This window comes from Hypanus sabinus, chromosome 11, assembly GCF_030144855.1.
Source record: "Hypanus sabinus isolate sHypSab1 chromosome 11, sHypSab1.hap1, whole genome shotgun sequence".
NCBI classification, from domain to species: domain Eukaryota; kingdom Metazoa; phylum Chordata; class Chondrichthyes; order Myliobatiformes; family Dasyatidae; genus Hypanus; species Hypanus sabinus.
Window position 1 is genome coordinate 12148055 of NC_082716.1, and position 72089 is coordinate 12220143.

Consider the following 72089-nt stretch of genomic DNA (forward strand, 5'->3'; position numbering starts at 1 on the left):
TCCAGCTGATTCACGTAATCTTCTTCCTCAGATTTATTATAAAGAATTAATCAGCATTTTTATGTGTTGCAAAACCAAAGTAAGACTATCTTATTGCAGTCATGGTCGGGATCGTCTCTGTATACTGGGACATCTGCTCTACCTGGGTTGGCTGCTGTACAGTTAGGACCACTCCTGGTTTGGCCATCTCTACACCCAATGTAGATTGGAGGACTGCTTCATCAATCACCTTCACTCTGTCTGATACAAAAGATGGGTTTTCCCAGTGGCCACCCATTTTAATTCCACACCCCATTCCATTCTGACATGTCAGCCCATGGCCTGTTCTACCACCATGATAAAGCCACTCTCAGGTTGGAGGATCAACACCTCATATTCCGTCTGGGTAGTCTCCAGCCTGCTGGCATCATGAACATTGATTTGTCTAGCTGCCAGTAATTTCTCCTCCTCCCTCACTCTTTTTTCCATTCATCATTTTGGCTCACCTTTTACCACTACTTGTCCTCACCTGCCCGTCACCTCCCTCTGCTGCCCCTCTTCCTCCCCTTTCTCCCACAGTCCACTCTTCTCTTCTATCAGATACTTTCTTCTTCATCTCTTCCATCTTTTCCCTTTACCTCTTCCATCTATCACCTCCCAGATTCTCACTTCATCCCTCCTCCTCCACCCACCTACTTTCCCCCCTCACCTGGACTCACCAATCACCTGCCAGCTTGTATTCCTTCCCCTCTCCCCATCTTCTTATTCTGGCTTCTTCCCCCTTCCTTTCCAGTCCGGATGAAGGGTTTTGGCCCAAATCATCTCCATAGATGCTGCCTAACCTGCTGAGCTCTCCAAATTTTTGTGTTTGAGGTCTGGATTTCCACAGCTGCCAAATTTCTTGTGTTTAAGATTACCTGACATTTCTGGAATATTTAGGAATACTGCTCAGTGGTCACTTCATCAGGTACAGGACAGGAACCCAGGGTGATCTTCTGCTGCCGCGTTCCATCAGGTACAGGACAGGAACCCAGGGTGGTCTTCTGCTGCCGCGTTCCATCAGGTACAGGACAGGAACCCAGGGTGGTCTTCTGCTGCCGCGTTCCATCAGGTACAGGACAGGAACCCAGGGTGGTCTTCTGCTGCCGCGTTCCATCAGGTACAGGACAGGAACCCAGGGTGGTCTTCTGCTGCCGCGTTCCATCAGGTACAGGACAGGAACCCAGGGTGGTCTTCTGCTGCTGCGTTCCATCAGTTTCAAGTTTCAACATGTTGTGTGTCCATAGAAGATCTTCTGCACGCCACAGTTGTAACGTGAGGCTGCTTGAGCTACTTCCAGCTTGAACCAGTCTGGCCATAATCTCTCAATATAAAGTATTTTCTCCCACAGAGAAGCCGCTCACTGAACGCTTTTTGGTTTTTTTTTTGTAAACTTGAGAGACTTGTGTGTAAAAATCCCAGGAGATCAGTTTCTGAGATAGTCAACCCAACCCTTCCGACACAAACAATCGCTGAGTAGTCAAAGCCACTGAAATCACATTTCTTCCCCATTTTGAAGTTTAATCTGAACAACTGAACCTCTTGACCATGTCTGCATGCTTTTATGCATTGAGTCACTGCCAGATGATTGGCTGATTAGATATTTGTATTAACATACAGGTGTACCTAATAAAGAGGCCACGAAGAGGCCACACCTTATTCCTGTAATAAGATGTGTGATTACAACTAACCTTGGCTGGGTGTAAAATCCTCCATAGTTTCTTTGAAGAGAAACTGGGGGGATGGGGGGTAGTCCCTCCGATAGCCATACAGGCCACTGCTCAGGAGCGTAGCAGTGAGCATAATGGAATAGGTTAGGTCGGTGGACTAACTGAGATAGCTCCTCATTTTATAGCTACAGAAAAATAAATATACAAAACAACAATAAAAAAGAATTGAGTGTGCTGTCAGAATTTACTGTGAGGAGACTGTTGCATCCTGAGCCAGAATGTAATGTGATCAATTTTACAAAACTGTGTCAGCAGAAGAGTATCACCCACTACTGGAATGTCATATGTAAACTGCGGTTACCCTGGGCTTCGGCCCACAACTCTTCGGAAAATTGACTCTCAGCTTCCTCACCTTTAGAATTTATTGCTTCACCTCCCTCATCTTCGACATTTCCAGAAATCTCAGGCATGAGGATAAGATAAGGGAGAAGATGGTTGGTTCTCCTTAAGAGTAAAGAGGGGTAAGAAGAGGCATTCTGGAGATCGGCCCTTCCAGAAGGTCCGGGGTTCCGGAGTTCAGGGTTCAATTCCACACTGTTCTGAAGGGAGTCTGTATTGTGGAGTGCAAGGGTTTTCCCTGGTCGCTCAGGTCTCTTTCCACAGTCCAAAGATGTACCAGGTAGCTTAATTGTAAATTGTCCTGTGATTAGGCTACATTTGATCAGGGTTGTGGGGTAGGTGGGGCGGTGGGGCTCGAAGGGCCGGAAGGCAGCGCTCTGTGCTGTATCGCTAAAATAAATAAAAATAAATATACCTTTGGCATTAGGATAAGTTTTTGGAGAAGATGGGTTGATTCTCCTTAGACTGAAGAAAGCTGGAAGGAGACTTTCTAGACCATTTGGCCTATTAACTCTGCTCTGTCGTGCCACTCAACCCCATTATTCATTTCAACCTCATTCTATCAATCTCCACTTTAAATATACCCAATGACTTGACCTCTACAGCCGTTCATGTCAATGAATTCCACATGTTCACCACCCTCTGGCTAATGATATTCCTCCTCATCTCTACTCCAAAGGGACAACCTTGTACTCTTGAAGCTGTGTCCTCTGGCCCGTGACGCTCTCATTACTGGAAACATCTCCACATCCATTTTCATGCAGGCAATTCAGGAAAGTAAAGAATTTACAAAAACAAACCACACATAAACAAGGTCTGGCAAACAAGCAATGGGCAAAGAAAGATAAATTGTGGAAATAAAATAAGTAATACTGTGAGCATAAGTTGTAGAGTCTTTGAAAGTGAGCCTGTGGGATGTCGATTCAGTTCAGGGTTGAGGTGAGTGAACTTATCCCCACTGGTTCAGGAGCCTGATGGTTGTAGGGTAATAACTGCTCCTGAACCTGGTGGTGTGGGACCTGAGGCTCCTGTACTTCCTCCCTGATGGCAGAAGCAAGATAAGCATGACCTGGATGGTGGGAGTCCATGATGATGGAAGCTGCTTTCTTATGATGGAAGCTATTTCCGTGGAAATCAGCTCAATGGTTGGGAAGTAGAAGAGTGATATAAGGGAAACTTTTTTTTTAAAAAATGAGGGACTTATTATAATCTACACTCTATTCGAACATTATTAGGTATGCCTGAGCACTTGCTCATTAATGCAAATATCTAATCAGCCAATCATGTTGCAGCATAAAAGCATGCAGACATGGTCAAGACATTCGGTCGTTGTTCAGGCCAAACATCAGAATGGGGAAGAAATGTGATCTAAGTGACTTTAACTGTGGAATGATTGTTGATGCCAGCTGGGGAGGTTTTGCGTATCTCAGAAACTGCTGCTCTCCTGCAATTTTCATGCACAACGGTCTCCAGAGTTTACAGAAAATAGTGTGAGAAACAAAAAGCATCCGGTGAGCAGTAGTTCTGGAGGCCAAAATGCCTTGATAATATGCGAGGTCAGAGGAGAATGGCTAGAATGGTTCAAGCTGCCATGAAGGTGACAGTAACACAGATAACCATTTGTAACAACTGTGATGAGAAGTAGAGCATTTCTGAATGCACAACATGTCAAACCTTGAAGTGGATGGGCTACAACATACCGGACTCCATTCCTGTTCCTAATAAAGATGCCATTGAATGTATTTAACTAATCGGTAATCGTTTCCTTTTGTGTAATATGTATGAGGTGTCTAGGGAGGTGAAGGGGCTTCCCATGTCCATTCTTTGGCACCAATCGAACACTCAGCTCTCATCTGTGGCTTCAAATAACTTTTCACATGTATCAGCAGCCGCACCCCCAGTACACTGCTTCGATAGGTGGGCTAAGCAATACTAGCCAGCAAGTCTCGTATGCCAATGGGGTGGTGAAATGCCTGTCCTAGCATGCGAAGGCAGCTCCAGACGGACTGGGTGAATGATAACAACAGTGAGATCCAACAGCCAGAAAGGCAGCTCTGTAACAGATCATGGACAGCAAAGGGCATGACAAGGCACAGAAGATGTCATCATTATCCGCTTCAATCAAGGAGAACCCAGCTGTGACGACTACTCATTCCACTGGGCCCAGACATCCGAAGTCGAGAGAGTGGAAATTCCCCATTACTACGGCTTTTCCAATTTAAAAACTCTCCCAGGCAGGTTTCACTGTCATCATCGGACACAATAGACAACCAATCAATCAATCAATAAATCGGTTTATTATTGTCACATGTAGCACAGAGCAGTGAAAAAATTGTTTTGCATGCCTTCCAGACAGATCGTTCCAAATATAAGTACATGGAGGTAGTACAAAGTGGAAAAGCATGAACAGAATGCAGAATGTAGTCGTGCAGCTGTGAGGTCTGGACCGCGGTCTGGAATGGAGGGGAGGGGCCACTGCACAGGATCAGAAAAAGCTGCAGAAAGTTAAAACTCAACCAGCTCCATCAGGGGCACCAGCCTCCCCAGCATCACGGACAACTCCGTTGCTCAGGACATGCCCTCTTCTCATTGCTGCAATCAAGGAGGAGGTGCAGGAGCCTAAAGACTCACACTCAATGTTTTAGGAACAGCTTCCTCGCCACCACCATCAGATTTATGAATGGATAATGAACCCATGCACACTACCTCAGTACTTTGTCTCCTTTTTTTTTGCTGTTTTGCTCTACTTATTTAATTTTTAAAAATTATATCTGTTTCATATTGTAATTTATTTTTATTATTATGTATTTCACTGTACTGCTTCTACAAAAACAACAAATTTCAAAACACATATCCATGAAATCAAATCTGATTCTAAGAAAGTGCAATGATGATCACAAATGGATATTAAGGGCTATGTCAAGGTAGGCTGAGCTATCAGGAGTTCATCTGCATTATACAAGTTGTCAATTTAAGAGTCTAAGGTGGAGAATGATAAATAGTTAAAAGAATGAATATTTGAAAGTTAAGGGGAACTGGCAAGGAATAGGAATCAGAGATGGGTTGCATGGAGATATTGGGCTGTCTCTATGCCTCCATAACATCTTATCTAATCAGTGAAAGCAAATGGAAGAGATCGCCATTTGAAGAAGAGGAGGTTGTTCTCTTGGTTTCTTGGCCAATGTTCCTCCTCAAACCAGCACCATTAAGGCAGACCGGTCCACTGGTCAGTCACATTTGTGATCGCTCTCCAGGAGTCCTGAGTTCATCCAAGGAGCAGAGCCTTACATCAGGAGGTTTCTACTGGACGAGGAAAGGGTCTCGTTGCCTGAGAAGCTTTTCTGCATGTGCAATTATTTTTCTTCCCTCAGGAATCAACAATGATACCTCAAGGCTTCTACAGTTCTGCCACCAGGTCAAACGTGCTTAAGTGTTAATACAAAACATAACCAAAGAAAGCCCTTATGTGTGTCAATATACAATATGTAGTTCTTAATCATGCTCCTTCATTACCAAATAATAAATGGGTGTGTCCAGGCATATAACCTTCATAGATTCCATCTTGGCACATGTCCCATACATGATGTGGGCCACTTAGAAGATATGAATCATCATTCGTTGCTAATGGCTGATAACACTCTGGTTTCAGATTCCTCCATCCAATTCAAACCATGACCAAAGCTGGAGATCCATGGACAAAACCCTTCAAAGGGATTTTAGTGTAAAGCAGGGTTTTGAGAGTTGCATTGGACTATTCCACATGTCCCATAGGCCTACTAGCTAAGGCTTACAAAGTCTTGATATAAGTCATGCATAAGTCAGTCAGCATCATTGCTTTGCTTGGTTTACTCGTGACTGTCTTCTCAGTGACATGTCCATTGTGGCTATCTTGATGGAGCTCTCGAAGGTGCTGCAGCGCCACCTGTTCAGCTGGGGGACGGCTTTCTTTCCCAAGCACAGCTGAATCACCTTGCAAACCCTCCTCAGCACCGCTCTCCGGAGCAGGATGTACACCCAGGGATCCAGGATCTGATTCCAAGCAGCCATCCGGACACCCATCAGAAGTGACGTTTTGGACTTGGGGCCCGCGTATAAGCTTCCTATCATCGCCATGGTTACCTGAGTGATAAAGATAAAAGAGAAAGAAAAAGCTTAGCTTCATAGTCACATGTGCACCGAAACTTCGAAACATACAAAAAAAGTATGTCGTTTGCATCAATGACAAGCACAGTCTGAGACCGTGCTGAGGGCAGCCTGCAAGCATCTCCATGTATCCAGTGCCAACATAACATGCCCATAGCGTATAAGCCCTAACCTGTATGTCCTTGACATTTATTTATTTAGAGATACACTGCAGAACTGGCACTCCCATCCCAATAAGCCGCACTAAACAGCAACCCACCTATTTAACCCTAGTCTAATCACAGGACGATTTACAATGACCAGTTCACTCACTAACCGTGACATCTTTGTACTGTGGGAGGAAACTGGAGAACTTGGAGGAAACCCACGCAATCATGGGGAGAATACACAAAACTCCTTACAGACAGCAGCGGGAACTTGACCTCATGCCGCTGGGGCTGTGAAGTGTCTCGCCAACTGCTATTCCACCAACGAAAAAGGAAAAGGAAGACATGGAAATAAAGCTATTTAACAGTATCAACAGCAAGTGAGCGACTTCAAGTTCCCGGCTGTCAGTATTTCCAAGGATGTATCCTGCACCCAACATACTGATGCAATTACAAAACCAGCAACATTAATTCATCAGGAGTTTGAGGAGATTCGGTATGTCATCAAAGACGCTCACAAATTTCTACAGATGTACCATGGAGAGCATTGTGTGGGTTACATCAACGTCTGGTATGGGGGGGGGGGGGGTGTGCTAGTGCGCTGGATCAAAGTAAGCTGCAGAGATTTGTAAACTCAGTCAGCTCCAACAAGGGCACTGGCATCCATAGTATCCAGGACAGCTTCAAGAAGCAACACCTCAAAATGGCAGAATCCATTATTAAGGGCTCCCATCAACCAGGTCATGCCTTGTTCTCATTGCTACCATCAGGAAAGAGGCACACACTCAATGATTCAGGAACAGCTTCTTCCCCTCCGCCATCAGATTTCTGAATGGACATTGAACCCATGTACATCACCTCAATACTTTGTAGTTCTATTCTTGCACTACATACTTATTTAACTCTTTAATATATATACACTTACTGAAATTCACAGTTTTTCTCTATTATTGTGTATTGCATTGTACTGCTGCTGCAAAGGCAACAAATTTCATGCCATATGCCAGTGATATTAAATCTTATTCTGATAATCAATTTTCTGCTGAGTATTCAAAATGAAGAGCTCAGTACAGGGGAGGAGCAAGGAATTGATTGTCCTCCATCTAAGGTTCATTCTTAAGTGCTGGTGGACGATGTTTAAAATTGACTTTTTTTGTCATTTATGCTTGCTTATACACCCAGTGGCCAATTTTAGGTTACAGGAATCTACCTAATAAGGTGACCACCGGGGTGGAGACCAGTGCGGTCTTCTGCTGCTGTAGCCCATCCACTTCAACACTCGATGTGTGGTGTATTCAGAGATGCTCTTCTGTTGTAACACATGGTTATTTGCGTTAGTGTCACGTTCTATCAGTTTGAAACAGTCTGACCACTCGCCCCTGTCCCTCTCATTAACAAGGCATTAATGGATACTTTTTTTTTGTCTTTTGCACCATTTTCCATAAACTCTAGTGACTACTGTGCATGAATATCCCAGGAGATCAGCAGTTTCTGAGATACTCAGACCACCCCGTCTGGCACCAGCAATCATTCCAAATTAATTTAGATCACTTTCCACTCCCCATTCTGATGTTTGGTCTGAACAACAACTGAACTTCTTGACCATGTCTGCATTGCTGCCACTTGATTGGCTGATTAGATATTTGCATTAATGAGTGAGAAATATGCATTAACTGAATGCACAATTACATGATTTAGGAATTGTTGCTGTGTGCCGGACAGGGCACAACATTCAACAAAGACAACAACTTCCAGCATTTATAAAGAATAAAGAATTATATAAAAATAAATTTAGAAGTTGAAGATGGAATAAAATGTATGTAAATACATAGATTCCAACAAGTAGTCACAATGTAAATTGCATTATAAAACATGGTTTAAAGTGCTTAAGATGCAGGGTGGTGACAGGGTAATAGCTAGAGTGGGCTGGGTGGCCTGACTATAACGGTTGATCAGATTCACTGCCCGGGAGAAGAAAAATTTAAGTAAAATCATGTGAAGTTTGTGTTTTAATACCCCTATAGTGCGATCCAGAAAGGAGGTTTTGGAAAAGCCAGCTTCCAAGGTGGGTAGCATCTGTCCTGCCCACCTCTTATACGTCCAGAATGTGTACAAGCCCCGTAGATTGCAGCCAATGACCTTTTCTGCTGGCCTGACAGGCCACTGTAGTTTCTGATATTGTGAGAGGACATTGCAACAAATCGGACAGTCATGGCTGATGTGAGGATGCTCTTACTATTGACATCACACCAGTATGTCTGGGGAAGACAGAATTTTAAACAACTGCTACAAGAAGTACATCCTTTGCTGAGGCTTTTGTTTAGTGAATGAGATACGGTTCTCCCATATGTGGTCCTGCAAAATAATGAATGACACACTGAGATGAGCAGGCAGTGTTGTTATCCAATCAGATGGCTCAGAACTCATCCAATTCATTCATGTGATTGGACTGTTCAGTAGAACCAATGCAGTATACTCACTCCAATATGAAAACAAATCTTTATTTTATTTTATTTAGAGGTACAGTATAGAATAGGCCCTTTACACCGCACCACACAGCAATCCACCAAATTAACCCTGGCCTATCACAGGACAATTTACAATGACCAATTAACCTACTAACCGGTATGTCTATGGACCTGGGAGAACATCTGAGCACCCTCACGCACACAGGAAGCAATGGACAAACTGGCTTACCCAGGACACCAGAATTCAACTCCGAACTCCGATATCTCTCTCCAGCTGTAATAACATCACGCTAACCACTAACGCTACCATGGGACCCAAATATGCCATCAGCTTTTGAGGCAACACAACAAAGCCTTAGATTCATAGGCCGCATTGGATTAAAAATGTAGAACATCAAATTTCATATTTCACTCTGAAATTAAATAAATAGTCTCATAGGTTGGAGAACAGGACTAACCTGCACTTAAAAATACACAAATAAGTATAAAGAAGGCGTTAGCAGTTTTTGTCACCCATTCCACACCCTATATCATGCCAAAAAGTACACATCTTGCAATTCAGGTTCTGTGTAAAGCCCAAAATTACTTTGGTCTATTAATGCCAATCAGACTTGGGTGGTGCCACTTTAAAAGGCTTGTTAGACCCTCCAGCCTTGGTCATACCACTGATAACCTCACCAAATACCTCCAAGCATGGCTCAATGGAAAACTATACTGCATGCATAAGAAGGTTTTACTCTGTCATAAAGTGTCATAGAGACATACAGAATAGAAATGTGCCATTCAGCTCAAAACATCCTTGCCCATTTTTGTCCAATCAATGCTAATCCCATTTGCCTGCACAAGGACAATCTCCTACACCTTACCAATGTAAAGAAATTCATAAAGCACAAAGACAAGCCCTTTGGCCAGACAGGTCTGTACCAACTAAGATACCCATCAAAGCAAGTCCTAGTTGTCCATAATTGGCCCATTTGTCTCCAGACCAGGGTTTCTCAGCTGGCATTCCATGGAACCTTAGGGTTTCGTGAGAGGTGACTAAGATCATGATTTTAAAAAATAAACATTGTTTTTTGAACTTCATGCAATGCACAATGTTAGCGCTCGCAGTGGTGGGCAGTGACTGATCAGCCCCATTAGCAATCTCATTAGAGGTCTTTCCGCCCAATACGACAGTGCACAGTTGGACTGTGTTTATTTAGTTGAGTCCATGAGGGGAGGCCGTTGATAATTGGTGAACGCTGCATTGCATGGAAGGGAGGACAGTCGGCTGATGAGCGTGAAGTGCATTTTCCGAGCATTGGATGGGCTCACCTAAATTGGGCTGTGTCTGCAGTCTCTCCCACCGAACCCCCTCCCCCCCCCCCCCCAAATTACCTCCCCTGCCTCCTCTTGCCATTGCTGACTGACTTATGGGAGCAAACAAACTCTGCTGGTGTGATAGAAAATTGGTGGGAATTTTCCTTCAAAAGGTGGTCCATTATGGCGATTTTTCAAGAACAGGTGTGAGATGGAAGAGGAGTCTAGGCCCAGGCCTACGGACAATTCTGATAAGATTAATGATGAAGAATTACAATCTTCTGAGTTATTTTACTGCACTAGTACAACAACAGACACAAAATAATTCCACCTTTACAATGAAAGCTGGTTATCCACAGGTTTTACGTGGACTAGTGATCCAAGTTAGCCTATTCCATTGTGTCTAGTCTGTGGAAAACTACAAGCACAGATTTCAGAAGCTAGGCCTATATTTGAGCCTGATCATGTTACTTAGTAAGAAAATGTTTTTTTCAAAGTCTTGTATAAAATTGTGCCTCATAAGTTATGAGAAAGATTAATTTCAAAAAAGGTAAGCTCAGCTTAACTACCTGTTTTCTTTCAAGAAAGGCTGGCTAAAAATTCATTCTCTACTCAAAAGAGCACTAACAATTATTTTTGGATTATTATATCTTCAACTTCCTGATCACGTACCGTGAGCTGTAGATATAACTTTTACACAGGGATCCCCAAGACCTGAAAAATATTTCACAGACTCCTCCAGGGCAAAAAGGTTGAGAAAGGCTGATCTGGACCCTTCCTATTCATGTACCTGTCCAATCACTTCCACCGGCAGCTCATTCCATGTACTGACCCCTACCTCCGGATGAAACAGTTGTCCCTTGGGTTCCTATTAAATCTCTCTCCCTCACTCTAAAGATATGTCATCTAGTTCTTGATTCCCCAGCCTTGGGAAAAAAAGACTGAGTGCATTTGCCTTGTCTATGGCCCTAATGATTTTATAGCCCTCCATAAGATCAATGGTTCCTTAAGGTTGTCATAGGCAGGGAGGAAGGGGGTAATGGGGATAAGCTCCCACTACCTATTAAATGCTCCCAATGGTGTGTGTCTCAAATAGCCTCTGACAACCAAATCCAGCCCCGGCCTTCACATGTGGGTTAATCACGACACCTGGCGGAACCGTTTCTACTGACAGGAGAAGGAGCAAGGGTGGATTACTGGTGCCTTACACCAGTCATTTCTGGCAGATGAGGCTCATCAGCTATGATTGGCAGCTCATCTAGGAGTAGAAAAACTCTGAACTCAAATCTCTGCTGCCATACAGCTATATCCACTCATGGGGAAGGTTTCTGGAGTAAATACTGAGGAAAAATCCAGAGCTGGAGTATCTAAGGGAGTCCAACATTGAGTTCAACATTGACTGGCAACTCCTGTGACGTCACTGGTGCCAAACTGTACCAGCCTCTGCCGTTCTTTTGGATTCATCAGCCGCACGGAGGCAGAGATCCTGCTTCATGGGCTCTCCATGTTGTGCTGCCCTGGCTTGTGTGTCACATAGATCTCTAGCACACAATATCCATGGTTAATTTTTTATATTTATTTCTTGACATACACCACAGCCAGCCCCTTTGAGCTGTGCCCGCCCATCAATGCCCCAAGTTAATCCTAGACTAATCACAATACAATTTACAATGACCAATTAACCTACCAATCTGTACATCCTTGAAATGAGGGAGGAAACTGACGTGGTCCCCAGGAGAACATACAGCCAGTGGCGGGAATTGAACGTGGGTCACTGGTACTGTAAAATGTTGTGCTGATCACTACACTACCATGCCACCACCACCCGCCCCCCCCCCCCCCATTTGTTGATAACACAGCAAGGAACAGGGCCCACTTATTAAGTTTCATTAAAAGTAAGTAAAATATGACACACGCCTATATACAATACAATCATCATGCACCAAAAGTCTTGTGTAAAATATCTCAAAAAACCCTCGAGGCAAAGTTCATGAAGACAAAAGAGGTATGATTCTAAACCACCAAAGACTGACAGATCATTAGTGAAGTGGTGGAGTACATCAATAATCAAGTCCTTTGACAATGAGTTTGTGCTTTAGTATTTAATTAGGGTTCCACCATAAACATTCAGCCAGTACTGAATAAAGAGTACACTACTACTGCCTCACAAATTAGAGGAACTCCACCTCATATTCTGCCTTTGAAGTCACCAATCTGAAGGCATGAACATTGATGTCTTTAACTTCCAGTAACCAATTTGCAGTCTGCTTTTCACTTATTCCACCGTTCCTCCCCTCAGTTCCTTCCTCACCACCATGCCCACTGTCCTTTCCTATCCGATCCCATCGTCTTCCGCCCTTTCTCGCTTCCAGCTATAATCTCTCCACTTCTTGCATCATTCCCACTCTTCCCACCCCTCACCTGCCGATCGACCCGCCCCTCCTGGATCCACCTATCCCATCCCAACCCTTGAACCCCCCCCCCCACCCCACGCCATTTTATACTGAAAAGGGGGCTACCTTTCCTCATTCTTTCCAGTCCAGATGAAAGAGCTCAACATGAAATGTTGTAGGACAAAGAAGAGTAGAACAAACTACAGGCCCCTTGACCCACAACGTTGTGTCGGCCTGTATAAATCTACTCAAAGATCAACCTAACCCTTCACTCCCACATAGACCTCTACCTTTAAATATTTAAAGATCCACTTTATCGGTCACGTGTACACTAAAACATACTGTGAAATGCGTACTTTGTGTCATCATTTGCAATGTTACCAGGAGCAGCCTGCAAGCGTCATGTTTCTAGCACCAGCATAGCATGCTGGCAACTTACTAACCCTAACCTGTATGCCTTTTTGTTTGGACTGTGAGAGGACAGCAGGGCATTCGGAATAAACTCACGTGTTTACGTGGAGAATGTACAAATTCCTTACAGACAGTGGCAGGAATTGAACCCCAATCTTCCAATTAGTGGTGCCGTAAAGTGTTAAGCTAACAGCTACGCTATCATGCTTTCTTAAGGTTGTTACAGCTGGTGGGGGTGGGGGGGTAATGGGGTAATGGGCTCCCACTACCTATTAAATGCTCCCAATGGCCAACACCTCAAATAGCCTCTGACAACCGAGTCCAGGCCTACACATGTGGCTTAGATACTAAGCCTAGTAGAACCGTTTCTACTGACAGGAGAAGGGGCAAAGGCAGGTTATTGGCAATTTAAAGCCAGTTACTTCGGGCAGATGGGGTTTCTCAGCCGTGGTTGGCAGATCATCTAGGAGAAGGAAAACTCTGATCTCAGACTCTGCTACCTTCACTCATGGGGAAGTCTTTGGGATAAACCCTGAGGAAAATCCGGAGCTACAGTCCCCAGGCAATCCAATGTTGAGTGGCAGCTCCTGCGATGCAGCTGATGCCAACTGTATCACTTTCTGCCGTTGCTCTCCATCTTGTACTGCCCTGGTCTGTATATCACGTAGACAGCTGGGACGCGATACCCATGGTCAAGCCCAACCAATGGAGGGCCTTACACTACCATGCCACCGATGTGCCTGTCTCTGAGCCTCATAAGGTGAGGTAAGGGCACAATGAAAAACTTGCTTGCAGCAGCATCAGAGGCTTAAAGGGTCAGACTTCCCCAGGATGGGGATTCTAAAACTGGACTGCAGGGGTTTAAGGAGAGAGGGGAAAGATTTAAAGGGGTCATGAAGGGCACATTGTCCTAACAGGAGATGTTGAGTATGTGGAATGAGCTACCAGAGGACGTAGTACAGGCGGGTACAGATAAGAACAGTTAAAAGGTACCTGGACAAATACATGAATAGGAAAGGCTTACAGCAGATAAAAAGGTTGGCACAACCTTGTGGGCCGAAAGACGTATACTAGAAACATAGAAAATAGGTGCAGGAGTAGGCCGTTCAGCCCTTCGAGCCTGCACCGCCTTTCAGTATGATCATGGCTGATCATCCAACTCAGAACCCTATACTTGCTTTCTCTCCATACCCCCTGATCCCTTTAGCCACAAGGGCCATATCTAACTTCCTCTTAAATATAGCCAATGAACCGGCCTCAACTTTTTCCTGTGGCAGAGAATTCCACAGATTCACCACTCTCTGTGTGAAGAAGTTTTTCCTCATCTTGGTCCTAAAAGGCTTCCCCTTTATCCTTAAACTGTGACCCCTCATTCTGGACTTCCTCAACATTGGAAACAATCTTCCTGCATCTAGCCTGTCCAATCCCTTTAGAATTTTATACGTTTCAATATGGTTCCCCCTCAATCTTCTAAATTCCAGTGAGTATAAGCCTAGTCAATCCAGTCTTTCTTCATATGAAAGTCCTGCCATCCCAGGAATCAATCTGGTGAACCTTCTCTGTACTCCCTCTATGGCAAGAATGTCTTTCCTCAGATTAGGGGACCAAAACTGCACACAATATTCTAGGTGCTGTCTCACCAAGGCCTTGTACAACTGCAGTAGAACCTCCCTGCTCCTGTACTCAAATCCTTTTTCTATGAATGCCAACATACCATTTGCCTTTTTCACCGCCTGCTGTATCTGCACGCCCACCTTCAATGACTGGTGTACAATGACACCCATCTCTCCTTTTCCTAATGGTCCACCATTCAGATAATAATCTGTTTTCCTGTTCTTGCAACCTCACATTTATCCACATTAAATTGCATCTGCCATGAATTTGCCCACTCACCTAACCTATCCAAGTCACCCTGCATCCTCGTAGCATCCTCCTGACAGCTAACACCGCCACCCAGCTTCGTGTCATCCGCAAACTTGGAGATGCTGCATTTAATTCCCTCGTCTAAATGATTAATATATATTGTAAACAACTGGGGTCCCAGCACTGAGCCTTGCGGTACCCCACTAGTCACTGCCTGCCATTCTGAAAAGGTCCCGTTTACTCCCACTCTTTGCTTCCTGTCTGCCAACCAATTCTCTATCCACGTCAATACCATACCCCCAATACCGTGTGCTTTAAGCTTGCACACCAATCTCCTGTGTGGGACCTTGTCAAAAGCCTTTTGAAAATCTAAATTTACCACATCCACTGGCTCTCCCCTATCCACTCTACTAGTTATATCTTCAAAAAATTCTATAAGATTCATCAGACATTAAATACTGTGTTGCAGTGTTCTATATAACAGTGGCCATCTACCTAACTAGTGTTCTGGTAATGTTGTTAGTTGTATCAAAAACTAATAAGCTGACAGTAAATGCTACTTGTTATCATAACCCTTTGCATTGTAATTTCCATATACTCTGCCAAGTGCAATGAGGAAATATTACTGGGACCAGGCCCATATCCTGAGTCATCTCCTCATCACTAATAAACAAATTTCAAAACATGGGCTTCCATTACTCCCTCTGCAACTGCATCCTTGCTTTCCTCATTGAAAGACCAGTCAGTACAGATTGGAAATAACATCTCCGTCCCGCTGATAATCAACACTGGCGCACTTCAAGAATGCATGCTTAGCCCGCTGCTCCATTCCATCTACACCCATGTCTGTGTGGCTGGTCCAGGACAGGGGTCTCTGGTGAGCTGTTGATGATGACCTATGCCACAGTAGGGGAGATGGGCTTAAAGAAAGTAAGAAAGAATCATCTAGAACATGTCTTCTTCTCATTTCAATCTTCGAAGATGAGGTTCAGGAGACTGAAGACACACATTCAATGTTTCAGGAAGAGCTTTCTCCCCTCTACCATCAGATTCCTAAACAATTCATGAACCCATGTATGCTGCCTCACATTTTGCTCTCTTTTCACACTACTTTGTTCTGTTTTTATAATTCTTATTGTAACTTACAACAATTTTTAATGCTTGTCACTATGCTGCTTCTGCAAAACAACAAATTTCACAACATATGTTCACAGTTAAAGTAAATTTATTATCAAAGCACATATACCACACACAACCTTTGGATTCATATTTTGCGGGCACCCACAGGAAAATAAAAAAATACAACAGATTCCATGAAAAACCCCACAAAATGGGTCTACAGGCTATGGCATTGGTTTAGCGCTGAGGTGAGTAAAGCCACCCATGCCAGTCTAGGAGCCCAATGGTTGTAGGGTAACAACTCTTCCTGAACCCAATGGTGTGGGATCTAATACTCCTGAACCTCTGACACGGTGGTAGTAGCAAGAGGAGAGCGAGACAGGTCATGCACAGGTAGATGGTAGGGGCTCAAGTGGGGAGCTCTAGGCTAGCACAGAGTACTGGGGCTGAACATTGGTTCATTTTCCACTCTCGGGCCTCGACACTTTAATCTGCTTGAAGTCCATCCCGGCACTCTCTCTTCCAGGGACGGCCTACACTTATCCGCTTCAAGGTGCAGTACCTGCATTCTTGAGAGCCAAGTTCAGCGAATCCTTCAGGAGATCGTAAAATCGCTAGTTCATTTAAACAGTTTAGAAGTTTATTTGTTAAAGGGTGCAGATTGCAGCGATCATAGTTCAGAAAAAGCATATCAAGTAGAATACCTAGTAGGTTAGTGAACTGCCACTAAAGTCACATTTATCATCAGGGCCATCTTGTCAATTCTGATTCTGTTTATTTCCCTATGCCCCTTGAGGCCATTATTTCTGTACCACCACAGATGTTTAGCCTTCTGCCCTCTCCCATCAGGCAGAGAATGCCAAAACCTAAAAACTTGCCCTACCAGGCTCAAGGACAGTCCTGCCATTATAAGATGATTGAGCAATAAACCTTGTACAATCTTGACCTCACAATCTACCTCGTCATGGCCTTGCACCTTATTGTCTGCCTGTACTGCTATTGTTTTCCCTTGTACTTCCTCAATGTTCTGATATGATAAGTATAGGATAAGTATGGATGGCATGCTAAACAGTACCTGGATACGTGACAATAACAAACCAATTCACCGATTTTTATTGAGTTCGGACCCACTAAATACATATGTATATATTTGATTTTCCTTTCTGGTCACATATGGACCACTGGCATTACTTTTCCTGCGGAAATGAAGACTGTTTACTTCTCAAGACACCACCTCTCCAACACTGAGGGCATTTTCATGAGGTGTTGCTTCAAGAAGGTGGCATCCATCACTAAGGACCCTCAACATCCAGGACGTGCCTTCTTCTCATAACTGCCATCTGAGAGGAGATACAGGAGACTGAAGACCCATACTCAACATTTTTAGAAGCAGCCTCTTCCCTCCATCATCAGATTTGTGGATGGTCCACGAATCATGAATACCACTTTGTTATTTTTTTTACACAACTTATTTATTTTGCAAGTCACTGCAATTTCATGTCTACACAAATTTCACATCATGTAAGACAGTGACAATAAACAGGATTCTGGTTCTTCGGATTCTCAGAGATGAAAAGCACAGAAGGCTCTTAGCTTCCATGTCTGTAATCTGCAGTCCAAAGGTCCCACTGAGAAAACCTCGGAGAAAGTGTGGGCCAAGATCAGGATTACAAGTGCATTTAAGGAAATGGGATTTTAAACTCCCTGTACCGACAACCTTGCTGGTGAACATGCAGCCTCTGGTGAAAATCTATGATCTCAGAGCCAGGGTGCTGAATCAGAGGATCAGTGAATTAGGACCACATGTATCCTTTGTTTCACGGAATCATGGTTAACCCTTTCCATACTGGATGCAGCAATTCAGATCGACGGTTTACCATACACCGTCAGGATAGATCTATAGAGTCTCTAAAAGCAGAGGTGGAGGAGTATGCCTCATGATCAACTCTTCTTGGTGCACGAATATATCAGTGCTGTCCCAATTCTGCTCACCAGACCTGGAATATCTAGCAGTAAAGTGTCATCCATTTTACTTACCACAGGAGTTCTCTGGGATCATTCTGGTTGCAGTTTACATTCCACCTCAGGCCAATGTCAAGCAGGCTTTAGATGGTCTGAGCAATGGGATCAACATGCATGAAACAGAGCACCCTAACACCTTCACCGTCATTTTGGGAGATTTTAACAAGGCCAGTCTGAAAAAGTCACTAAGCAATTATCAGCAACAGATCACTTGCAATACCAGAGGAAACAACACACTGGGCCGTTGTTACACCACCATCAAGAATGCCTACCGTGCTATTCCACACCCTCACTTCGGGAAGTCTGATCACCTGGCTGTACTTCTACTCCCTGAGTATAGGCAGAGACTGAAAACTGCAGCACCAGTGGTGAGAACCAAGAAGGTTTGGACAAGGGAAGCACAGGAGCGCCTACAGGACTGCTTTGAATCAATGGACTGGACTGCATTCAGGGGTTCATCTTCAAATTGGGATGAGTAAGCTGCAGCTGTTACCGACTTCATTAAAACCTGTGTGGATGAGTGTGTGCCTACAAAGACTTAGTGTACATTCCCAAACCAAAACACATGGATGAACCAGGAGGTACGTCGTCTGCTGAAGGCTAGATCTGTGGCATTCAAGTCTGGCAACCCAGGCCTGTATAAGAAAACCAGGTATGATTTGCAGAGGGTTATTTCAAGGGTGAAGGGACAATTTTAAATGAGGTTGGAGGTGATATCGGATGCACAGCAACTCTGGAAGAGACTGCAAGACATTACATCCTACAAAGCAAAACCCCATAGTATGAATGGCAGCGATGCTTCACAACCAGATGAACTCAACACCTTCTATGTACACTTTAACTACAGCTGTGAAGATCCCTGCTGCACCCAGTGACCCTGTGATCTGCATCTCAGAGGCCAATTAGACTATCTTTAAAGAGAGTGAACCCTCACAAGGTAGAAGGTCCCGATGGAGTACCTGGTAAGGCTCTGAAAACCCGTGCCAACCAAGTAACAGGAGTATTCAAGGACATTTTCAACCATTCACTGCTACAGGCAGAAGTTCTCACCTGCTTCAAAAAGGCCACAATTATACCAGTGCCTAAGAACAGTAACGTGGGCTGCCTTAACGACTATCACCCGGTAGCACTCACATCGACAGCGATGAAATGTTTTGAGAAGTTGGTTATGACTAGACTGAACTCCTGTCTTAGCAAGGACCTGGACCCATTGCAATTTGCCTATCGCCACAATAGGTCAACAGCAGATACAATCTCAATGGCTCTCCACACAGCTTTAGACCACCTTGACAACACAAACACCTTGGTCAAGATGCTGTTCATCGACTATAGCTCAGCATTTAATACCATCATTCCCACGATCCTGATTGAGAAGTTGCAGAACCTGGGCCTCTGTACATCCCTCTATAACTGGATCCTCGACTTCCAAATCTGAAGACCACAGTCTGTGCAGATTGGTGATAACATATCCTCTTCACTGAAGATCAACACTGGCACACCTCAGGTGTGGTGCTTACCCCACTGCTCTACTCTCTGTATACACGTGACTGTGTGGCTAGGCATAGCTCAAACACCATCTATAAATTTGCTGATGATACAACCAGTGTTGGTAGAATCTCAGGTGGTGACAAGAGGGCATACAGGAGTGAGATATGCCAACTAGTGGAGTGGTGTCACAGCAACAACCTGGCACTCAACGTCAGTAAGACAAAAGAGCTGATTGTGGCCTTCAGGAAGGGTAAGACAAAGGAACACACAACAATCCCCATAGAGGGATCAGAAGTGGAGAGAGTGAGCAGCTTCAAGTTCCTGGGTGTCAAGATCTCTTGAGGATCTAACCTGGTCCCAATATATCGATGTAGTCATAAAGAAGGCAAGACAGTGGTTATACTTTATTAGGTGTTTAAAGAGATTTGGTATGTCAACAAATACACTCAACAACTTCTATAGTTGTGCCATGGAGAGCATTCTGACAGGCTGCATCACTGTATGGTATGGAGGGGCTACTGCACAGGACCAAAAGAAGCTGCAGAAGGTTGTAAATCTAGTCAGCTCCATCTTGGGTACATGCCTACAAAGTACCCAGGACATCTTTAGGGAGCGGTGTCTCAGAAAGGCAGCGTCCATTATTAAAGACCTCCAACACCCAGGGCATGCCCTTTTCTCACTGTTATCATCAGGTAGGAGATATAGAAGCCTGAAAGCACACAATCAGCGATTCAGGAACAGCTTCTTCCCCTCTGCCATCCAATTTCTGAATGGACTTTTGAAGCTTTGGGCACTTACACACTTTTTTTAATATCCAGTATTTCTGTTTTTCTCCTATCCCAGATGGGATGGGAGACTGTGCAGATAATAAGGAACTTGTATTGGAAACAGAAAGTGGCAGTCAGGGTAGAAAATGAGCTATCACCATGGGCATGTATTAAACCAGGCATGTTGGATCGCCAGATTTGTTCAACCACTACGGAGAATGGATTTTTTGGAAATGCGACCATCAGGAGACAGGTGTTCCAATCGGAGGCTGGAAGGTGGGTAACATCAGGTATGTGGACAACACCATGTTATTAGCTGACAGCAAATGCGAGCTGCAAACTATGCTGAATAAAGTGAATGAGAAAAGCCTTCACTATGGATTTAAAATCAACCCCAAGAAAACAAAATTGATGGAGGTAAACAAAACAAGCACTAAAGACTCATTCATGGTAGTATCGTTACAAGTGTATGGACAAGCATGATAGGTGTGAAAGTTTAAATATCTTGACAGTTGTCTGACAGATGACGGGAGATATAAAGTTGAGATCAGAGGGGAATAGGTATGGCTAAGACCCAGTTCATGAAGCTAAAAGATCTACTATGCAACTGGAAGGTAGATATCCAAAGTGGAATCCGCTTCCTCAAGTGTTACGCATGGTCAGTGCTGAGGTATGGATCAGAAACATGGACCCTGAAGAAGGATGACCTGAAACGAATTCATGCTTTTGAAATGTGGTGCTATCGACGCATGTTGATGATTAGCTGGGTAGAGAAAGTTTCAAACGAGAGGGTCTTGTCCAAAGTTGATAGACCACGGACATTGCTGGAGAAGATTATGAAGTTAAAGGTTGCTTGTTGTGGACACATTACGTGAAGAGATAACATCTTGTCGGACTTGCTATATGGAAAGGTGGAGGGAAAGAAAGGAAGAGGAAGGCAAAGAACAACATGGCTGGATAACATCAAGGATTGGACCAACCTGAACAAGACTAGGGATGTTGTGGACAAGTGTCGGGCCAGAGCGATGTGGAGGGAAATCGTCCACCAACTGGCAATTCCAGATGCGACCTAACGGCAACGATTTTTGTTTTTGCACATTTTTTAATAATCTATTCAATATACATAGTTGATTTACTTGTTTATTTATTATTATGTTTTATTTTATTTATTCTTTCTCTCTGCAAGATTATGTATTGCATTGAACTGCTGTTGCTAAGTTAACAAATTTCACGTCACATGCCGGTGATAATAAACCGGATTCTGATTCTGAAGTAACCATCAGTTTTCAGCATATTAATGAATGTTACCCCTGAGAAAAAGGCAGCTTACACTTCTTTAAGACAATAAGACCCTAAGACATAGGAGCAGAATTAGGCCATTCAGCCCATTGAGTCTGCTCTGCCATTCCATCATGGCTGATTTACTATCCCTCTCAACCCCACTTTCCTGCCTTCTCCTCATAACCTTTGACTCACTGACTAATCAAGAACCTATCAACTTTTGCTTTAAATATACCCAATGACAAAGAGCTTAGAAAAATAGAGGGCTATGGGTAACCCTAGGTAATTTCTAAAATAAGTACATGTTTGGCACAGCATCATGGGCTGAAGGGCCTGTATTCTGCAGTAGGTTTTCTATGTTTCTATGACTAGTCCTCCGGAGTCAGAGAGGCAATCATCTAATACGTCTCTCTGGCTTCTACTGCGATGCCAGTGTCTAATCCAATTTACTACCACATTATGGATGCCAAATGATTGAACCTTCTTGACCAACCTCCTGTGTTGGACCTTGTTAAATGCCTTGCTGAATTCCATGTAAACAACATTCACTGCCTGCCTTCATCAAATTCCATCTGGATTCTCCTTCGCCTTGTCTGCTACAGCAACCTTGTGCCTTCTTTTAGCCCTCTTGATTTATTTAAGTGTTTTCTTGTATTTCTTATACCCCATACGCACCTCATTTCTTCCCACCTGTCTATACTAGCAATACACCTTTTTTACTTAACCAGGCCCTCAATATCTCTCAAAAACCGAGGTTCCCTAAACCTGCAAGCCTAGCCCTTTATTATAACATGCATATACATGCTTTGTATTCTCAAACTTTCACTTTGGAAAGCCTCCCACTTACCAAATACACCTTTGCCAGTAACAGCCTGTCTCAATTAACACCTGCTAGATCCTTACTGTCAACATTGGCCTTTCTTCAATTTAGAATCTCAACCTGAGGACCAGACCTATCCTTTTCCATAATTACCTTGAAACAAATACATTGTGATCACTCGATGCAAAGTGTTCCCCTACACAGACTTCTGTCACCTGCCCTGCCTCATTCCCTAGCAAGAGAGCAAGTACGGTATTTCACACTCTCTCATTGGGACTTCTAGATAGATAGATGCTTCACTGATCCCGAAGGAAATTACCCTTTCACAGTAGCATTACAAGTGCACAGATTTAAATATTAGAAGAGAAATAGAAAGAACAAAAAAAAGTTACCACAAACAGTCTAGCAAGAGGGGGGTCATTGCTTCCCCGGTTACAGGTTAACTCATTATAGAGCCTAATGGTTGAGGGTAAGAATGACCTCATTTATCGCTCTTTGTAGTGGCACAGTTGTCTTAGTCTGCTACAAGAAGTGCTCCTCTGCTCAGCCAAGGTGGCATGCAGAAAGTGAGAAACATCATCCAGAACTGCCAAGATTTTCTGGAGGGTCCTTTGTTCTACCACAGCCTCCAATGTGTGCAGTTTGACTCCTATAACAGAGCCAGCCTTTCTAATCAGTTTATTAAGCCAGTTGGCATCACCGATGTTGATGCCATTGCCTCAGCACACCACCGCATAGAAGATTGTTTTGGCAACAACAGATTGGTAGAACACATGAAGGAGAGGTCTGCATATTCCAAAGGACCCCAGTCTCCTCAACAAGTAGAGGCAACTCTGGTCCTTCTTGTACACAGCCTCCATGTTGGTGTTCCACTCAAGTCCGTCATCCAGGTGCACCCTCCAGTACTTGTAGGTCCTCAACATCCATGTCCTTACCATCAATAGTAACAGGGAGCAATGGACATAGGTACCAAGGAGACGTCAGGGGTAAGTCTTTCACACAGAGAGTGGTGGGTGTGTGGAATGCACTGCTGGCAGTAGTGGTAGAAGCGGACACAATAGGGTCTTTTAGAGCCTCTTAGCTAGGGACATGGAGATTAGAAAAATAGAGGGCTATGTGCTGGGGAAATTCAAAATTGGGTTACATGGTCGGCATAACATTGTGGGTCAAATGGCTCGTAATGAGCAGTAGATACCCATGTTCTATGTTCAATGCAGGCTTAGTCTTCCTAAAATCCATCACCACTTCCTTTGTCTTAACTATGTTGAGCTGCAGATGATTCAGCCCCATTTGACAAGGTCCTCCGCCAGGGCCCTGTACTCATCCTTCAATTCTCTCAACTATTGCTGAGTCATCAGAAACTTTCTGCAGATGACATGACTCAGTGTTGTATCTAAAGTCCAAGGTAGACAGGGTAAAAAAGAAGGGAGCCTATACAGTCACCTGTGCGGCCCCAGTGCTGCTTATAGCCATGTCTGACACACAGCTCTGAAGCTGCACAAACTGTGGTCTGCCAGTCAGGTCGTCCATTATCCAGGATACAATGGAAGTGTGAACCGACATTGAACGGAGCTTCTTCCCCAGCAATGAGGGCTGTATGGTATTGAAGACACTTGAGAAATCAAAAAACATGACCCTCACAGTGCAGTCCTGCTTAACCAAATGGGAGTCGGCTCCATCCAGCAGCTAGATGACAGCATCGTCAACTCCAATGTGCTCCTGGTAGGCAAACTGCAGGGGTTTAAAAGGCTGATCTGACCAAGGGTTGGAGGTGAGCCAGGACCAGCCTCTCTAGGGTCTTCATGATGTGTGAGGTCAAAGCCACCGGACGGTAGTCATTCAGGGCTTTCGGTTGGCCCTTCTTGGGTACTGGAACCATACATGATGTTTTCCACACAGTCGGGACCCTTTCCAGACTGAGACTCAGACTGGAAATGCACTGGAGAACTCCACACAGCTGCTCAGCACAACCCTGTAGGACCTTGGGGTTCACACCATCCAGCCCCAATGCTTTGCTTCCCCAGAGCCCTTCTCACCTGCTCAGCAGTGAAGGTGAGCCCATGGTGACTAGACTGATTCTATGTACAGACTAAGGAAAGTTTCCTGAACACATTTGACAAACTCTATCCCATTTAGTCCTTTTACAGTATGGGTGTTTCTTGCAACAGTATGTGATCTCTCTACAAATTTGTTTCTCTCGGACTTTTGGGTGGTCTCTAATAAAGCCCCCTTAATGTGGTCATACCTTTCTTATTCCTTACTTCCACCCATAAAGACTCACTAAACATGTTCTCCAGTCTGTCCTGACTGAGCATTGGCATGACATTTTCTCTGACGAGTAACAGCATGTTTCCCACATTAATCCCTTCTGCTCTGTCACATCTGGAGCTTATCTGCCTTTCCTACGGGGGTGAACTACATGTGCCTGTCTGGACACGCCCCCTGCTGACTGCTCCTGTGGCTCCTCCCACAGACCCCGGTATAAAGGCGATCGGAGCCTGGGCCCGGCCTCTCAGTCTCCAGGATGTAGTATGGTGGTCACTCACTGCTGGTTCCTTCTTCCAGTCAATAAAAGCCGATATCTTGCCTTTACGTCTCAGAGTGAGTTATTGATGGTGCAACACCTACATTACTTCTTGCATTGAAATATATGCAGCTCAGGACATTAGTTGCATCATGCACAACCTTTTGATTCCTGACTCTCTCTGAGATCTTAAACATCTGTCTCCACAACTTCTCCACTATCTGCTCTGGCACTCTGGTTCCCACCCCCCGAAACTCTAGTTTAATTGCCCACCAAACTCCCACCACACCCCCCCATGCGGTAGTAGCAAACTTTCTGCTAGGATATTTGTCACCCTCCAGTTTAGGTGCAAGCCACCTTTTCTGCACAGATCTTGCTTTCCCTTGAAAACAGCTCAATGACCTAAAAAATCTGAAGACCTCCCTCCTAGACCAACTCCTTAGTCACGTGTTAAGCTGTAAGATTTTCCTATTTCTGGCCTCACTAGCACATGGCATGGGAAGCAATCCTGAGGTCACAACGCTGCAGGTCCTGCCCTTTAACTCAGCGTCCTGAACATACTTTGCGGAACCTCATCCTTCTTTCTACTTATGTCATTGGTATCTACGTGGACGATGACCTCTGGCTGCCCACCATCCCACTCAACAATGCTGAGGACTCGATCCGAGGTGTCCTGAACCCTGGCACCTAGTTGACAACTTACCATTCAGGAATCTTATTCTCGCCCACAGAACTTCCTTTCGGTTCCCCTAAAATACTTCTAAACTCCAGCAAGTACAGGCCCAAAGCCATCAAACACTTCTCATGAGAGCATTGACATGAATCTTCCTTTAACACAAGAGGTTCTGCAGATGCTGGAAATCTTGAGCAGTGCTGGAGGAACTCAATAAGGCAGGCAGCATCACGGAGTGGGGTCAGCACTCAACATTTTGGACTGAGACCCTTCATTAGGACACTTCTTTACCTCCGTTACACTCTGTACGCAATCTGAAATCTCACTTTTGTCTCCTTCTGGGACTTGAGGTACAAGAAATACATTATTCATTAAACTCAAAGAACCCTGAGTTCCAATTTTAACTCTGAAGCTGAAACTCCATCAGAATCGCCCCATCACCAAGCATTAACTACCAGGAGTTTTTATGGTAAACTGGTTAATGACGCATCATTACTGACTGTAAAGATGAATACAACATTTCGAGATAATTACGCATATAATCTGACAACATTGAGTAGTGATTTATCAACAGAAATGAGTCAGACATTCTGGGTTCAATTGAGCCCACATGGCTGACTACCAGTGGTATAATTCAAAGGTAGATCATTCAAAGAAGATAAAGAATTAACTCTATTTGTCGCATGTAAAACAAAGCATATAGTGAAATGCGTCACTTTGCATCAAGTGTTCCACAAGTGTCACTGTGCTTCAGGCGCCAACATCGCATGCCCACAACTCATTAGCCCTAACTCATAATGAGGGTGGAAAGTGGAGCAGCCAGAGAAAATGCACACAGCCACTTGGAGAACACACTAACCCCATAAAGGCAATGGCAGGAATTGAACAATGATCACTCGTTTCTGGCGTTGTACTAGCTATATATATAATGATGATGATCCAAGATGTACTAGCAACGCAGCTTGCAGCGGCCACTCCGAAGCTGATTATCTGTTATTTGTGAAGTGGGGTGCCGTGCGCAATCATAATCGATTGAAAACGGACGTGGGAGCACAGAGGAACATGGGGAAATTCCAGGAAGACCTTCTTCGTTGCTGCTGCTGCTGCTGCTGCTGCTGAGGTCCGGGGCTCTGCTGGGAAGAACAGGCCCCAGTCCTCGGGGTCACGATGCCGAAGGCCGTTGGCAGGGGCGTCTTAATACGCTCGGCAGACGATGGTGCTCGGAGTAGCTGTGCCGGAGGGGATGGTCGTCGGCTCAGAGGTTCAACGGACTCGGAGTCCGCTGTGGTCAGGTTGCTTTCGGTGTGTGCTGTGTCTGTGAGGCTGAGTCGGGCGGCGCCATGGAAGTTCATAGCGGGGGTATTCCCTTCTGCCGCCGGCGTGGGATGGCGAGTCTGTCGGGACCCTGGGGACTTCTGGAAACTGTGTGGTGATTTCTTTTGAAATTATAGTCCTTTAACACCTTTGGACTATTTTTACTGTGCTCATGGTCTGTTTTTTTTTATCAATTATGCTATTGTTTGCACTGTCGTAACTATGTGGTTTTGTGCAGGTCTTGTCGCTTTAGTTTTTGGTTTTGTTTTGTCTGGTGTGATTGGATCTCCTTTCCTGGGAACTTGCTAAGATGATAGCATGATATTAATACACAGCAGCCTCTCCGGACTCTGGATTGGGGATTGCCAAATATTATGCGGATTTTCTGTTGTAGTCTGTATTGTCATGTGCTTTTCTGATATCATTCTGGAGGAATGCTGTCTCAGTTTTAACTGCACTGCATTTGTGGTTTCTAAATGACAATAAACTGAATCTGAATTACACTAACTGCAGTGTACCATGTCACCCAGAGGCATTATACAGTTGTTTGCAGAATATTGCCATTGCAAACAGTAGAAATGAAGAGGAATTTCTTTAGCCAGAAGGTGGAATTCTTTGCCAAAAATGGTCGTGGAGACCGAGAATGGGTTTGAGAGCAAAAATAAATTAACCATGATGGAATGGCAAAGCAGATTTGATGGGCTGAATGGCCTAATTCTGCTCCAATGTCTTATAGTCTTAATATTTTTAAGATACTTGAGATACTGTCTGATAGCCTCAGAACCAACGGCATGAACATCAATTTCACTAACTTGCAGTTATTTCTCCGCCCTCATCCTTTTTCTCTTTGTTCAGTCCTAATTCTAGATCCCCACTCACCCCTCCTCCTCACCTGCCCATCATCTCCCTCTGTTCCCTTCCTCCTTCCCTTCCCCCCATGGTCCACTCTCCTCTCCTATTAAATTCCTTCTTCTTCAGCCCTTAACCATTTCAGCCTATCACCTCCCAGCTTCTCACTTCATTCCCCCTTCACCCACCCACCTCACCCAATCTCCCTTTCACCTTCTAACTTATACTCCCCCCACCTTTTCCTTCTGGCTTCCTTTCTGGCCCCCTTCCTTTCTAGTCCTGATGAAGGTCCTACCCAAAACAATGACTGTTTATTCCCCTTCCTGGCGACCTGCTGAGCTCCCCCAGCACTTTGTGTGTGTTGCTCTGAATTTCCAGCATCTGCAAACTTTCGTGTTGCTGTTTTAAATTGGTGCCATTGGTTTAGTGGAGGATGCGGGTTCAATCACAACAGTTAGAAATTTGGATGAGTAAATGGATGGGAGGGGTATGGAGGGCTATGGTCCTCGTGCAGGCTGCTGGGAGCAGGCCAACTAACCGTTCAACACCAACTAGATGAGCCAAAGGGCTAGTTTCAGTGCTGTAGTGTTCTATGACTCTGTGGCAGGTAGGTTGAAAAACCTGTTATATATTCCATGAGTAAATATCTGAGTTAAGTTGCAACTTGGATCAATTTTCACTTTTTTTTTGCCTCAGAATCAGGTTTAATATCACGTCATGAAATTTTGTTGTTTTGCGGCAGCATGGAAAAGCAGTTTTTTTAAACTATAAGTTACACTAAGAAATGTATGAAAATAAAGTAGATTCTGTTTAATTGGGACACATCAGAACAAGTATATTTTGGCCCGATTAAGCAGCTGTCTGAATGAACTGAAGTTTCATGAAAATAATTACAGACAGACAGACAGACATACTTTATTGATCCCGGGGAAATTGGGTTTCTTTATGGTTGCACCAACCAAGAATACTGTAGAAATATAGCAATATAAAATCATAAATAATTAAATAATAATAAGTAAATAATGCCAAATGAAAATTAGTCCAGGACCAGCCTATTGGCTCAGGGTGTCTGACACTCTGAGGGAGGAGCTGTAAAGTTTGATGGCCACAGGCAGGAATGACTTCCTATGACGCTCAGTGTTGCATCTCGGTGGAACTAGTCTCTGACTGAATGTACTCCTGTGCCTAACGAGTACATTCTGGAGTGGATGGGAGTCATTGTCCAAGATGGCATGCAACTTGGACAGCATCCCCTTTTCAGACACCACCGTCAGAGAGTCCAGTTCCATCCCTACAACATCACTGGCCTTACGAATGAGTTGGTTGATTCTGTCGGTGTCTGCTACCCTCAGCCTGCTGCCCCAGCACACAACAGCAAACATGATAGCACTGGCCACCACAGACTCGTAGAACATCCTCAGCATCGTCCGGCAGATGTTAAAGGACCTCAGTCTCCTCAGGAAATAGAGACGGCTCTGACCCTTCTTGTAGACGGCCTCAGTGTTCTTTGACCAGTCCAGTTTATTGTCCATTCATATCCCCAGGTATTTGTAATCCTCCACCATGTCCACACTGACCCCTTGGATGGAAACAAGGGTCACCAATGCCTTAGCCCTCCACAGGTCCACCACCAGCTCCTTAGTCTTTTTCACTTTAAGCTGCAGATGATTCTGCTCGCACCATGTGACAAAGTTTCCAACCATAGACCTGTACTCAGCCTCATCTCCCTTGCTGATGCATCCAACTATGACAGAGTCATCAGAAAACTTCTGAAGATGGCAAGACTCTGTGTTGTAGTTTAAGTCTGAGGTGTAGATGGTGAAGAGAAAGGGAGACAGGACAGTCCCCTGTGGAGCCCCAGTGCTGCTGACCACTCTGTCTGACACACCGTGTTGCAAGCGCACGTACTGTGGCCTGCCAGTCAAGGTAATCAATAATCCATGACACCAGGGAAGCATCCACCTGCATCACTATCAGCTATAAAAAAAGACAACCCACCATTTAATGTTTAAGATGGAGCTGGTGATACAGGACAATGTTTTACAGGCAGCTCACAAAACTATTAGCTATTCTACTAAATATACCTCTTCTAGTCTACAACCACTGCAATCCATAGGCTGCAATTTTCCTTCGGCCACTGTGCTTTTGAACCATCTGAACGATCTGGCATTTTTGCAGTCATCTGAAGGATTCAGTAAACTGGACTTCCAAGAATTGAGGCACACCAATGCTCACTGTTGCTAGGGCAGACTTCAGCCAGATTTAAGTGTTGAGGCCCAGGCCTGTCATGGTCCGGATTGGGTTCCCTTTAAATTTATCTAGTTTGTGTTACGATCCGGACCATGGACTCCTTGTTTCCCTTTAATTCCCTGTTTTCCCGTGTCCCTCAGGCTTGGTGATTGAAGGCAATTTACTCTCGACCAAACAGACAGTTCATAAATCTCTGGCTTCAGCCGTTCGGGGAGAGCATTATGGAGCATTAATGAAGTCACCATAGCTAGTGCGGGCCAAAGTCATCTGGCCAGAGCCAACTAAGTTTCTTGCCGGAGCGAGCCAAGTCTCCTCCCAAAGCAAGTGCCAGCAAGCTGCCTTCTCTTGCCAGAGAGGGTCAGGGCAGGGTTAACTCACCAGGGTGAGTCAAGAGCTCCCGCTGCTTGGAGCAAACTTGGGCCCAGTTATAGTACCGTCCATTGTTGTGCGGTCTCGTATCCAACTCAGTAGGCAGGCCGTTTGCCACTACTCGAATGGACTGTCCTTTGTGTTCCGTGTATGAGTCCTGGCCCTATGTCCTGTCCCCAAGGAGGGGTCCTGACTCTGTGTAAAGCCCCGGCCCTATGTCCTGTTCCTAAGGAGGGTCCCGGCTCTGTGTCTGGTGTTCCAAGTATCAAGTCCTGGCCCCAGATCCTGAGTCCCAGACTAGTCCCAGGCCTGAGTCCTCGTCCATTATACCTATTCCCGCTTGCTCTTTGCTCTCCTTGATTTCTCTCTGTTCTATCCTCCTGGCTCTGGCGTTCCAAGTATCAAGTCCTGGCTCTGTGTCCAAGTCCAGTCCGGGTCCAAGGTCCAGGTTCTGAATCCTGTCTCTGACCCCCGTGCTCCAAGTCCTGGCCCCCAGACCCTAAGTCCCAGGACTGAGTCCATGTCTATTATGCCTATTCCTGCTTCCTCTTTGTGCTCCTTGATTTCTCTCTGTTCTATCCTCGCATCACAGCTCTCCTTGTCAATAGTAATAAACTCTATTTAGTTAACCTTACAAAACGTGCTTGTGTCCTGCACTTGGGTCCTCCTCCAGCACTCTTGCCCCTCCGCATTGTGACAAGGCCAGAGAGTGAGGAACAATATATAGCAAAATTAACCGCTAAACCAGATTTAAAAATTAAGCCGTTGATGACCAGTGAGCTCCTGGACTGGCTTCGCTCACCTCAGCACTAAATAGGCTCAACAACTGCGGCCTGCAGTCAGCGGATTGCCCCTTGATTCACCTTAGGGCTGAACTGGTCTGTGGCTGTGGACTCGCTCTGCAGTTCACATTCTGTTTACTTAGTTTACGTTTTTATTGTTTGCCCTATTTTTTCTTTTCAAACGTTGGATACTTTTTGTCAGTCTTTGCTGAGTGGGTTTTTATTCTGGATTCTGTTGTATTTTGTTCTGCAAATGCCTGCAAGAAGGCGAATCTCAAGTTTGTATATAAGATCATAAAATATAGGTGCAGAATTAGGCCATTTGGTTCATTGAGTCTACTCCACCATTTCATCCTGGCTGATCCATTTTAACTCAGCCCCAATCTCCTGCCTTCCCCCCCGTATCCCTTCATGCCCTGACCAATCAAGAATCTATCAACCTCTGCCTTAAATATATATAAAGACTAGGCCTCCACAGCTGCCTGTGGCATTGAATTCCATAGATTCACCACTCTCTAGCTAAAGAAATTCATCCTCATTTCCATTCAAAAAGGACTCCCCTCTATTCTGAAGCTGTGTCCCCTGGTCTTAGAGAGTCCCATCATAGGAAACATCCTCTCTACATCCACTTCTTCAAGGCCTTTCACCATTCAAAAGGTTTCAATGAGGCCACCCCTCACTCTTCTGAATTCCTATAAATAAAGGCCCAAAGCCATAAAATTACCACAGAATTTCTGCTATTAAACCCAGAAAGTAGGGTGTTTCATTCACTGGAAAATAATTTGAGAAGTCCTAAGCTTGTGTAAGGCAGTGCAGGAATAATTATTTTCTTTCAGCTGATTCACTAAGGTCTTACTGTTGCATAAAACCATAAGACAATAAGATATAGGAGCATAATTAAGCCATTTTCCCCATTAAGTTTGCTCCATAATTTCATCATGACTGATCCATTTTTCCTCGCAGACCCAATCTCCTGCCTTCTCCCTGTATCACTTCATGCCTTGACAGCAAAAAGTCATATACCTAATGACTTTGTCTTAACTTCCACACATGGCAACAAATTTCATAGTTTCACCACTCTCTGGTTAAATAAATTCCCCCTCAACTCCATCCCAAAAGGACACTCCTCTATTCTGAAGCTGTATCCCCTGGTCTTAAACTCCCCCACCATGGGAACATCCTCACTATATCCACTCTATCAAGGCCTTTCAACATTTGATAGCTTCAATAAGGTTACTCGTCATTCTTCTGAATTCCAGAGAATACGTTAAACACTCTTCAATCCCAGAATCACTTTCATGAACACCTCCAATGTCAGCACATCCTTTCTAAGATAAGGGGCCCAAAACTGCTCACAATACTCCAAGTGAGGCCTCACCAGTACTTTATAAAGCCTCAACTTTGCATCCTTGCTTTTATATTTTGGTCCTCTTGAGATGAATACTAACTTCACATTTGCTTTCCTCACCACTGACTCAACCAGCAAATTAACCTTTAGGGAATCCTGCATGAGGACTCCTAAGTCCCTCTGCACCTCAGAATTGAGAATTTTCTTTCCATTTAGGAGAGTCTACCCTTTTACTTCTACCAAAGTACATGACCATACACTTTCTGACACTGTATTTCATCTGCCGTTTCTTTACCCATTCTCCTAATCTGTCTAAGTCCTTCTGTAGCCTCTCTATTTCCTCAAAGCTACTTGCCCCTACAACTGTTTTTGTATCATCTGCAAATGTTGCAACAAAGCCATAAATTCTGTTGTCCAAGTCAATGACATATAACGTAAAAAGAAGCAATCCCAACACAGACCTGTGGAACACCATTAGTCACTGGCAGCCAACCAGAGATGGCTCCCCTTATTCCCAGTCTTTGCCTCCTGCCAATCAACCACTGCTTTATCCATGCTAGAATCGTTCTTGTAAAACCATGTGCTCTTAACTTGTTAAGCAGCCTCATGTGTAGCACCTTGTCAAAGGGCTTCTGAGAATCCAAGTGCACAATACCAACAGATTCTCCGTTGTCTATCCTACTTTTTATTTCTTCAAAGAATTCCAAGAGATTTTGTCAGGCAAGATTTTCCCTTAAGGAGACCATGCTGACTACGGCCTATTTTATCATGTGCCTCCAAGTACCCTGAGACCACATCCTTAAAATCAACTCCAACATCTCCCCATCCACTGAGGTCAGACTAACTGGCCTATAATTTCCTTTCTTCTGACTCTCTCCCTTTTTGAAGAGTGGAGTGACATTTTCAAATTTTCCAGTTTTCAAGAACCATTCCAGAATCTAGTGATCCTTGGAAGATCATTAGTTTTATCAACCAATAAAAGAGTTTTCTTCTTAATGTGTTTTCTCAGACCAACGGAGTAGGAGATAATCTGTCCACGTATATATGCTTTAAAATTGTCCCAAAGTGTTCCGCAAGAAATATCATCCATGGAATTAGTTGAAAAGAAGAAATCGATGTGTTCTTTCATAAATTTAATAAAATCTGGATCTTGCAGTAAGGTAGAATCAAATCGCCATTGTCTAGCACTAGAAGCTGTATCCGTAAATCTAACAGAAAGTTTTAATGGAGCATGGTCAGAGATGGCTATAATATCATAATTACAACCAATTACCGATGGAATAAAACAAGAGTCAATAAAAAAATAATCAATTCTCGAGTAGGAATGATAAACATGTAAGAAAAGTGAAAACTCTTTGTCCTTAGAATGCCAAACTCTCCAAATATCGAAAATTCCATTATCAGTCAAAAAAGAGTTAATACAAGTGGCCGACTTATTAGGTAACGTCTGAGTAGATATAAATTTGTCCAACAAAGGATTTATACAACAAAAAAAGTCACCACCCATTATTAACTTATATTCATTTAGATTAGGTACAGAAGTAAATAAGGACTTAAAAAATCGGGACAATCCACATTTGGAGCACAAATATTAACCATAGCAACCTTTTTATTAAAAAGCCAGTAATTAACAAAAATCTACCATTCAGACCCAAAAAGATATCGTGTTGGACAAATGCAATAGAGGAGTCAATAAAAATTGAAACTCCCTTTACTTTAGCATTCGAATTCTAATGGTACTGTTGACCCCTCCAAAACCTAAAAAAGCGATAATTATCCTCTTTCCTCACATGAGTTTCTTGTACAAAAATAATATAAGCATTAAGTCTTTGGAATACTTTGAAAATCTTTTTCCGTTTAATCGGATGGTTTAACCCATTAGTATTCCAAGAGACAAAATTAATGGTCTGAGCCATATTTCTGAAATCAACCCTTTGATATATAAAGGGTTAACCAAATTATGAACTCATGCACCCGGAAGAGGAACAAAAATAAGGGGCGAACCCAGAAGTGATGACATCGCAGACATTTTAGTAGTTTAAAATCAGCCCAAATGAAGAAACTAAAAAAAAAACTGGTGTAAAGAACATAGGATTTAGAAAAAAAATCCCCACCCCCCCCCACCCAAGAAGAGAAAAGATCTCCCCAGCCAGGAAAAGGCTGGGAAAAAGGAGAAATGAAACTAAATCTAACTCCATATCAGCAGAAGACAACTCCATATATAAAGGATAAAAAAGATCCACACAAACTCTAAAGAAATAATAATCACTATACTAAAACCAAACTTCTTAATATAATTGATAGTAAAAAAACAAAAAGAATATAATCACTAGTAACTTATGAATTGGGTTAAAACCCAAACAAACCAAAAAAAATTTAAACTGTGATAAGAGATGCATTATAGGAAGAAGACGAGAGAAAAAAAATGGCAAAATCAAAAAAAAAGCCAAAAATATTTTAGAGATGAAACCGCCATCTTAGTAAAAAAAAAAATTCTCCTTCGAAGGATTAATAATAATGACCAAAGATAAAGTACAGTGGTTGAAGTAAGTAAAATAAAAAGATCAGTATGTCGAAAAAAAACTTTAATTAGAGTATAAAATATAGAGTAAACCTACACCAAAAGCCAGAAACAAAATCTGGTTTTGGAAACAAAAACCATCTTGCAACAATCAAAATCACTCATTTATTAGAGATGAGAATCCGTAGTAGTAGGGAGGTTCTCATTCAAAAAGCTTCTCGCTTCAGATGTAGAAAGGAAAACATGCCGAGATGCATTGGGAGATGATATTCTGAGCTTCGCAGGGTATAAGAGCGCAAGTTTTCGATTTTTCTCATAACATTCGGACATCAGAGGTTTAAAAAGAAGCCTTGCCTTCATTACTTCTGGACTAAAATCTTCCACTAATCGAAAATTGAATTCTTGAAACTTGACCATCCCTACACGCTGAGCCACATAAATAAGTTGCTCTTTAACGTGCACATAATGAAATCGGATAATTACAACCGGTGGTTTAGCTGAAGCACTTGGTGATTGACACATAATTCTGTGAGCGCGATCAAGTAACGGAGGACTGTCTGGGAATACAGAAGGGAACGCATCCTTTAAAAGTTGAGCAAAGTACTTCAGGGGTCCCCTTGTTCAATACCTTCCGGGAGATCAAGTATGCATAAGTTCTGGACCAATTCTCAAAGTCAACACTCTTGGCTTTAAGTGTTTCCACCTGTTTAATCGTCGTAAGTAATTTCTGCTCCAGTTTTTCAATTATCAAGTCTCGCTTCTGAGCATCCTCTTACAAAGTTGTGATTAGAACTTGCTGCTGGTTAACTACTGAGTCCGTCTTATCCATATAATCTTGAAAAGCCTTTATATCTTGTTTGAAAATTTGTCGTCGTTCTTCAAATTTTTCATTTAAAACCTCCAATAATATTTCATAAGTCAATTCAGTGCGCTTAGGATCGGTCTTTTTCTTCTTCCCGTTCCCGTTAGGATCTTTCCCAGGTTCTCGCCCTTTTGATTTAAGAGCCATTTCTGTATTCATTTCTTCAAAAATTCACAATAAACTCTTAATGTCCAAAAAAGTAGCAAGAATCTTTTGGTGTAGGTAAAAGTAAATTAAATAAGGGTGATTATAGGTTAAAAAAAGTAAAGGTTATGGAGCGAATCTGAAACAATGCTCACTCCATGAGCGTCTCCTGCTGACTCGGAAGATCACTAGTACCGCCTCTCCAATCTCTTCATCCACCTTTTTTCAGAATCCTGGGGTGTACACCATCTGGTCTATATGACTTATCTACCTTCAGATCCTTCAGTTTCCCAAGAACCTTCTCTTTAGTTATGGTAGCTTCATACACTTCATGACCCCTGTCACCTGAACCTCCCAACATACTGTTAGTTGTCTTCCACAATGAAGACTGATGCAAAATACATTTTCAGTTTGTCCACCATTTCCTTGTCCCTCTCCAGCATTGTTTTCCCAGCAGTCTGATATCTACTCTCCCCTCTCCTTTACACTGTATGTATCTGAAGAAACTTTGGTTATCCTCTTTAATATTATTATCTACCTTATTGTTGTATTGCCTTCTGTTGGTTTTAAAATCTTCCCAATCCTCTAACTTCCCTTAATCTTTGTTATATTATATGCTCTCTCTTTGGCTTTGGCTTTGACTTTATGTATTAGCCATGGTTGTGTCATCTTTCCTCTTTGGAAAGTATATATCCCGTTCCTTCCAAATTGCTTCCAGAAATTCCATCCATTGCTGCTCTGCTATCATCCCTGCCAGTGTTCTTTTCTAATCAATTCTGGCAAACTCCTCTTTCATGCCTCTGTAGTTCCCTTTACTCCACAGTAATACTGAAACATCTGGCTTTAGCTTCGCCTTCTCAAATTTCAGGGTGAATTTGATATTATGATCTCTTACCCCTAAGGGTTATTTTACCTTAAACTCTCTAATCAATTCTGATTCAGTGCACAACACCCAGTCCAGAATATCTGATCCCCTAGTGGCTCAACCACAAGCTGCTCTAAAAAGCCACCTCATCGGCACTCTAGAAATCCCCCTCCTGTAATCCAGCATCCACTATCAACAGCCTCCCCTTGTTTGGAGTCTCAAGACGCATTATATTTGTTTGTAAACCAACTACCTCAACCACATAACATTCTGAGCAGCAAAAGGCATTGATACAATAAAGTTCTATTCTTCAGTTTGTTCTATTATTTAGTCTGCGCATATTCAGAATTCAATATGGAGCATTGAAAACTGCAGCACACTGCAGGCCCTTCTGCTGACCTTTTAACATACTCCAAGGTTAATCTAAACCTTCCCTCCCACATAACCCTCCATTTTTCTATCATCCATGTGCCTATCTAAGAGTCTCTTCAGTGTCCTTAATGTTTCTACCTCTATAACCACCCCTGCCAAGGCATTCCACACATCCACTACTCTCTGTAACTCCACTCCAAAGAGAAAAGCCCTAACTTGTTCTACCTCTCCTCAGTAAGACACGCTCTCTAATCCAGGCAACATCCTGGTAAATCTCCTCTGTGCCCCCTCTGAAACTTCCATATCCTTACTATAATGAGGCAACCAGAACTGAACACAATAATTTAAATGTGGTCTAACTAGAGTTTTATAGAGCTGGCTCTTGAACTCAATCCCCTGACTAATGAAGGGCAACTCACCATATGACTTCTTAACCACCTGATCAACTTGCATGGCACACATGAGGGTCTATGGATTTGGGCCCTGATATTCCTCTGTCCCTCCACACAGCTAAGAATCCTTCTATCATCCCTGTCCTCAAGTTCAGTCTTCCAATGTGTGTCACTTCATACTCACGGTTTGCTTCACAGAGTAGTCAAAAATAAACCAGAAAACATGTTTAAGACTGATCTAACTGCAGAACTAGATAGCATAGCACAAAGCCAGGTGGATGAGATCTGGATGAAGTTGATTTATGCTGCATATGATGAACATGTGGGAAAGACTGGTTCAGGGAATCAGCTGGAATTGGTTATAGTCACTGCCAATTCGGTGATTTTCCTTTCACGTCCTTCTGTAATGAGGTAGCCGGAACTGAAAGGACTGTTTCCATGCTGTACAGGGTGTATGGGTGTCCTGGGAGGGATATCACCTCCAGCTCACTCACCTTTGGTCCCCACCAGACACTTAACTCTCACCTGTGGCTTCAAGTAGCTGTTTGCATGCGACAGCAGCCACACCCTGGTACTGCAGGCTAAACCAGCTGAGGGCAGCCAGCAGGCCTCATACCCCAGTGAGATAGGGACATGCCCACCCTAGCACGTGAAGTCAGCTCCAACAGATCAGCCAAATAAGATCTACAGTGAGATCCAGGAAAACCGGTTTGGCCAAGCTCTGTGGAGAGTAGAGGTCATGACAGGAAGAAAGGGTTGTCACAGTAACCAAGCAAGACCCAGATCTGATGACCACTCACACCACTGGACCCAGAGTGCTGAGGCTGAGAGAGTGGATCTGACCCAGTGCAATGGCTTTTCCCACTTTAAAAAATCTGCACAAGTTTCCTGTCATTGTTGGATAATGATAGACATCCATTATAACTCTGACTCTCTTGGACACTATGCAGCCATTGAAAAAAATTGGAGTCAAATATTTAGTGCTTATAAATATTTGGAGACAAACACTTAATATTTAAAAGATTAGAAATAGAGGATACAATATCTTACCAAGAATGGGCCCCAGCAGACACAGGAGACACACATAATGGTCACCAGCTGTACTAACATTTCCACATGCTGAGACTTTCCATTCCTGTGGGACTTGCTCTTCACACGTGCTCTCACCAAAGTTATGCCACTAATCGTATTGCATATCAAGGAGATGCCAAGGGAGCTCAACCCCAGCAAGGAGAACAGGAGCAGAATCCCACTTTCTTTCCCAAAGGAGATGTCTTTTGTTTTCATAAAGCACCAGGTAAGGGTGCACTGAACTGTATATTCTCCGAAGTTGAGGTTGGGCAGCAGAGCGATGCACAGTGCGAACAACCAGGTGGATCCCAGGGTAAACTTGGCGCAACGGATGGTCATCTTGGTCGAGTGAAGGAAAGGATGCGTGATCTTGAGGCACCGCTCAAGTGCCATGACGCTGCCCAGGAACAAGGCAGAGAGGCCAAAGAAAACCATGCAGGTCCCTAAAACAGAGCAGAGATACCCAGAGGGGTCAAGCTCCTGCCAGTCCATGTCCAGTGCATACACTCTGACTGTTATGGCCCCAGCAACGAGGTGTCCCAAGCAATCCGTGAAGACTAGTCCGCTGGCAAACAGGAGGAATGAAGCTCTCCATTTTTGCTGAAATCTTTTGTAGGCCTTCACCAGAATCACAAAGGCAATGCTGTTGGATATTACCCCTACGGTCATGAAGATAATTGGGAAGCTAACTGATACAGAGTTTTTCGTACAAACCGATCTATTGGAGCTGGGATCAGTAGAACTGATGTTGGCCTCAGACATCGTTCGGAAGAGATCCATTTAGGGTGGTTCACCAAAATCCATGTTGCAGCATTCTTCCAGCCCAGGGCTCTGAAAGTGAGACACAGTGTTAGCAAGCCTGGCATTAGGGAAGGGTGAGAATAAGACCAGTTTCAGAGTGTGAGTTGCTACCTTCAGCAACACACCAGCTCTGCAGTCTCAAAGATTAGAAGTTCAAAATTCAAATTAAATTTATTATCAAAATGAACCCATGCACACTACCCCTCTATTTTTCTCTTTTCTGCACTACTTTTTTAATTTAATTTATAGTTTTATTATCACGTCTTGCAACTTACTGCTGCCACAAACAACAAATGCCAGTGATATGATCCTGACACCACAAGATGCATTTTCTTGATGGCATTCAAACAGATATAAAGAAACACAACAGAATCAATGAAGAATTGTATACAAACAAAGACAGACAAACAACCAATGTGCAAAAGAAGGCAAATTGTGCAAATACAAAAAGAAAAACAAAATAGTAAATAAGTAATATTGAGAACATGAGTTGTAGAGCCCTTGAAAGCCCATAGGTTGTGAAATCAATTCAGTGTTGGGGTGAGTGAAGTTATCCACACTGTTTCCGGAGTTCCCTACCACCCATCCCAATCTCCTTGACCCACTCGCATCAGGAAGGAGGTACAGGAGCAACAGGACTAGGACTGCCAGACTGAGTACCAGTTTCTTCCCTCAGGCTGTGAGACTAATGAATACCGTGCCACCACCAAAGTCTCTTCACTAAGTCAGCGAGCTGTTTACCTGTGCTTCCCAATTCACATGCATTTTGAATTATATTTTATGAACGTATCTGTGCTAATATGTTGTTTGATGTGCTATGTGTGATATGGGTGCACCATGGTCCAGCGGAACGCTGTTTCATTTGGTTGTATAGATATACGGTCAGATGACAATAAATTTGAACTTGAGCCTGATGGATGAGGAGTAATAACTAATCCTGAACCTAGTGGTGTGGAACCTAAGGCTCCTATATCTCCTTTTCAATGGTAGCAGTGAGAAGAGAGCATGGCCTGGATGGTGGGGGTTTTTGATGATGCTCTTCTGTGACAGTGCTCCGCACAGATGTGCTCAATGGTGGGGTGGACGCTTGCTGTGATGGACCGGGCTGTATCCACTACCTTTTGTCAGCTCAGACAACATCTGTGAAGGGAAATAGACAACCAACATTTCAGGCCAAGACCCTTCATCTGGACTCTGCCCAATATATCACAAGCACTATCTAAATGCAGCACAGCTTGGTATAGCAACTGCTCTGCATGTGACTGCAAGAAACTGCAGAGGGACAATACACAGAGCTCAGGAACCAGCCTACCCTCTACGGACTCTCTCTACACTTCCTGCTGCCTCAGTAAAACAGGCAACATAATCAAAGACCCCACCCACCATTGACATTCTCTCATCTCAGCTCTCCAATCAGGCCCAAGATACAAAAGCCTAAAAGCATGTACCACCAGGCTCAAGGGCCGCTTCTACTCCACTGTTATCAAATTCTTGAAGGGACCTTTTGTATGGCAGGATGGACTCTTGACCTCACAATCTTCCCTTGTTATGATCTTGCATTTTATTTTTATTTTTTCTCTCTCTGCACATCGGGAGTTGGTCTTTTTATTTAAATTGGGTTCATCCAGGTTTTGTAGCTGCCTGTAAGCAGGCGAATCTCAAGGTTGTACAATTTATACATACTTTGATAATAAATGTACTTTGAACCTACACTGCACTTCCTCGGCTGAGTTCTTCCAGCATTTTGAGTGTGTTATTCTGCCCTTCCTCTGTAGCTGTTACACTTCATTCTGCATCGTTATTGTTCTGCATCAATACACTGTGTAATGATCTGGGCTGCAAGAACTGTTTGCAAGAAAGTCAAGCTTTTCACTGTATCATGGTACATATGACAATAATAAATCAATACCGACACATTCACCCCACCTTTGGAAGCATCATCAAGAAGGCAACATCTAGTATCTCAAATCCCCACACCCCAGGCCATCTTCCTATAGCTATCATCAGGCAGGGAGTACCACACCACTAGGTTCAAGAACAGCTACTTCTCCTCACCATTTGGTTCTTAAACCAATTGGGACAACCCTAATCACTCAATTTAGCAACACCAAACCATTTTGATAAGGCTGCACTAAAATAGACTTTGTTTCACTTTGATCTAGTTTTGTTCCTTCTTGTGAAAAACTGTGTATCCTTTGTGATTTTTTGTGAACATTGCTTATATGGTCTTACGTGTTTCTCGTTGCACTGGTGCATACAGTATATGGACATGTGCAGGGGACAACAAAGTCAACTTTGATTTTGAAAGATTTAAAGACAATAGGCAGTATATAGAAAACAGAACAGTACAGCACAGGAATCAGCCCTTTGTCCCACAATGTTGTGCCAAAACCAATTAAATTATTAATCAATTGGTCAACTAAATTAGGCTAGTGGAGGAAAAGAGCACATTGCACCTCCCAAGTAGAGACATATCTCCACCTGGTCACACCATCAAAACATCTCTGAAAAGGCTCTAACGTATCTTCCTCTACCACCACCCTGGACAGCCCACTCCAAGCACCCACATTTCCCTCTGTAAAGAAAAAACGAGTGAATGAAAGGGGTAGAGCAAGAGCTGGCAGGTAATAGGTGGATCCAGATGATAGGCAGATGGGAAGGGGGGTACAGAAACTTGAAGGCACACACTCAACAATTCAGAAACAGCTTCTACCCTTCTGCCAATTTCTGAAAGGACATTGAACCTATGAAAACTAACTCACTACTTCTTTTATTTCTCTTTTTGCACTGCTTATTAAATTTAACTGTTTCATATATATATATATATATATATTTACTGCAATTCACAGTTTTTTCTCTATTAGTATGTATTTCATTGTACTGCTGCCACAAAGTCAACAAATTTCACAACAAACACTGGTGATATTTTACCTGATTCTGCCTAGAGCAGTGATGAAGAGTCATGGACCTAAATTATCAACAGTTTCTCTTCCCGCAGGTGCTGCCTGACCTACTCAAGACACGTTACACTCCCGTAATGTTTCAAAATAAAATTGTTTTCAGCTTAACATAAATTATTAGTCTCACACCACAAGGATTTGGGCTGGACTCTTGGCAATTGGCAATTTATTTTAATGATTATTTATTCATTGGTATATCATGTTCAGTTCTAGTTGACTCCTTACAGGAAGGGTGTGGAAGCTTTAAAGAGGATGCAGAGAAGATTTACCAGGATGCTGCCTGGATTAGAGAGCATGTCTCATGAAGATAGGTTGAGTGAGCTAGGGCTTTTTTCTTTGGAACAAAGGAGGATGAGAAATCTTAAAAAAGAAATAAATAACATTAAATAAGCAATCAATATCAAGACCATGATATGAAGGTTCTTTGAAAGTGAGTCCATAAGTTATTGGAACATTTTAATGGTGGGGCTAGTGAAGTTATCCCCTTGGTTCAAGAGTCATGAACCAAAGGGGATAGATTGCAGCTCCATAACACTCTTGTCAGATCACACAAAGTATTGTGTTCAGTTCTGGTTGCCTCATTAGAGAAAGGATATGGAAGCTTTAGAGAGGGTGCAGGGGAAATTTACCAGGAAAACACCTAGATTAGAGACCATGTCTTATGAGGAGAGGCTGAGCAACCTAGAGCTTTTTCCTCCTTGGAGCAAAGGAGGATGAGAGGCCACATACAATATCAAAAAAGGCATTTTTTGAGTGGATAGCCTAAGACTTACTCCAGGGTAGAAATAGCTTTTAAAGGCAGACATAATTTTATGGTGATTAAAGGAAAGTATTGGGTGGGGGGCCGATGTCAAGTGTAGGTCTGTTTCGTTTGGTTTTTTTTTACACAGAGAGTGGTGGGTGGATGGAACACACTGCCTGGAGTGCTGGCAGAGGAAAAATCAAGTTTATTATTACTGACGTATGTCGTGGAACTTGTTGTTTTTGCAGCAGCAGTTCAGTTCAAGTCATCCAAATTACTGTAAGTTATGAAAAAACTAACAACAGTGCCAGGAGAAATAGTGAGATGGTATTCATGGGTTTATGAACTGTTCAGAAATCCACTTCAAGTAAAACAAGCCCGGCCCATCCAACCCCTCCTCATAACTGAAACTTTACACTTACATGCATTAAGGCATCTAGCCACTAAGAACTGGGATTGGGAAGTTTCCATACTCGGAGGTTTGTAAACCCTCAGAACCCGAAGAGTTCTGGCCAAGCACAGATCCAAGATAGAGGCTGATACATGCCTAGTCCTCATTAGGGGATCGGAGATAGAGATGGTCAGCAACTTTAAATTCCTCAGCATTAACGTAGCAGAGGATCTGTCCTGGGACCAGCATGCAAGCCCCATTACAAAAAAGCTAGAGCAGTGCGTCTACTAGATGTGTGTGTAGATTCAGCAAGTCACCAAAAACTCTGACACACTTCTGTAGTTGCACACTGGAGAGTACCCTAGCAGGTTGCATCACACCCTGGTATGAAACATCAATGCCCAGGAATGGAAAGGTCTACAGAAATTGATGGCACAGCACAGTCCATCACAGACAAGGCCCTCTCCACCACTGAGCACATTTACAAGGAGCACTGCCACAAGAAAGCAGCATCCATCATCAAGGACCCATCATGTTCTCTTCTTCCCACTTCATTGGGCAGCAGGTAGAGCAGACTTAACTCTCACATCACAGGTTCAGGAACAGAGATTACCCCTCAACCAGCAGGTTCCAGAACCGACACGGATAACTTTACTCACCTGAACACTGAGCTGATTCCACAACCTATGCAACACACTCAGAATGCTGCAGGAACTCATCAGTCCAGGCAGCATCTATGGTAAAGAGCAAGCAGCTGACGTTTTGGGCCAAGACTCTTCATCAGGACTGGAAAAAAAGATGAGAAGTCAGAGTAAGCAGTGTATCTTCTTACCCTGGACCAAAACAACAACTGTTTGCTCTTTTCCATAGATGCTGTCTGGCCTGCTGAGTTCCCCCAGCATCTGTGTTGCTTGAATTTCCAGCATCTGCAGGTTTTCTCGTTTGTAGTTCCACAGACTATAGACTCACTTTCAAGGACTCTACAACTCATTATTTTCTTCTAAATCTGTTGGTGAAATCCCTCATTGCTAAAACCATCTTTTCTACAGCCTCCATTAGACTATAAGGCCATAAGACAAAGGAGCAGAATCAGGCCATTCAGCCCATCGAGTCTGGCCCTCTATTCTATCATGGCTGATTTATTATCCCCATCAACCTCTTCTCCTGTCTTCTCCCCGTAACCGTTGATGCTCTTACTAATCAAGATCCTATCAACCACTGCTTTAAATATACCCAATATACTTGGCCTCGACAGAATTCCACAGATTCTATTGTATTGCTTTATTTTCCTGTAGATACCTACAAGAAAATGAATCCCAAGGTACTATGTGGTAATATTTATGTACTTTGACAAAGAAATTTACTTTGACTTTGAACCTTAAGGTGATCAGGGGATGAGGGGCTCAGCCAGGAATGTGGTTAAGTCAATGTAACAGTTCTGTGTTGGATAGCAGAGCAAGCTTGCGTAGTTACAGAGCAGGCTACATCACCGGCTCCGCATCCGCACAAGACCAGAAGACACAGGAGCAGAATTGGGCCATTCAGCCCATTGAGTCTGCTCAGCTGTTTCATCACATCTGATCCATTTCCCTCTCAACTCCATTCTCCTGCCTTCTCCCCATAACCTTTCACACCCTGATTAATCAATAACCTGTCAACCTCTACCTTAAGTACATCCAACGACCTGGCTTCCACAGACACCTGTGGCAATGAATTAAATAGCTTCACCAACCTCAGGCTAAAGAAATTCCTCATGTCTGTCTAATTGTACATCTCACTGGCCTGAGGCTGTGCCCTCAGGTGCTAGAATATCCCACAATCTATTTTTAGACACATATACAGCACATATCTTAAATGCTTTTCAAATAGAGTGGTGATACTATAGAAGACCTTGGTGAATCCGACGTCTGTACATGTAGTTCTCAGCTCCAATTTTGAACTAATTGTGAGGAGGGCCTCCGTTAGTCAGAATTGACCATAGGTATTGCGTTCCAGCTGTCTAGATACACAAGCCTGGGCAGTACGATATGGAGAGCAAGCTGTTGCACATGTAGCAAGCTCCCCCTCTCCACGCATCTAATGAACCCAAAGGAACGGCAGAGACTAATACAGTTTGGCACCAGCAGCATCACAGGAGCTGCTAGTCAGCGTTGAACTCAACATAGGACTGCCTTAGGACTCCAGCTCTGGAATTTTCCCTTGGGGGCTTCCTTCTGGAGCCTTCCCCCATGAGTGGGTATAGCCACAAAGCACTGGAGGTTTGACATCAGAGTTTTCCTTCTCCTAGATGAGCTGCCAACCACGGCTAACGAGCCCCATTTGCCCAAAGTGACCGGTTTTACAGCACCAGTAACCTGTCTTTGCCCCTGCTCCTGTTAGTAGAAATGGTTCTACTGGGCTTAGTAGCTAAGCCACATATGAAGATCAGGAGCTGGACTTGGCTATTTGAGGCACACACCATTGGGAACATTAATTGTTGGTGGGAGTCTGTCCCCATTACCACCCCTGGCTATGACAACCTTAATCACATTAACTGAATTTAAGTCCCTGATGTTGGGGCTTGGCCAGAGCCCTCTGCCTCGAGGTGCACTGCTCAGCCTGCTGAGTTCCTCCAGCAGTTAGTTTGTTCCTCTGAACTTCAGCATCTACAGACTCTCTTAACGATCCTGGTTACACCAGGAGCAGTTTGGGTCCCTTAGCTAAGAAAACAGGACTGAAGAGGGTGTGGAGGAATGACCCCAGAATTGAAGAGTTAATGTACCAAGAGCATTTGATGGCTCTGTGCCTGTTTTCACTGGAGTTTAGAAGAATGAGGGGAATCTCATTGAAACCCATCAAATATTAAAAAGCCCAGTTAGAACAGAGGCAGAGAGGATATTTCCTATGGTGGCGGAATACCTTATAAATACTTAACCATCTCTGTCTTAAAATTGTCTAATGGTCTGTGCCCCACCACACACAGATGCAGAGAATTCCAGAGATTCATTCCCTTTTGGCCCCACATTCAACTATGGATGTGCTGGCATTGGGGAAGGTCCAGTGGAGGTTTACGAGAATTATCCTGGGATGAAGGTATTAACAGATGAGGAATATTTGATGGCTCTGAGCCTGTAATCATTGTTGAGAAGAATGAGGGTGAGATCTCACTGAAACCTACAGCCTTGATAGAACGAATGTGGAGGTGATGTATCCTATAATGGGGGCGTCTAGGACCAGAGGGCACAGCCTCTGAATAAAAGAATCTCCCTTTAAAACAGAATTGGGGAGTGATTTCTTTAGCCAGAGGGTGGTGAATCTGTGGAATTCATTTCAGGGATGACTCTGAAGGCCAATTCTTTGGGTATACAGTACGTATTTAAAGCGAAGATTGATAAGTATTTGATTAGTAAGGGTGTCAAAGATTATGGGAAGGAGGCAGGAGAAAGGAGTTGAGAAGGAAAATAAATCAGCCATGATGGAATGGTGCAGCAGACTCAGAATCAGAATCAGGTTTAATATCACTGGCATATGTGGTGAAATTCGTTGTCCTGTGGCAGCAATACATAATAATGAAAACTATCAATTACAGTAAGTATATACAGTATAAGAAAAGAAAATTGAATTGAATAAGTAATACAAAAAGAAGGGAAACAAATAGTGTTTTGGGGTTCATTACCCGTTCAGAAATCTGAGGGTGGATGGGAAGTGTGTGTGTCTTCAGGCTCCTGTACCTCCTCCGTGATGATAGCAATGAGAGGAGGACGTGTAGGTACAGCAGGCAGTGAAAATGGCAAATGGTATGTTGGCATTCATAGAAAAAGGATTTGAGTACAGGAGCAGGGAGGTTCTACTGCAGTTGTACAAGGCCTTGGTGAGACAGCACCTAGAGTATTGTGTGCAGTTTTGGTCCCCTAATCTGAGGAAAGACATTCTTGCCATAGAGAGAGTACAGAGAAGGTTCACCAGATTGATTCCTGGGATGGCAGGACTTTCATATGAAGAAAGACTGGATCGACTAGGCTTATACTCACTGGAATTTAGAAGATTGAGGGGGGATCTTATTGAAACTTATAAAATTCTAAAGGGATTGGACAGGCTAGATCAGGCATGGGCAAACTACGGCCCGCGGGCCATATGCGGCCCGTTAAGCTTTTTAATCTGGCCCGCAGAACTTGATGAAATTATATTAATAAACCTTGTTAACGTTTTTTTCCCCACAATTCTGGCGTTTTCCCAATAGATGACGCACTCTATATACATTTGTGGCGACCCATTTCCTGGCACATCCGAACCGGCTCACAATTAGCCAGCGTTCCGGCTAAGGGAGATAGCCTGCGGGGATTTGAAAGCACAGAGCTTTGGAGCCTCTGCGCCACGGGTGGCAGGTTGAGGGAGGCTTAAAAGTGAGGCTGGGGATATCGAATAAAGTTTTTTTCTTCGACTGCAGTTACCGACTCCGTGTTGTAATTTTAGCGCTGCATGTAGCACACCGCTACACATTGACCTTTGTTGAGGTGCAGCGTATTACTCCACATTTGCGCTTTACTCTTTGTTCGGCTCGACCTATTTGTGTGAACAGGCGTTCAGCGTCATGAACATCAACAAAGCCAGCCACAGATCCAAGTTAACTAACCAACACCTCAGATCCATCCTGAGAATCGCCACAACAAAACTAAATCCAGACTTTGATGCGCTGGCTAAAAAGGGAGACCAACAACACTGTTCCCACTGAAATTAAAAATAAGTTTCTTCGTTGTGTTATGTAAAAAATGCATTTGACAATATTTTTCTCAATAAGCCTTACATGTTACATGTCATTTCTGTTAAGTGATGGACATGAGTAGTGCGCAGGTGCACGTACGTTCTCAAAATAAAAAATGTGCTCCAGATCAAATAATGCGCTCCGCATACTGGCGCGCTGTCACTGTTCTGTCTTTGTGCTGGTCGTTGTTGAGTTTTGGCACAGGGGACAATTGAATAAGAAGGAGCAGGACACGTAGACCTGCATCTCCTACTGTTTTTGAAATAAAGACAGTCAGGAGGAGAGTGATGATGATAATATCTTGAAGGATAACAGAATTTTCAGTGCTTTAAAATAATAACTGTTACTATTAAAAAAAGCTGTATTTTATTCATTTAATTTTCAGTGTTTTAAGTCATTTCAATAAATAGCTAAATACCATGGGACTTCAAAGACAGATATTTTGTTGTAATGCATTTGTTCATTTTCAATTGAAATTAAAGCAAATGTTTTCTACTTATCCCATGATATTTTATTTTCTCTTATGAGGTGTATTACCAAAACACTCTGTCCATCTGCTCCTGGTCCGGCCCCCCTGTCAAATTTTAGAACCCTTTGTGGCCCACAAGTCAAAAAGTTTGCCCACCCCTGGGCTAGATGCAGGAAGATTGTTTCCGATGTTGGGGAAGTCCAGAACAAGGGGTCACAGTTTTAGGATAAAGGGGAATTCTTTTAGGACCGAGATGAGGAAAAACTTCTTCACACAGAGAGTGGTGAATCTGTGGAATTCTCTGCCACAGGAAACAGTTGAGGCCGGTTCATTGGCTATATTTCAGAGGAAGTTAGATATGGCCCCTGTGGCTAAAGGGATCAGGGGGTATGGAGAGAAAACAGGTACAAAGTTCTGGGTTGGATGATCAGCCATGATCATACTGAATGGTGCTGCAGGCTCGAAGGGCCGAACGGCCTACTCCTGCACCTATTTTCTATGTTTCTACGTGTCCTGAGTGATGGTGGGCGTGGTCGATGGGCCGCCTTCTTCAGGTATCAGTTTCTGAAGGATTCCTCGGTGCTGGGGAGGCTCGAGCCCATGGTGGAACTGGCAGAGTTCACAAATTTCTGCAGTGTTTTTTTTTCCGATCCTGTGCCGTGGACCCGCCATTTCAGACGGGGATGCAACGAGTTAAAATGCTCGCTACTGTACATCTGAAATTTGCGAGTGTCTTTGGTGACATACCAGAATCAGAATCAGGTTTATTATCGTGAAATTTGTTAACTTAGCAGCAGCATTTCAATGCAATGCATAATATAGAAGGGGAAATATAAGTAAATCTATATATAATAGATTTTAATCCTTCAAAAACATAAATAATATAATTTTAATAGAGAGGTAGTGTCCAAAAATTCAATTTAGGAATCGGATGGCGGAGGGGAAGAAGCTGTTCCTGAATCACTGAGTATGTGCCTTCAGGCTTCTGTACCTCCTTCCTGATGGTAACAATGAGAAAAGGGCATGTCCTGGGTGATGGGGGTCCTTAATAATGGACGCTGCCTTTCTGAGACACCGTTCCTTGAGGATGTCCTGGGTACTTTGTAGGCTAGTACCCAAGATGGAGCCGACTAAATTTACTACTCTCTGCAGCTTCTTTCGGTCCTGTGCAGTGGCACCCCACCCCCCCCCCCCCACCCCCATACCCGACAGTGATGCAGTCTGTCAGAATGCTCTCCACGGTACATCTATAGAAGCTTTCGATTGCTTTTGCAGACATACCAGATCTCTTCAAACTCCTTGTGATATTTAGTCGCTGTCTGGCCTTCTTTACAGCTGCATCGATATGTTCGGACCAGATTAGGTCCTCGAGTTTCCTCAAACTCCTAAAGAAATATAGCCGCTGAAGTTCTTTCTTTATACGTAATTGCATACGAGTCAACGGGCCAAATGGCCTAATTCCGCTCCTCGTGTTTTCATGGTCCAGTGAATTTTCAAACATACTGTATCTCCTAACGACTACCCCGCCCACCATAAAATCCCACACCTTTCTGCAGAGGGATAAATACAATGGAATACGGACAGTCGCTACTTAACACTTTTATATATAAAAATACTTCATATATACGAACACTTATGCTGAATATATAAACTCAGATTGGGGAATCTATAATCCTTTCTAATACCGCAAAAATAAAGATTTCCCCAAAATACATACGTTGAGTTTTTCGGAGCAGATGCTAAATGTGAAAAATACCAAGGTAATTTGCTACAACAAACTACAGGAGCAGGAGAAATGCGGAAACACCCAGTTTAAGATCTGGTTTCGGTAATTTACGTATTTAGAATTTAGCATTTAGCGCAAGTGTTGATACCACTTTGCATGGAACCTCCATCATCTCGGTCAAGGCTGCCGAGACCCGGGTTTGCAATGAAAAATTCCACCCCCTAAAATTGCCCCATCTCTCTTCGGGTTATTAATCTTCTCCCCAGATTGCACCTGCGACCATCGATCACTAACGGTGGTGCGTAAATTCGAGGGGAGATCTCGCCACGGAGAAAGCAGGATAGAGAAAGGCAAACAGCCGCATCTCTTTGAACTTCGGGAAGTTCCAGGGTCTGTATTAAATCTGGAATCTATATACCGCTTTCCAGGTTCGATTATGTAAAAATTAAGTTTCAAACGTGTTGTAGAGCCTCCTAAAGGGGTGTTTCCGCAATCTTGTTTTAATCCGAATTCTCGTAGTTTTAGTGTCCATATAAGCTGAATTCGGCTTTCAGAGACATCCATACTGTAAAAGATTAAATGCTTACTTGTATGCTCCGTGCGGTCCAAAATCCCGATGCCGCTCATCGCAGCGCCCGCTCCCAGTGAGTGAGGACACTGAACTCACCTCTCAGCCCGAGTTAAACTTGAGTCGAGTGCGCTTCCTTATCAGGATTGGACCGTGCTCGTCACGCCGCCCAGTGACGCGGCGGAGTTGAGCACCACTCGTCCTGGAGGCAAGATGTCTCTGAGAATGCAAGCTGCAGAAAGTTAGAAACTCAGACAACTCCATCAGGGGCAAAAGCCTCCCCAGAATCGAGGACATCTTCAAAAGGCGATGCCTCAAGAAGTCCGTATCCATTTTAAGGATCGCCATCCCCATGCTCTCTTCACATCGAACTAATCAAGGTGGAGCTACGGAGCCTGAAGAGACAGACTCAGCGATTCACGAGTAGCTCTTTTCCCATCCATCGTTAGATTCTGAACGGACAATGAACCACCTCTTTCTTTCTTTTCTTTTTCAATCTTTCTATTAGTTTTTTTTAAAAAAACATAACATAATATTATATTACATATGTTATGAATACAATAGATTTGAAATTGAGTTGATAACAAGATAACAATATCTTATTAAACTATCAGCGAAAAAGGATCATACAATATCAATCTAATCTATATTGATTATACATGAAAAGATTAAAAATAATCATCAAAAGAAAAAGAAAAAAATGTAAAATTTAAGAAAAAATGTATATTTAAAGAAATAATAAAAAAAAACCTAAACTAACATGGGCAATAATAATAGTTTATAAGTATATGATAGTGTCAAAAAAACTCCGGAACTCCACACCAAAACAAGAATAATATGAGTAAAGGTCTGGAAGAAGTCAAATTAATTCATATGAAAGTGTCGAATGAACGGTCTCCAAGTTTCTTCAAATTTAGTTGATGAATCAAAAATAGTACTTCTAATTTTTTCTAAACTTAAGCAAGAAATAGTTTGAGAAAACCATTGAAATGTGGTAGGAGGATTTATTTCTTTCCAATTTTGTAATATAGATCTCCTGGCCATTAATGTTACAAAGGCGATCATTCGTCTAATTGAAGGAGAGAATCGACTATCATCTTCATTTGGTATACCAAAAATTGCAGTGATAAAATGAGGTTGTAAATCAATATTCCAAATTGAGGAAATGGTAGTAAATATGTCCTTCCAATAGTTATGTAAAGTAGGACATGACCAAAACATGTGGGTCAATGAAGCCACATCTAAATGACATCTGTCACATTGAGGATTAACATGAGAATAAAACCGAGCAAGCTTATCTTTAGACATATGAGCTCTATGTACAACCATAAATTGTATTAAAGCATGTTTAGCACATATAGAAGAAGAATTAACCATTTGTAAAATTTTTTCCCATTTTTCCGTTGAAATATTGTATTGAAGTTCTTTTTCCCATTCCTGTTTAATTCTACCAGATATCTCTGGTTGTATCTTCATAATCATATTATAAATAAGAGCCACTAAACTCTTCTGACAGGGATTTAAAGTAAAAATCATATCTAAAAAATCTATCAAAGTTGAATTAGGGAAGGATGGTAAAACTTTATACAAAAAGTTTCTAATTTTTATTTTTTTGCTTTTAGTTTATGGGCCGACTTTAAATTATTAATATTGTTGAAGTTTCATGTTCTCCGGTTGCTCCTGTACCATTTTTCCTTCTTCCTGGATTATGGGTTATGTGTTTTTCTCAACCTTTCATGGCATATACAATTAATATTAGCATGATGGATAAGTCTATTAATTTTATTTCTTGGAATACTAATGGTTTAAATCATCCGATTAAATGTAAAAAAATATTTAAAGTATTCCATAGACTAAATGCTAATATTATCTTTGTACAGGAGACCCATATTAGGAGGGAGGATAATCAACGCTTTTTTAGGTTCTGAAAGGGTCAACAATTTCATTCGAATTCTACTGCTAAAATTAGGGGTGTGTCTATTTTTATAGACCCCTCAATCTCGTTTATACATCATGAAATTATATCTGATCCACAGGGCAGATTTTTGTTGATTACTGGTTCACTTTTTAACCGAAAAGTGGCTTTAGTTAATATTTACGCTCCAAACTTTGACTGCCCTGAATTTTTTAAACGTTTATTTATTACCCTTCCTAACCTAAATGAATATATGTTGATAATGGGTGGAGATTTCAATTGTTGTTTGAATCCTTTGATGGATAGATCTAAACCTATTCGAACTCTTCCGAATAGATCAGCTTTACTTATTAACTCTTTTATGGTCGATGCGGGAATTACTGAAATATGGCGGTTTTTGAACCCTAAAGATAAAGAATTTTCGTTTTTTTCACATGTATATCATAGTTATTCTAGAATTGATTATTTTCTTATTGATCATCGTTTATTAGCAGATGTTATTGACTGTAAATATGATTCTATTGCTATTTCGGATCATGCACCTTTGAAGTTATCTATCAAGATTTCGGACTCTTTCATTAATACTAGATCTTGGAGACTCAACGCTACTTTGTTTCAAGATCCAGAATTTATTACCTTCATAAAAAAGCAAATTGACTTATTTTTTTCAACAAACTATGCTGAAGAGATTGACAGAGGAATACTTTGGGACTCTTTTAAGGCTTTTATTCGTGGACAAATTATCTCATATTCTGCTGGTAAAAGAAAACAAAGATATTTAGATATAGCTTTATTGGTGGATAAAATTAAAGAAATTGATAAGATTTATCCCGTTACTCCTACCAAGGAACTTTATAAGAAGAGAGTTGAACTGCAAATGGAACATAGCTTACTGTTATCTTCTTCAATTGAGAATCAATTAATTAGGACCAGGGCTCAATTTTATATCCATAGTGATCGAACTGGTAAATTGTTAGCTAATCAATTAAGTGACAAATTATTAAAATTTGTAAACAAGATGGTAATCTGACTACGGATCATAAAGAAATTAATAATACCTTCCAAAATTTTTATAAATCTTTATATCAATCAGAATTTGATGGTGATCTGTCTATGATGGATAATTTTTTTAACAATTTGAATATTCCCAAATTGACAGATGAAGATCGAAGTTTATTTGATGCTCCTATTTCTATGGCTGAGGTAGGAGAGGCTATTTCATCGATGAATTCAGGGAAAGCTCCTGGCCCTGATGGTTATATTATAGAATTTTTTAAAACTTTTTTTTCTTTGCTTTCCCCTTGGTTATGTGAAATCTTTAATGATGCATTTATTAAGAAGAGACTACCCCAGTCCTTTTATGAAGCTACTATCTCTTTAATTCTTAAAAAAGATAAAGACCCTACTTTATGTTCATCTTATCGCCCTATATCGTTACTAAATGTAGACTCTAAGATTCTTACAAAAATTTTAGCTATTAGGTTAGAAAAGGTACTATCACAGATTATTTCAGGAGATCAAACTGGTTTCATTAGGAACCGATACTCCTTTTTTAATGTTAGAAAATTAATTAATATAATTTACACTTCCTCACCCACAACTCCAGAATGTGTTATTTCATTAGATGCTGAAAAAGCTTTTGATAGAGTTGAATGGACACACTTATTTAATGCCCTGAAGAATTTTAATTTTAGTTCTAATTTTATATCATGGATTAAATTAATATATTATAAACCTGTTGCTTCTGTTCTTACGAATAATTATAGATCCTCTTTTTTTCAATTATCTCGTGGTACGAGACAAGGTTGTCCCTTAAGTCCTTTATTATTTAATATTGCATTAGAACCTTTAGCCATTGCTATTCGTGAATCCCCTAATATTTCTGGTATTACCCGTAATGAGAAATTATACAAGTTATTGCTCAATGCCGATGACTTGTTGTTATATATTTCTGATCCTGATAATTCTATTCCCGCTATTCTATCCTTGTTGGCTCAATTTGGTAGTTTTTCTGGTTACAAATTAAATTTGGATAAGAGTGAACTTTTCCCTTTAAATGCACAAACTTTATTGAATGACAGGATACCATTTAAAATTGTTACTGATAATTTTATTTATTTAGGTATAAAAATGACCAAGAAATATAAAGATTTATTCAGATTGAATTTTTTTACCTATGCTTCATCAAATTCAACAACTTACTACTAGATGGTCTCCTTTATCCTTATCATTGGTTGGTCGGATCAATGCTGTTAAAATGATGATTTTACCGAAATTTTTATATTTATTTCAAGCCTTACCAATTTTTATTCCTAAATCTTTTTTTGATAGCATTGATTCAAAAATTTCCTCATTTGTGTGGCAAAATAAAAACCCCATATTAAGTAAAAGAGAGTTACAGAAATCTAAAAAAGATGGTGGTTTAGCTTTACCCAATTTTAGATTTTACTATTGGGCGAATAATATTCGGAATTTATTATACTGGAAATTAGATTTAGATTTACCATTGTGCCCACAGTGGGTAAATTTAGAATGTAACGCTACACAAGGATATTCTTTATTTTCTGTTCTTGGCTCTTCTCTCCCTGTTGACTTAGCTAAACTTAATAAACAGATATCTAACCCTATTGTCAAACATACATTACGAATTTGGTTTCAGTTTTGTAAATCTTTTACTCTAAAAAACTTCATTCTTGATAGCCGTATCTTACTTAATTTTTTCTTTAAACCCTCTTTAACAGATCAAGCTTTTAGTATATGGAAAAGGAAAGGTATAAAATGTTTTCGTGATCTTTTCTCTGAAGGTAGTTTGATGTCTTTTGATCAACTTTCTAACAAATTCAAATTACCTAAATCTAATTTTTTTAGATACTTACAAATTAGGAACCACCTCACTACTTATTTTAATTTTGCACGACTTATTTATTTTTATATATAAAAGTACTTATTGTAATTTATGTTTTATCATATTTTGTAATGGACTGCTGCTGCAAGACAGCACATTTTAGAATCAGAATCAGAAGCCATCTTGGTGAGGCTTTGGTGTCCTGGATAGTTGGAGGATAGTACCCATGATGGAGTTTATAACACTCCGCAGCTTATTTCGAACCCATACAGTGCCCACCCCCCATACGAGACATTAATGCAGCCAGTTAGAATGCTCTCCATAGTACAGATGTAGAAACCTGCAAGTGTCGTGGGTGACCTACCAAATCACCTCAAGCTCCTAATGAAATATAGCATGAAATATGCCAATGATATTAAATCTGATCCTGATAACTCTCAAAGTTGCTTCCAAACAAATTGACCTCACACCCAAAGGAGAGCTAACGATGGACTTGAGCACACAGGTTGTAAAGGAGGAGAGCGATGTGAGCACAGAACGTCGATTATTTAGGTTCAGATTTATTTGCCACATGTACATCGACACCGACAGAGAAACGTGTCATTTGCACTAACAGCCAGCACACCCGAGGATGTGCCAAGGGCAGCCCGCAAGTGTTGCCACACATTCTAATCCACATTAACCATGCTCACAGAACACTACAAAACAGCAAATATAAAAAAACATAGAACAGTGCACCCCAGCAGAGGCCCTTCAGGTCCCAAGCAGGGATCGTTTTTAAAAAATACATCTTTTTTGTCAGTTAGTATATAGTCTGTAATTTCTCAATGTCACAGTGTGCATCTGTGTTGTCCTTTTGGATTTATGTTATGTTTCGTTTATGTTTAGTTTTTGCCTTTGCACTGGCCCTAGTTTTTCACTTTGTTTTGTAGGTGTGTCATTCTGGATCCTGGGCATTGTCGAACTCGTTTTGATCACTAATTCAGATTGGCATCTCTTGCTTAGCAAGGTACTGTCAATGTCTGAGGGTGCATTTCCGGGAGGACATGCCAACCCCTCTTTGTTGGGTCATTGTGGTTCCATGTCGTGTGAAATTCAAACTTGAGTTCTTCTGTGTATTATCAATGATTTCTGTTCATCAAGTTCTGTACAGTTTGCCTGAGCTCTTGTTAGATTTTCTAATTAATTTTTGTGATCAATTTTTAGTTTTATTTGAATTGCTGAAGTATCCTTGATTCCTGCACGAGTTTGCTAGTGACCCTTACATTGCGGCCCACAATGTTGTGCTGACCTTTAAACCTGCTCTCAGATCAAATTAACCCTTCCCTCCCAAATAGCCCTCCATTTTTCTTTCCTCCAGGTGCCTGTCTAAAAGTCTCTTAACTATCCCTAACATATCTACTACCACCCCTGGCAGTGTGTTCCACACACCCACCAATTTCTGTGTTAAAAAAACCTACTTCTGACATTCACTCCCTCCACCTTAAAATTATGCTCCTTCAGCCCTGGAAAAAAGTCTCTAGTTCTCCACTCTATCTATGCATCTTATTACCTTGTACACCTTATCAATTCACCTTCCACCCTCCTTCTCTCCAAAGAAAGACCCTAGTTCTCTCGACCAATCCAAGTAAATCTCCTTTACACTCTCTCTACAGCTTCCACTTCCTTCCTGTAATGAGGTGACCAGAGGTGAACGTAGTACTCCAAGTCGTGGAGATTGTGCGAGTTAATTCCAGGCATTAAAGGTTCAAGAAATGTTCAAGATTCAACTTAATTTATTGTCATACACACTAAGGTGGACTGTCCAGGTCTGAAGTTAATGAAGGCACAGTGTTAGATTGAACTGAACTGAGCTAAAATTAATATGCCTGGACTGTTCTGATGATTTGTAGTTTGGTATTTTATAATCTGTGTTTCTTGCTCTTTTTTTTTTGCTGTTCGTGAGATTTGCTTTTTTTTTATTGTGCATAGGATGTTTGATGTTTTTCTTTGAACAGGTTCTGTGGTTTTCTTTCCTTGTTTTGAAGCCGTCTAAGGGAAGATGAATCTCAGAGTTTTATACTGCATACAAACTTTCTTAATAAATGTACCTTGAATCTTTGAAAGTGTAATGAAATTCCTTGCTGGCCTGAAGTGCACAGAATAAATGGCATAAATGCACACAGACCATGGAACACAGAACAGAACAGTACAGGAACAGCCTTTCAGCTCACAAGGTTGTGTTGAGCCAATTAAAATAGCAACTGAACACCTATCTAAACATCCCTCCTATTTACACAATGTCCATATTCCTCCATTCTCTGCACACACATGACCCTAGCTAAGAACCTCTTAAGTGCCTCTGTTGTATTTGCCTCCATTGCCACCCCTGCAATGCATTCCAGGCACCGAACACTCTCTGTATAAGAAGTTTCACCCCTTTTGAACATAAATGCAGGCAGTCTGAAATTAGACATTTCAACCCTGGGAAAAGCATTTCCACTCTGTCTCTACCTCCCATAATTTTATAAACTTCTATCTGATATCTCTTCAGCCTCCACTGCTCCAGAGAAAATGAACCAAAAGTACTTTCTGTTTCCTTATAGTTCATACCCTCTAAACCAGATAACATCCTGGTGACTCTCTTCTGCACCCTCTCCAAAGCCTCCACATCCTTCCAATAATAGGGTGACCTGAACTGCACACTGTACTCCAAGTGTGGGCTAACCAAAAATCTATATTGAAGTTGGGTAAATATTGGTGAGACCTAATTTGGAGTAACAGGCAGGAAACAAAAGGACTTAGACAGATTAGGAGAATGGGTAAGAAAGTGGCAAATGAAATACAATGTTGGAAAATCTGAGATGCAAAGGGAATTGGGAGAACACCCTGAAGGTTAACTTGCAGGTTGAGTCAGTGGTGAGGAAGGCAAATGCCATGTTAGCATTCATTTCAAGAGGTCTACAATACAAGAGCAAGGATGTGATGCTGAGGCTTTATAAGGCACTGGAGAGGCCTCACCTTGAGTATTGTGAACAGCTTTGGGCCCCTCATTTTAGAAAAGATGTGCTGGCATTGGAGAAGATCCAGAGGAGGTTCACAATGATGATTCCAGGAATGAAAGGGTTATCATATGAGGAATGTTTGATGGCTCTGGATCTGTACTCACTGGAATTCGGAAGGATAAGGGGGCATCGCATTGAACCCTTTCAAATGTTGAAAGGCCTAGACAGAGTAGATATGGAAAGGATGTTTCCCATGGTGGGAGAGTCTAGGACAGAGGGGCACCCTTTCAAAACAAAGATACAGAGAATTTTCTTTAGCCAAAGGGTGGTGAATTTCTGGAATTTGTTGCCACATGCAGTTATAGAGACCAGATCATTGGGTGTATTTAAGGCAGAGATTGATAGGTTCTTGATTGGACACGGCATCAAAGGTTACGGGGAGAAGTCCGGGAACTGGGGTTGAGGAGAAGAGAAAAGGATCAGTCATGATTGAATGGTGGAGCAGACTTGATGGGCCAGATAGCCTAATTTTGCTCCTATGTCTTATGGTCTTATGGTCTTTATTCCTTGGAATATGTAAGATTGAGGGGAAATTTGATAGAGGTATTCTAAATTATGAGGGCACACATAGGGTAAATGCAAGCAGGCTTTTCCAACTGAGGTTGGCTGGGTGGGACTACAACTAGAAGTCATGGGTTAAGGATGAAAGGTTTAAGGGGAATTGGAGGGGAAACTGCATTACTCAAAGGGTGTTGAGCTGCCTGTGCAAGTGATGCATGCAAACTCGATTTCAATGTTTAAGAGAAGTTTGGATAGGTACATGGATGGTAGGGTATGGAAGGCAATAGCCTTGGTCCAGGTTGATGGGAGTAAGGAAATTAAATGGGTCAGTGTGGATTAGATGAGACAAAGGGCCTGGTTCTGTGCTATACTTCTCTATGTCATACCTCATTCTTATACTCATTATCCTGAATAGTGAAGGCAGTCAGGCCATACACATTCTTTACTAGCTCATCAACTTGCCTAGTAGGGGTAGGAGTAGGCCATTCCATCCTTCAATCCAATCTCACCATTCAATGTGATTGTGGCTGATCTATGTTGGACTCAACTCCACTTCTGTGTCCGTTCCCCATTACATTCACTTTCTCAGTCTTTCAAATACTTACTCTTTCCGCTTGAAAAATGTCTAGTGATCTGTACTCCACTACCCACAGATACAACGAATTCCAGAGGTTCATTAGCCTTTTGGCTCCACATCCAAGTAAGGGAGCAGAGGAGGTTTACAAGAATGAACCTGGGAATAAAAGAGTTAACATATGAGAAGTAGTTGATGGCTCTGGACCTGTACTCACTGCAGTTTAGAAAAATGAGAGACGGGAGGGTTTCTTTGAAGCCTACCCAATATTGTTAGGACTTGATAGGGTGGAGGTGGAGAGGATGTTCCCAATAGCGGGGGAAGTCTAGGACCAAGGTGCACAGTCTCAGAGAAGAGAAATTTCTTTAGAAGATAGTGAATCTGAGGAATTCATTGCCACAGATGGTTGTGGAGGCCAGATCATTGGGTATATTAGGAGAAAACAGGAGAATGATGTTGAGAAGGAAAATAAATCAGCCATGATAGACTAGATGGGCTGAATGGCCTAATTCTACTCCTATGTACTGTCAAGCACTGCTGTTTTATAATATGTACCATATGCAATACCATGAAACTATATTAAATAACGTGTGGTTATTTAAGTTACAGTTGCCTTCCTCTCAGCTTGAACCAGTCTATCCTCCTCTGCCCTCTCTCATTTACAAGATGTTTTCCCCCACAGAACTGCTGCTCACTGAATGTTTTTTTTGTTCTTTGCACCATTCTCTGTAAACTCTAGAGACTGATCTGCGTGAAAATCCCGGTTTATTAGCAGTTGGATGTCTTACCAACTTCAAGCCATTCTGCAAATCAAAGCCATATAACCATATAACAATCACAGCACGGAAACAGGCCATCTCGGCCCTCCTAGTCCGTGCCAAACTCTTAATCTCACCTAGTCCCACCTACCCGCACTCAGCCCATAACCCTCCACTCCTTTCCTGTCCATATACCTATCCAATTTTACCTTAAAGACACAACTGAACTGGCCTCTACTACTTCTACAGGAAGCTCATTCCACAGCCAAAACCTGTGTAAATTATATGACACCACATCCTACCTTGAGATTCATTTTCTTGCAGGCATTTACCAGAAAATACAATAAAATTTATGAAAAAAACAATGAAAAGACTATATGATCAAAAGACCATAAGACATAGGAGCAAATTAAGTCATTCAGGCCATTGGGTCTGCTCCATCATACCATCATGGCTGATTTATTATCCCTCTCAATCCCATTCCCCTGCCTTCTCCCCCTGTCCTTTTGCAGGCACTTACAGGAAAATAAATGCATACAATAGAATTTATAAAAAGCTACAAATAACAAAGACTGACAAACATCCAATGTACAAAAGGCAAATCATGCAAGTATGTTTTTTAATAAATAAATAATATTGGGAATATGAGTTGTAGAGTTCATAAAAGTCAGTGCCTTAGAGGTGGAATCTGTTCAAAGATAAGGTGAATGAAGTTATCCACACTGGTATAGGAGCCTGATGGTTGAGGGGTAATCACTGTTCCTGAACTTGGTGGTGTGGAACCTTAGCCTTCTGTACATCCTACATGATTATAGTAGCGAGAAGAGACCATGGCCTGGATGGTGGGGTCCTTGATGATGGATGATGCTTTCTTGTGTCTCGGCTCCTTGTAAATGTGCTCAACACTGAGGAGGGCTTTGACTGGTGTGGACTAGGCTGTATCCACCACTTTCTGTAGACTATATCTGTTCCTGGATATTGTTGTTTTCATACGAGGTGATGATGCAGCCAGTTAAAGTACACTCCGCTGTTCCCCTGTCACACCAGACTGGCTGGACCAAAGCAGAAGGGACTGGACTTCTACTTCTTTGTGAAAGTCTCGAGAATAATGAGAACTTTCTCTTCAGCATCTGGTTTCAACTTTGCCAGCTAATATCAAAGCAAGGACGGTTAATGGAAAAAAATTCCATCAGACTTTTGGCAGTTGTTTACAGTTAATCCTCAAATGTAGAATGCATTGATTTATGAGAAGATGCACACTAGCTGACATGAAACATTCCTAGCGTTAACAATAATGCCCAACTATTTTCAATGATTTATAGCCCTCTATTCCAATACATCTCCCACACTAATCCCATTGAGCTCACATTCCCAAAATCCTTCTGTTATTTTTTCGAAAGGTGTGTGAAGTGGTCAAAAGCGTTGTGGGAAGGAAGAGAGGGGTATTTGACAATGTTGGAGACACTCTGCATGCATGGTTCCTGATATATGTCTTGAAATGGGGAGAGAGAGACCCCAAAGATGTTTTCAGCGGGTCTCACTATCTCACTGGGTGTGCTGCCCCCACCCCCACACCCCAACTCACAGACACACTCTCATCATGCCCTTCACACTTTTCATCTTTTATTGCTGCTATTTCACATATTTCTGTGACTATTTGTTTTATTATAATAGTGTCATTATCCTGTCTTGCATAAACATGCACCTCACACTTTATGTCAGCCTTGCCACTCAGGGACTCGTGCTAATATTATTTTGTGACTGTATGGGTGCTGGATGATAACTATATACACTGTGTTTTGCACGTTGGCCCCAGAGGAACGATATTTCATTTAGCTGTATACATGTGTGTGGTTGAATGACCATAAACTTGAGATGAAAACGGAAGAAAAAATGCTGGCAGTACAAATCATCAAATCACCTGTAGAAACGAAACAAATTTAACACCTCAGTCCAATACCCTTTCCCCAGGATGTTCCCAATGAAAGGACATCAGCCTTCTCTACCCTAACCCTGTCTCTTTATCCACAGCCCAACCCAGAGACTATTTCTAGCATTTTCTCATCTGATCTTTTGTTGTGTCAGAGGAGTGTACCGACAAAAGATTGCAATGGAATTCATGACATGTTTTTAAAGAGAAGTCTGTCAAGGGAAGATTCATAAGGGTGGTGTACTTTGAAAGAAATTGGAATGTGATCTTTTTCCAAGATGAACCACAAACTGCTTATTCATTCCCTGTACATAGGCATGATTGATATAAGACCATAAGACCAGAAGAGATAGGATCAGAATTAGGCTAATTGGTGCATTGAGTCTGCTCTGCCATTCAATCATGGCTGATTGAATCCCCTCCTCAGCCCCACTCCCCAGCCTTCTTCCTATAACCTCTGATGCCACGGCCAATCAAGAACCTATCAAACTTGGCCTTAAATATACACAGCCTCCACAGCTGCCTTTGGTAACAAATTCACCACCCTCTGGATAAAGAAATTTCTCCGCATCTCTTTTTCAAATGGATGCTCCTTTATCCTGAGGCTGTGCCGAATTGTCCTAGTCTCCCCCACCATGGGAAGCATCCTTTGCACATCTACTGTCTAGATTTTTCAGCATTTGAAAGGTTTCTGTGAGATCCCCTCTCATCCTTCTAAATACCAGCAAGTACAGACCCGGAGCCATCAAATGTTCCTCGTATGATAACCCTTTCATTCCTGGAATCATCCTTGTGAACTTCCTCTGAATCCTCCCCCAATGTCAGCATATCTGTTCTTAAATGAGGAGCCCAAAACTGTTAACAATACTCAAAATGAGGTCTCATCAGTACCTTTTAAAGCTTGAGCATCACATCTCTGCTCTTGTGTTCTGGATCTCTGGAAATGAAAGCATTTGCCTTCCTCACCACTGACTCTACCTGGAAGTTAACCTTTAGGGTGTTCTGCACAAGGACTCTCAAGTCTCTTTGCATCTCAGATTTTTGGATTTTCTTCCTGTTTAGAAAATAGTTTGCACATTTATTTCTACCACCAAAGTGCATGACCATGCATTTTCCAACATTGTATTTCATTTGCCATTTTCTTGTCCATTCTCCTAATCTGTCTAAGTCCTTCTGCAGCCTTCCTGTTTCCTCAACACTACCTGCCCCTCCACCAATCTTTGCATCATCTGAAAACTTGGCAACAATGCCACCTATTCCCTCATATACAGCACAAAAAGAAGTGGTCCCAACACCAACCCCTGCAGAATACCTCTAGTCATTGGCAGCCAACCAGAAAAGGATCCTTTTATTCCCACTCGCTGCCTCCTACCAATCAGACAATGCTCTAAACATGCCAGTAACCTTCCTGTAATACCATGGGCTCTTAACTTGGTAAGCAGCCTCATGTGTGACATCTTGTCAAAGGCAATAGACAATAGACAATAGACTCTGAAAGTTCAAATATACAACATCCAATGCATCCCCCTTTGCCTATACTACTTGTAATCTCCTCAAAGAATTCCAACAGGTTAATCAGGCAAGATTTTCCCTTAAGAAATCCATGCTGACTTTGTCCTGTCTTGTCCTGAGTCACCAAGTATTCCATCACCTCATCCTTAGCAATTGACTCCAACATCTTTCCAACCACTGAGGTCAGACTTACTGGTCTATAATTTCCTTTCTGCTGCCTTCCTCCTTTCTTAAAGAGTGGAGTAATATTTGCAATTTCCCAGTCCTCTGACACCATGCCAGAGTCAAATGATTTTTGAAAGATCATTATTAATGCCTCCACAATCTCTACCACTACCTCTTTCAGAGCCCTTCAACATCAGGCATATTGCTAGTACCTTCCAAAGTGAAGACTGATGTAAATTACTCATTTAGTTCATCTGCCATCTCCTTAGCCCCCATTATTATATCTGTTCTCATTTTCTAGTGGTCCTATATCCATTCTCATCTCCCTTTTATTTTTTACATACTTGGAAAGGCTTCTGCTATCCATTTTGATACTGCTTGCTAGCTTGCTTTCATATTTCACCTTTTCCCTCCTAACCAGTTTCTCGTCCAAGACACCTGGCTGCTCTCCCACCCCCTCAGGTCCTGAAAGATGTGGGGATAGGGCAGGAAAATAATGTTTAAGGATTGTAGAGCAATACAGCGAAGATATAAGCCTTTCAACCCAATGAGTCCATGGCGATCACAGTGTCCACCCAGCTACTTCCAATTTCCTGCATTTGCTCCATATCCCTCTAAGCCCCAGCCCACTGTATGCTGCTTAAATACTATTGTATCTGCCTCAACAACTTGCTTTGGCAGCTCGTTCTAAATTCCAAGCACCCTCTGTATGAAAATGTTGCCCCTCAGGTCTCTTTTAAATCTTGCCCCTCCCACTCGAACCCAGTGCTCCTTACTCTAATAGAATCCGAATCAGGTTTAGTATGACTAGCATATGTTGTGAAATCAGTTGCTTTATGGCAAGAATACAGTGTAAAAACCTGGGAAAAAAGCTATTACCATCCACCTTATCTATGCCTTATAACTTTAAACTCTCCTATAAGGTTCCCCTCCTTTCTCCTATATTCCGTTGCCTGGGCAACCTTTTCGTATAACTCAGATCTACTGATCAGCCATGATTTTGATGGATGATGGAGATGGCTTAAAACTAAATGGCTCAATTCTCCTTTCTCATAAACAACCTCTAATGTGGGAAATATCCCTGGATGATTCACAGACTCAAACTTAGGCTTGTGCCAACATCAGGGGATAGAAAGGAAAGTTGCCAACATCTGGGTGAAAACAAGCTGTCTGTGATTGGGAAGGTGGTAGAGGGATTTATTTATTTATTTCAGAAATAGTGTGAGAACAGACCCTTCCAGTCCAACAAGCCATACTGCCCAACAAATCAATTATTTAACTCTAGCCTATTCATAGGACAATTTGCAATGACCATTTAGTTAATACCTTAATAATACTGATCAATAAAATACATTAACTCATTATATTAATATTATTATTAATAGTAACACAGACTTCCCACTATAGAAAACATCCTCTCCACATCCACTCTGTCCTTTCCACTCTGCCTTTCAATATTCAATAGGTTTCAATGAGGTCACCCCACCTCCTCCACTCTTCTAAACTCCAGCGAGTACAGGCACAGAGACATCAAATACGCCTCATAAATTAACCCATTCATTCCCAGAATCATTCTCGTGAACCTCCTCTAGACCCTCTCTGGCACCAGCACATCCTTTCTCAGTTAAGGAGCCCAAGGCTGCTCACAATACTCTAAAAGCATTCCAACCAATGCCTTATAAAACCTCAGACTCCATTGCACATTGAACGCAAATACTTCAGTTGCAACTTACAGGTTGGAGTTAAACTATGGATGGCTTGTTCTCTGTTGAGTCTTCAAACGTAGGTCCCAGCAAAGCTCAGCAAGTTCAGCACAGGCCTACAACAATTCCTGATACTGCTCAGTGGTTACCTTTCAAGGTAGAGCCACTCTTGATTCTTTCCCACAGGGGTCCTGATCTCATTTTCTACTAGCCATTTAAATAATAGGAACTCCAGGGCTCCTTTCTGAATGATGACACTGCCATTTCCAGAGATGGTGTGCTGCAATTTCTCAGGGCTGAACTGATGGGATTAAAAACCACTTACAATATTACCACAGCAGAACTCTAACTAGAAAATTAGATTACTAGCGTGTGAGAATTAGGGAAGATTTAATAAAGGTCAAAGGGTGTGTCTGCAATAGGGTGAGATAAACTGGAATTGGTGATAATATGCTTGATTCTAATTCTGACTGCTCAGCCCCATGTGTAGTCAAACTGCAGAAGGTACATTCTGGTATTAAGAACCTCTAAAGCATTCATAAGGAGCAGACAGAGCTTCAACATTTGCACTACTTTGTAAAGTATCATTCCCCTACCCTACATGTTAGCTCCTTCTCCTTCTGCGGAAGCCTTTACTTCCCACTTTGAATCAACTCGCTACTTCAGAATGCGTAACGTCTACATAGAAGTAGGTCTTTCTTGTTCCAAAGGCACTGTCTAAGAATCAGGATCAGGTTTAATATCAATTGTATATGTCATGAAATTTGAGCTCTGCAGCAGCAGTACCTTGCAATACATAATAATAAAAACTATATATATATATATATATATTTTTATATATTTTTTTTTTTCATACACATATATAAATTTAATTAAATCAATGATACAAAAAGATTGGGGAAAGATACTGAGGAAGTGTTTTCATGGGTTCATTGTCCATTCAGAAATCTGATGGCAGAAGGGAAGGAGCTGCACCTGAAATGCAGTGGGAGGAGCTAGAAAAAGATGGCACCAGAGGTTTTTGCGTTCTCAGGTGGCATTTCAATATCTGCAGGTGCCATCTGAAAGATGTGCCCCGCTGAGGTTCAGCTGCATGGATGACCCGGATCCTCACCCATGTTGCTGACTGAAACGCTGCGGGAGTCTGAAAGAAACATTGAGACAGTAGGCCGTGTGCACTGCTGGTGGGAGAAGGCCCTGCACTCGAGCGATCCCTCTCTGCCTTCCTCTCTCTTTTGATGGTGAGTGGGAGCCTGCTGGTCCTCGAGCCAGGGGACTTGGACAAGCAACACAGCAGATTGTGTCATCAAAACAGTGAGCTTCTGATCTCCCGCTCTCACTTGTTGCAGGAGTAATATTTCTCTCTCCCTCGCTTGTGAGAGAGAGGCTGTTGAGATGCTGAGATGTTAGGACAGACAGTTTTTTTTTGATAGAACACAGTCTCTGGGGTGGGGTGGTGGAGGGTCAGTACTTTTGCTGGAGCAAGTGGGGGAGGGGGAGGTTTGATGCTTTTGCTACTGTTCGTGCGGTGGGGGGAAGAAGGGCTTTGGGTTCAAACCTTTCTGCCATTCATTCTTTGGGACTTTTTCCGTTTCTTGGATGTCCGTGAAGAATGAGAATTTCAGGTTGTACGAGTCTTCAGACCAATAAGCAACACAGGGGGATCAACCAAGTACAGTATCCACACCAAGGTGAAGCTGTACAAGAGCTGTGTTCTGTCCACACTCCTGTACGGGTCAGAATACTGGTGCATGTCAGGGAACGACCTTGCCAAGCTATCGTCATTCCACACCATGAGCCTCTGGAAGATCCTCAGTATTTTCTGGCCAAGAAAGATCTCCAAATATGTCCTACTCCTTCAGTGTCACCAAGAGAACATGGGCACAATCATCAAGAGGAAACTTTGAAGAAGAGGGGCCAACTCCATAATTAAGACAGCACTTCATTGGAACCCTGAAGGGTGGAGGAAATGTGGGAGACCATAGACAACTTGGCGCCATACTGCAGAGGCAAAAATGAGGACCCTGAACCACTTCTGGGGCGCAATGGAGAAGATGGCTAGGGACAAGCTGGGATGGAGGACCTTCATTGCTGCCCTAAATGCCAATGGCCAAGCAGGCAGTAACTAACTAACTGTATATATTCTCTGATATTAAATAGAACCATTGAATGAGTGCATGTTGAGTGTCATGGGCCCTGTGGGACTCTGCGCCTTGACGTAGAGTGTTGGGCTTCTGTGTTTCCCAAGTACCTGTATTTACTCATTGTTAAGAGCCGTTAAGTCCTGGTCAATGTAATTGTGACTGGCCCGTGTTTCCTGCATTCTATGATTATTTCAAGGGGGCTCTCCTTGTGCTCTGGAAGTGGACTCCTACTGTGTGTTGGTGGAGAATGAGCTGGCTCGCGGTGTCATTCGGTCGTGCCTCCTATGCTCTGTTGGTATTCCTATGTCAAACCTTTTGTTTCCATCTCTTCATGGGAACCCAAAGGGTTGAATCATCAGCAGAGCTCACCGTGACAGTGTCTGCTGTCCCTGCTCCTGCGTTGAGCCAGTGTCAGCGACCACCATGAAAGCCTGCTGGTCCTCCGGGCTTGGCTCCGGCTGGGTGTGTGTCTGGAGGCTCCTGTAGCTCATCCTTGATGGACATGTCCTGGCTGATGGCAGTCATTAATGATGGATGTGTCCTTTTTGAGGCATCACTTTTGAAGGTGTTCTAGATGCCGGGGAGGCTGGTGCCTGGCATGGTAGCATAGCAATTAACATAATGGTTTACGGCAATGTGAAGGGTTCAATTCCCACCCTTGTCTATGAGGGGTTTCCTCCAGGTCCTTGCACAGTGCAAGGTCATACAGGTTCGGCTTGATAAGCTGTGGACAGCTTGTGCTGACACCGGGAGTGTGGCAACCCTTGCAGAATCTGTCAGTAGAGCGCAGTGGACAATGGAAGAAAGGGAAGATGGAGGGGAATACAGGGAGGTGATGGGCAAGTCAGGAGAAGAGAAGGGGTAAGAGGGGAGCCAGATTTGGGGAATGGAAAAAGAGAGAAGGGGGAGGGGGAGAAATTAGAGCAGGTTAAAAAATCAATGTCGTGCTATCAGTTCGGGAGCTACATGGACAGAATATGAGGTGTCGTTCCTCCAGACTGAGTGTGCCCTCATAATAGCAGAAGAGGACCGATGAAGGGACACGGCCCAAACTGGTGAATTTTTTCCCCTCTCCATAGATGCTGCCTGACCTGCTGAGCTCCTCCAGCATTTTGTACGTGTTTCCATGGTCACATTAAGTGGTGGTGCAGGCTTGAGGGGCCCAGCGGCTGACCCCTCCAACTCTCGTGCCTTTTGAGCCCTTTCACAAAGCTCCTCCACATGACACAGTTGTCAGCTGCAATGTTAAAGCAAGCCCGAAACTGCCCTCTTAGGAGGTATTCCAGTAAGCCTGGCCACATTGTGGTTCTCAGCCAGCCTTTTAAAGACCAGTTATAAAATTAGAAACTGGTGAGTGCCTGATCCAACACCAGAAAGAACACAACAGACCAGGCAGCATCTGTGGGGTGGGGGGAGAGATGGGGGAGAGGGGAAGAGAGAGGGGAGAGGGAGAGAGGGGGAGAGGGAGAGAGAGAGAGGGAGAAAGTGGGGGAGGGGAGAGAGAGAAGAGTGGGGGAGAGGGAAAGTGAGAGGGAGAGGGGGGAGAGAGAGTGGGGGAGACAGGGAGAGAGAAGAAGGGGGGGAGAGAGGGAGAGAGAAGAGAGAATGAGAGGGAGAGAGAGAGAGAGAGAGAGAGAGAACTCTAAGTAATGGTCATTGACCTAGAATGTTAACTCTGTGTTAACCCAGATTTTCATTGTACAGATGATTTCTGAACTGCTGAGTGCTTCTAATATTTTCCATTTTTAATGTAAGTTAACTACTTGTTTATTATCACATCACAGAGAGAAAAGTTACTCTAATCATATTATCTTCTATTATGACTGTACATTGATTGCCATAACGCATTTGAGAAATTTCCAAGGATGGAACAATGATTTATAAATGAAAGCTTTTCTAATTTCTGTTAGATATCCCTTGGGATTGGGTACTTCAAGGCAGTTTAACCTTTGTAAAGTGGAGAAAAAATTGATATTTTCCCTTACAACCTGGGACTCACAGATGGTCTTGGAATCAGAATATGATGAAATCATGGCTCTCTCCTTTACTTGCTCTTCCTTTGTGATTGGAAAGCAAATCCCACATCTGCACCCTCTATGTGTTTTCATTTTCTCAATGTAAAGGTAACACAGCTTGCAGCATCCCTGGAAGACTACGTCCCACAAAGAAAGAATAAGTTAAAATTGTTCCAAACGCCTCCTTGTGTGGGATCCCGGAAGTTACAACCGTCTCAAATTACACAGACCCAGCCAAGCCTCAGGGCTGAAATAACAGCAGTGCCCTCGAGTTAGATTCAGAAATTTATACACCTCAGAAACAGGACCTTCAGTCCAAGGTATTTATTCTAAGCTTCTTTAAGGATTGTCATGGTGAAGAGGCTTGTTTGTTCCTAAGGTCGTGAGGGCAATGTCCTCTGGAGCTTAGCCATCCAGCACTTACCTGCTGGGAGGGTCACCTGCGCTAGTGAGGTCTAGGGAGAGGCCCCAGATGAAGAACCAAGACCTCAGCGGAGTTGATGGAAGATGATGACACAACAGCAGCGAAGGCAGAGGAAAGCTGCAGTGCACGGTCGCCAGTCATGTTGCGTTCAATGCTACTGCACTCTGATGCTGGCCTGTCAAGGACCATATGGTTGCTACTGATACATCAACCTCCTCTCCATGTTAAACAAAGTCATGTATTCTTCATTAAGGGAATCCACCCTAACCCCATGGGTATCTGAATCCTCTGCAGCCACCTGAGGACCCACCCTTTGGAGAACATCATACTCAACTCAAGTGGTCACACCACTAGTTAGTCAGTGAAGGTAGGGCCCATGATCTCAGAACACACTGTAGCTTTGGATACAGCTGAGTGCCTTGCTTGGCTATTTTGAGGGCATTTGAAAATAGGCTACGTTAGTGTCAGTCCATGATTGCATGACGGTGTAGATTTCATGAACCAGAAGAGGTTGATTCCAGAGATGAGGGGGTTAACCTATGAGGCGAGATTGAGTCGCCTGGCACTGTACTCACTGCAATTCAGAAGGATGAGAGGGGATCTTATAGAAGTACCTAAAATTATTAAAGGGATAGATAAATAGAGACAGGGAAGGTGTTTCCATTGGTGTGTGAGACTAGAGCTAGGGGACATAGCCTCAAGGTTTAGGGAAATAGATTTAGGGCGGAGGTGAGCAGAAACTGCTTTTTCCAGTGAGTAGTGAATCTGTGGAAATCTCTGTCCAGAGAAGCAGCAGGAGCTACCTCATTAAGCATATTTAAGACACATTTAAATAAATATTTTGCAGACCCACCAATGGACAACTCCTTTAAAGAACATCATCCTCGACTCGGCTGATGGCACCACTGGTGTTCATTCCAACCCAGAGGCCCATCTCAGCCAGTGCCATTTGCAATGATGCGTTGACCTTTCCCTCTGTGGACAGGCAACCAGATGCGCATAAAACGAACAGTAAATAAAAGAAGCTGTTCGAGATAGGCTTAACCCAGGAGAAGCAAACAAACCACAGGCCAAGTGCTCCACATGCCAAATAAAGTAAACTGTGCTCCACGACAGAGCTGAATCAGAGGTGCAATAAAATTAAAGGAATGAGGGTGGAGAGTACAAAGACTGGTATAGTCTCAGGGACTGGAAGAGGGTGTCAAGATAGTTTAGTGCCATTGTCAGTTTGGATCCCATGCAGCACCAAAAGAGCACAAAAGATGAAGAACACAATAATAATACTGAAAATAATAACTACAGTCCTGTGCAAAAGTCTTAGTCAACCTAAATTGTTTTCTATGTTTTCAGACGGTTTGGCCTCCACAGAGCCCTGATATCATTGAGGCTGACTGAGATTATCTAGAGCAACAGAAGCAAGTGGAACAGCCAAGGTCTGCAGAACAACTGTGACAAGTTTTCCGAGAAACTTGGAACAACTTACCAACAGATTTTCTTATAAAACTGCACAACAATGTA

At 42.7% G+C, this 72089-nt stretch overlaps 1 protein-coding gene across 3 annotated transcripts; it reads right to left on the bottom strand.

Moving 5' to 3' along the window:
• Positions 1-4389: 4389 nt before the first annotated feature.
• LOC132401536 (prostaglandin F2-alpha receptor-like) lies at positions 4390-59995 on the bottom strand. Of its 3 annotated transcripts, XM_059983555.1 has the most exons (5): positions 59952-59995; positions 51061-51260; positions 44197-44323; positions 38623-39474; positions 4390-6206 (listed from the first exon to the last, which is right to left on the bottom strand). In XM_059983555.1, the coding sequence occupies exons 4-5, from the start codon at positions 39421-39423 to the stop codon at positions 5916-5918; spliced, it is 1092 nt and encodes a 363-aa protein (XP_059839538.1). In that variant the 5' UTR covers positions 39424-39474; positions 44197-44323; positions 51061-51260; positions 59952-59995; the 3' UTR covers positions 4390-5915. The 3 variants fall into 3 exon arrangements, with proteins under 3 accessions (XP_059839538.1, XP_059839540.1, XP_059839539.1); XM_059983557.1 differs by lacking the exons at positions 44197-44323; positions 51061-51260; positions 59952-59995 and adding an exon at positions 50029-50134; XM_059983556.1 differs by lacking the exons at positions 44197-44323; positions 51061-51260; positions 59952-59995 and adding an exon at positions 42630-42761.
• Positions 59996-72089: the final 12094 nt, after the last annotated feature.

Bases quoted from the DNA above. Each gene is read 5' to 3' on its own strand.
- LOC132401536 (XM_059983555.1), bottom strand. From the start codon at position 39,423: ATGGATCTCTTCCGAACGATGTCTGAGGCCAACATCAGTTCTACTGAT. The intron at 6,207-38,622 runs GTAAGATATTGT...TTTATCACTCAG, and splicing joins TCTGCTGGGGCCCATTCTTG to GTAACCATGGCGATGATAGG.